Source organism: Tamandua tetradactyla, chromosome 4 (assembly GCF_023851605.1).
Source record: "Tamandua tetradactyla isolate mTamTet1 chromosome 4, mTamTet1.pri, whole genome shotgun sequence".
In the NCBI taxonomy this organism is placed as follows: domain Eukaryota; kingdom Metazoa; phylum Chordata; class Mammalia; order Pilosa; family Myrmecophagidae; genus Tamandua; species Tamandua tetradactyla.
Window position 1 is genome coordinate 4,016,009 of NC_135330.1, and position 60,948 is coordinate 4,076,956.

The following is a 60,948-nucleotide window of genomic DNA, read 5'->3' on the forward strand; positions in this document are numbered from 1 at the left end:
ACCATACCCCTTATCCCTCCCTTTCATTGATCACTAGCATTTCAAACTAAATTTATTTTAACATTTGTTCCCCCTATTATTTATTTTTATTCCATATGTTCTACTCGTCTGTTGACAAGGTAGATAAAAGGAGCATCAGACACAAGGTTTTCACAATCACACAGTCACATTGTGAAAGCTATATCATTATTCAGTCATCTTCAAGAAACATGGCTACTGGAGTACAGCTCCACATTTTCAGGTAGTTCCCTCCAGCCTCTCCACTACGTCTTAACTAACAAGATGATATCTACTTAATGCATAAGAATAACCTCCAGGATAACCTCTTGACTCTGTTTGGAATCTCTCAGCCATTGACACTTTATTTTGTCTCATTTCTCTCTTCCCCCTTTCCGTCGAGAAGGTTTTCTCAATCCCATGATGCTGAGTCTCAGCTCATTCTAGCGTTTTTCTCAATCCCTTGATGCTGAGTCTCAGCTCATTCTAGGATTTCTGTCCCACGTTGCCAGGAAGGTCCACAACCCTGGGAGTCATGTCCCACGCAGAGAGGGGGAGGGTGGTGAGTTTGCTTGTTGTGTTGGCTGGAGAGAGAGGCCACATCTGCAACTTGGGGTTTTAAAGGAAAAACACACCAAGAGGGGTGGGGGTGGCGTGCAGTGCAGGCATGACTGGGAGGTTTTGGGCTGGTGCAGATCAAGGTTTCAGGCCTGTGGGCGCCTGGCCTGGCCTCTGGCAGGTGGGGTGTCAGCAGGTTCCTGGTCATCTATCTCGCCAGCACATCAGGTCCTGTCACAAGAGCTGCTGAGGGAGAGAAACCGAAAGGGGCCCCCAGGCCACAGAATCCATTCTGTACGTCAAGTTTTCTTTTCTGAGACCTGGTATTCCTGTCTTTTTATTCTAATAAACTCGACCAGAGCTGGGGTTAGGTTTGGGGGTATGCCTTACTCAGCTCAAAGCAATTTTTGGAGAGAGCAGGGATGTCATGTTTTCTTTTTGGCTAGTTCCTACTGTGTTCGGGTGAAGTTGGGGGAAGAAATTGCTTTGAGCTGAGCCAGGGAATTATTGGGTTTGGAGGGTTCTTCTGCTGGAACTGGCTGATACCAGGTTTTTATTGCCGCAGGAGTAGATTTTCACATTTTTTTTGTAGCAGGAGTCTGTTTTCAGAATTTTGCTGGTTGGTCACAGCTGCATTTGACTGGTGAACAGGTTTAGATAGACACTGTGAGAGAAGGGGGTTTAGGAGGATAATTAAAGAGGATAATTAAGGAGGAGTGGGTTGTTAATAAGAATCAAGGGGCAAAGGGATGAGCTGATGAAAGAAGTTGTTCTTTTTGGACAGTTCAGCATGTTCAGGTTTCAGAGCTTCTTTGGCATTAGAAGAATTTGGAGGTTTTAAGTTTTCATAAAAGTGAAATCAAATAGTATCTATCCTTTTTTGTCTGTCTGATTTCACTCAGCTGAGAGAGAAGCTCTGACTGTGTTTACCATGTGCCCTTCCACTTGAGAGAGAAATCTTGAACTTTATTGGCCTTCTTGAACCAAAGTGTCTTTCTCTGGATGCCTTTGATTGGACATTTCCATAGACTTGTTTTAATTGGGACATGTTCTCGGCCTTAGAACTGGAAACTAACAACTTATTAAAGCCCTTTTTTGAAAAGCGATTCCGTTTCTGGTATATTGCATTCCGGCAGCTAGCAAACTAGTACAGGTGGTTTCGTGGAGGGCCAGGAGCAATCAATCGGGCCCGAGCAGGGAAAGTCCCCACGGCATTGGGGCGGAATGTCCCCAAGAGTTAAACAATAACCAATGTTAGGGTGCTGAGGGAACGGGATGCGTTTTGGCAACAGCTAACAGCATTTTTCTGTTTCGATGATACACTTGCTTGCTAGCAACTACAAAACCACAACATGATTTTAGCCTTTATAAGCTCACCTTGAAAACCTCTGGGGGCTGCTCTCTGAATCTTCCTTCTTGGAGGTTTTTGAGGCAGTCGCCAGCCGGCTAATAAAGACTCCAAATTGGCTTGCAGTTTTGAATTGTGTGGTCTCTCTTTCGGTGCGCCCCACAACACTGTCTAATTGATTTATGAAGTTGTTTAACTTTTCTATTTCCTTTCTGCTCTTCTGTCAGGTTGTTCTGTCTCTAGAGGAGAGTGCTGGATTGCCGTCTCCTGTTGTTATTGTTGAAATGTCCGTTGCTCCCTTCCGTTTTGCCAATGTCTGTCTCATGTCCTTTGGAGCCCCTTGATTGGGAGCATAAACATTTATGATTGTTATTTCTTCTTTGTGGAGTGTCCCTTTAATGAATATATAGTGTCCTTCTTTGTCTTTTATGTCTTTACATTGAAAGTCTATTTTGTCTGATATTAGTATAGCTTCTGCTTTCTTTGGTTACAACTTGTATGGAAAATATTTTTCTATCCTTTCACTTTCAATCTATTTGTATCCTTGTGTCTAATGAGTCTCTTGTAAATGCATGTAGCAGGATTATGTTTCTTAATCCATTCTGCCAATCTGCATCTTTTTTCTTTTTATTTCAGCAACAGAATACCAATTTGTATTTATTCCTAAAAGTATTTCAAGCCCTGATAGCAGCTTTCACATTAAGCCACTCAAATCTTTACATCTATGGGAGGCATATATCAGCCATATGATATTTTAGGGAAAGTCCGTTAGTGCTGGCTATTGAAAAAAACTTTTCCATTAAAATTCTGAAAGCACTTCAAGAATAGTCACCTGAAGATGTCTTCATTGGGTTTCTATGAAGATCTTCTCTGTAACTCTGCCATTTTCCTCTAAACCCCTGTGTGTAAATGCGTCCCTAATGATGAAATTGCTATTTATATAACATTCAAAATCACTCCCATTAAGACCAAATTAACATCACTTAAAATATTGCCAAAAATGGTTTTTCTTTGAATAATTACTCTCTATTAATTTTTGCCTCGGTGCTTTTTTCTTTCAGAAAGATAATTTATAAGGGATAGTCACACCATACAGGCTTTTCTACTCTCATTTTGCTGCATAAAGCAGGATCTTAAACAAAGTTTCAAAACCCAGGTGAGCTGGGGACCAAGATACTACCAGAAGTACTCAAGATCTTGAAAGATAATTAAACCCCTGAACACCCACAGTCACATATAAATCATTAAAAGTCTTTTTTGTTGATAACCAGCACTACAGAAATTATGTGGAAAGATTTATCATGCACACGTGTCTATACATGAATTAAATCCATGAATAGTTAAAAAAACACTAATTTCAGAAAAAGGTTTACTAATGATTTGTGTGTGTGGCTTACTAAAACCCTTAAGAGAAGATGTGCCTACATAAAATAGTCAGGCTGATTTTTTTTTTAACATCTTTTATTGCGTGGTATAACATATATACAAAGCAGAGAAATAAAAAAGCAATAGTTTTCAAAGCGCTCTTCAACAACTGGTTACAAGACAGATCCCAGAGTTTGTCGTAGGCTACCATAAGATCCTCTCATATTTTTCCTTCTAGCTGCTCCAGAATATAGGAGGCAAGAGAACTTAAATACTTTTTTATCATCACAATCGACTTTCTTCCTTCTTTTTTTGTGAACAATAAGATATATACAAAAAAGCTATAAATTTCCAAGCACTGCACCACAATTAGTTGTAGAACACATTTCAGAGTTTGACATGGTTTACAGTTCCACAATTTTAGGTTTTTACTTCTAGCTGCTCTAAAATACTGGAGACTAAAAGAGATGTCAGTTTAATGATTCAGCATTCATATTCATTTGTTAAATCCTATCTTCTCTGTGTAACTCCACTGTCACCTTTGATGTTTCCATCCCTCTCTTTAGGGGTGTTTGGGCTATTGCAATTCTAAATTTTTCATATTGGAAGGGTCTGTATTTATATGCCAATCGGTAACTTTAATTGGTACATTTAGTCCATTAACATTCAAGGTTTTTACCAAAAAGGCATTTCTTGAATCTACCACCTTATCTTTTTTATGTTATTTGTGGAATATATTTATTCTTTACCCTTTTTCTCTTTTTATCCTTTAAGTTACCCTTACTGGCACTTTTCAGTTCTGTGCCCTCCTCCCGACCTTCCTCTCCTGTCTTTTTTTACAACTGGCACAAGTCCTTTTAGTATTTCTTGTAGGGCTGGTCTCTTTTTTGACAGATTCTTTCAGGATTTGTTTGTCTGTAAAAATTTTAATCTTTCCCTCCGTTTTGAAGGCTGGGTACAGAATTCTTGGCTGGAAGTCTTTCTCTTTCGGCATCTTAAATATTTCATACCACTGTTTTCTTGCCTCCGTGGTGCCAGTTGAATAGTCCAAATTCAGTCTTATGTGGTTTCCCTTGTATGAGGTAGATTGTTTTTCTCTTGCTGCTTTCAGAATTTTCTGCTTCTCTTCAATATTTAACAGACTCATTAGTATTAGTTTCTTGGGGAAGGCCTGTTTGGACTTATTCTGTTGGAAGTTTTTAACTTGTATATTTATGTCCTTTATGAGGGTTGGGAAGTTTTCCCCCATTATATCCTCAACTACTCTTCCTAGCCCTTGACTCCTTCCTCCCTTCTCCTTCCGGGAAACCATTGATACTTTTATTTGTACACTTTGTTTTGTCCATCATTTTCCTGAGATCCAATTAAAATTTATCTATCTTTTTTGCTATTTGCTGTTGTGAGTGTTTGAAATCGGTTGTCCTGTCCTCTAGTTCGCTTATTCTTCAGCCTCTTCAAATCTGCTGTTTTTGTCTCTAGTATGGGTTTTGGGGGGGATGGGGTGGGGTGCATGGTCAAGGAATTGAACCCGGGTCTCCGCATGGAAGGCGAGCTGAGCTATTCTACCACTGAACCTCTAGTATCTTTTTATTTGGTCAACAGAATTTTTAATCTCTGTGATATCTGATATTTTTCTATTTATTCTTTCAAACTCCTCTTTATGCTCTTCTACTGTCTTCTTGATTCCCTTTATGTCATTAGCTATCCCACTTAGTTCATTTAGTAGAGTTATATGAATTTTGATTAGTTTTTCCAATGTCTTTGTCTCTTCTGGTGTTTTAATTTGGTCATTAGGGTGGGCTATGTCTGTCGGCATTGTGATACGCTTCGTGATCTCCTGTTGTATTTATTGCATGTAGTATCTTTTTAAAAATTTTTTTTATTGATAAGTCTTCACACACATACAGTCCATACATGGTGTACAATCAGTGGCTCACAGTATCATCACATAGTTCTTTATTCATCACCATGATCATTTTTAGAACATTTGCATCACTCCAGAAAAAGAAATAAAAAGAAAAAACTCATGCATCCTATACTCCATGTCTTTGACACCAATATTTCAATCTACCCAATTCATTTTACCCCTTTCCCCCTATTATTTATTTATTTATTTTATCCATAATTTTTTACTTGTCTGTCCATACCCTGGATAAAAGGAGCATCACGCACAAGGTTTTCACAATTACATGGTCACAGTGTAAAAGCTATATCATAATGCATTCATCTTAAAAAATCAAGGCTACTGGTACAGCTCAACAATTTCACGTACCTCCTTCCAGCTACTCTAATATACCATAAACTAAAAAGGATATCTATATAATGCATAAGAATAACCTCCAGGATAATCTCTCGGCTCTGTTTGAAACCTGTCAGCCATTGACACTTTATTTTGTCTCATTTCTGACTTTCCCCTTTTGGTCAATAAGGCTTTCTCAACCCCATGATGCTGGGCCCTGGCACATCCCAGGACTCCTGTCCCACGTTGCCAGGGAGATTTAAACCCCTGGGAATCATGTCCCCATGGGGTGGGGAGGGCAGTGAGCTCATCTGCCATGTGCTTTGTGTGTCTGGGTGATTGTGCCCTTGCAGTGCCCGCCCCTCGCCCCCTTGGTGGTGGGCCTGCATCTGCAGCAGCACATCCTCGCTGAGAGGCGGTGTGGAGAGGGAGTGGGGCATGTTCACACACACCACCGCACAGCATTGGGATGAGTCAGCTCCAAACCTGTGAGGGGCCAGCTCTGGCTGGAAACCCTGCACTGAGTGGGAAGAGGGGCACCTGAGAGGAGGCTCAAAGCAAGGGTCTAGGAGTATCCCACAGTATCCTGCGGGATAAAGCCATGGGAGAGACGGATTCATGCAGGTAAGCCCCTGAGAAGTGTGGGCAGATTCTTCCTGAAGGATCAGGGCAGTCTCTCTGTGTCTTGTGCGTGGGAAGGAAAGAAAAGCGTAGGGTTGAGGGCCTGCGAGAATATAAGGGAATGTATTTTCTCTTCGTTTAAGCATTTTGAAATATAATAGGTCCTTTGGTGATAGAAAGGATCTTGGGAACCATAACAAAGAATTCCAGACTTTGGAGGGATTTGGAGTCGTCTAATCTCTTTCTGTGTTGAACAGATGGAGAATTCCAGGCCCAGGAAGGGCAGTGGTTAAATGGATTCTGTTTAGTGCATTTTAGGCCCCTTACATATGTTAACACATTTAATTGTTAAACCCCGTAAGAATTAAATATCCCTATTTTACAGACAAGAAGACTAAGGTCTAGAAAGAAGTTGCAGCCAGTAAGTTCCAGAATGAGAATTTGAAGCTAGACAGTCCAGTGTATTTGGAACCATGCCAGCACTAAACTGCAGCACCAGGGCTGGAAACCAGGTTTCTTGGCCTCCTGAGCTCTGTTGCCCTGCCTTCTGGCCCATCTCATCTGGTCCTTTACCTCAAGGCCCTGGGATGCCTGGACCCACTTCCAGTAGTGTAGGCTGACTTCACAGCCAAATCGCCCCCAAACTCAAACCAATATCAACCCCATAGCTCAGGAAAGGTGAACCCCTCTGCTGTTCTAGGGAGGGCAGGGGTGAGACTATGCCAAGTGATGAGGTCGGGGCAGAAGCTCCTCATAGTCAGAAACACCTCTGTCTTATTCCTGTCAAATATCGGGGTTCAGGTTTCCCTCAAAGATCCCACTTGCTGCCCTCCCCCAAGACATTTTTTTTAAGCGCATAAAGTGGTGATTCAAGTTATATGGGAAGCTTACAACCCTCTGGGATTGGTGAGATCTATCTAGTTCTGGAAGCACTTTTTTGTGATTGTCTTGCTGGGTTTGAAGTGGAGGAATTTCCCTTATTCTACTTTTCTTTGAAAGCTGACCGCATTTACCATGTAGCTTTCTTTAAAATTCATTTATTAATTAAAAAAATTAAGAACAAACAAAAACATTATCATATAATTCTGTCCTACATATATATTCGGTAATTCTCAATATCATCACATAGTTGCATATTCATCATTTCTTACATTTGCATCAATTCAGAAAAAAATAAGACAACAGAAAAAGAAATAAAACAATAAAAGAAAAAAAAAGACTATACATACCATATCCTTTATCAGTAGCATTTCAAACTAAATTATTTCAACATTTGTTCCCCCGATTATTTATTTTTATTCCATATGTTCTACGTGTTTCTTGGCAAGGTAGATAAAAGGAGCATCAGAGAGAAGGTTTTCACAATCACACAGTCACATTGTGAAAGCTGTATCATTATTCAATCATCCTCGAGAAACATGGCTACTGGAACACAGCTCTACATTTTCAGGCAGTTCCCTCCAGCCTCTCCATTACATCTTGAATAACAAGATGATATCTATTTAATGCATAAGAATAACCTCCAGGACAACCTCTGGACTCTGGAATCTCTCAGCCATTGACACTTTGTCTCATTTCACTCTTTCAAGACCCTTTTGGTTGAGAAGGTTTTCTCAATTCCTTGATGCTAAAGTCTCAGCTCATTCTAGGGTTTTTCTCAATCCCTTGATGCTGAGTCTCAGCTCCTTCTAGGATTTCTGTCCCATGTTGCCAGGAAGGTCCACACCCCTGGGAGTCATGTCCCACATAGACAGGGGGAGGGTGGTGAGTTTGTTTGTTGTGTGGCTGGAGAAAGAGGCCTCATCTGAGCAACAAAAGAGGCTCTCTTGGGGGTGACTCTTAGGCCTAAATTTTAAGTAGACTTGACCTATCCTTTGTGGGGTTAAGTTTCATGTAAACAAACCCTAAGACTGAGGGCTCAGCTATAAATTTGGTTGTCTACACTGCTTGTGAGAATATCAAGCATTCAACTTGGGGAAGTTGAATTTCTCCCTGCTCTCACCATTCCCCAAAGGGGACTTTGCAAATACTTTTCCACTCACTGATCGAATCACTCTGGGATTCATTGTGGCAGCAGTCTGGACAAACCAACAAAATCTCAATTCCTACCTGAGATTCTAAGTACTTATGGTGTTCAATCAAACTATCTACATAAGTTATATAAGGAAATTCACTAGTCAAAATATGAATTTTGTAACTGTTCTAGTTTGCTAGCTGCCAGAATGCAACACACCAGAGATGGATTGGCTTTTAATAAAAGGGGATTTATTTTGTTGGTTCTTCAGAGGAAAGGCAGCTAACTTTCCACTGAGGTTCTTACTTACGTGGAAGGCACAGGATGGTCTCTGCTGGTCTTCTCTCCAGACCCCTGGGTTCCAACAACTTTCCCCGGGGTGACTTCTTTCTGCATCTCCAAAGGCCTGGGCTGAGCTGCAAGTGCTGAGATGAGGAATGCCGAGCTGCTTAGCTGTGCTACATTGCTATCTCTCATTTAAGCACCAGCCAATTAGTCAAACGTCACTCATTACAGCAGACATGCCTCCTAGCTGACTGCAGATGTAATTGGCAACAGATGAGGTTCACGTACCATTGGTTTATGTCCGCAGCAACAAGACTAGGTATGCTCACCTGGCCAAGTTGACAACTGAATCTAACTAACACAGTAACAAACATTATTTGGTTTAATCTCACACACATGGTGACATTTTCAAGTATTACCATCTATTTTCAGCACCCTGCAATAACAACATTTCTTTGTTGCTCCTCATGCAAAAACATTTTTAAAATTGTGCGTGTGACCTTTTTTGCTGGCTAGATGGATTATGTGGCTCCATCATTAGATGGAGATGTGACTCCCCATTCTGGGATGGTCTTGATTAGTTTACTGGAGGCCTTTAAAAGAGGAAACATTTGGGGACAGTTAGAAATGACAGAAGCCTCAGAGCCAGCAGAGAGAGAGCCTACAGGAACTTCAGAGCAGAGCTGACACAGATGCTACCTCCTAGAGAACAGATGTTTGGAGATACATGGGGCTCAGCAGATGAAACCATGAAATGTTAAGCCAGAGTGTGAAGAGAGCCAAGTGAAGCCATGAGATGAAGGCAAGCCTCAGAGAAGCAAAGTGAGGAACCGCCTCAGGAACTGGCTGAAAGCAGTGGAGCCCAGGAGGAAGGGACCAGCGGATGCCAGCCACGTGAGTACTCAGCTGACAGAGGTGTTCCTGACACATCAGCCTTCCTTGAATTAAGGTATCGCTCCCTGGATGCCTTATAGAAACTTAAACATGTAACTTATTAAATTCCCCCTTTTAAAAAGCTGTTCCAGTTCTGGTACACTGCATTCCGGCAGCTTGCAAACTCCACGCACCACTTTTTCAAACTAGGCAAAAACGAGGGAATGCTAAGCACGAAATTATGGACAGTAGTTCTAAGAAGGAAAACTGGGAGATGGGGTTGAGGAGGTGTATACACAAGGACTTCAAGAGTTTGAAAATGTTCTATTTCTTAAGCAAACTGAACGACCTAAATTATTGGGGGTTTTTTTCATATTTTAACATCTCTGAAATTGTCCTTTTATTTCCCATATGTCCTTTGGCTATGTTTTCAGTTTTCTCTAAGGCACAAGTGTGATGTATGACCAAAATCAAAGCTATGAAAACTTGTAATTTTAGATAAATTGTCACAAGAACCTTTGGTTATATGACATCCCCACTTCATGAACACTGAAGCTCAGAGAACATAACTTGGTTGAGTCACACAGTGCAACTCGGCAGAAGAGTGAGCCACCGCGCCAGCCCAGCTCTTGGTAAAGCCCTGCCTGAGGATGGAGGTGGGCAAAGCGAACAAAGGAGACAGGGACACCACAGGGACCCAGGGCACCTGCCTGCACCACCAGGTGTGTAGCTGCCTTTCCCAGTGTATCAGTTCTGTTGGAGATTTGGGCTCTTCCCCGCTTTTCTCTTACACCTTCTCACAGTTGTCTCCTAGGACACGGGTTACAGTCTCTGTGTGATACAGACCTAGGGATGAGATTACTTGTCTTGCCTGTTCTAATTGTACCAAATGCTCCTGCACCCCTCTTTCCCCGACCATCCAGGGAGTATGAGTCCTGCCGTTGCTTTGTTATGGAGGAACAAAACTTTGTAACAGGGAGGGGGTGCATAATGGAGCATCCCAGCCTGCTCTCCCAACTTTCAGCTCTGCCGAGCATGCGTGAGAGGGGGCTCCCTTTCCCTGGGCGTGGCTGCAGCACATGACATCACAAAACACCGAGGTGGCTGCCAGTCTGCAGGACGTGGCTAAAGCAGAACACAGCACAACACAGCATGACAAAACACCGAGGTGGCTGCCAGTCTGCAGGACATGGCTAAAGCAGAGCACAGCACAACACAGCATGACAAAACACCGAGGTGGCTGCCAGTCTGCAGGACATGGCTAAAGCAGAGCACAGCACAACACAGCATGACAAAACACCGAGGTGGCTGCCAGTCTGCAGGACATGGCTAAAGCAGAACACAGCACAGCACAGCATGACATGTTGATATTTATTGAATATCAAGTGGAATCGTCTCTCCCTGGGGATACTCCCCGGAGGTCACTGAAGTCAGGGCACTGATGTGCGCACCCTGGTGAGGCTCAGCTGACCCCACGACGAGGCTCGCATCTGTTCTGTGGGCTGACGATGATATAGTTAACCTGGCTCTCAGGCGCCTCAGGAATGACGTGAGCCTGCTCGGACCCTTTTCTGTGGAGCCCGAACTGGCAGTGGATCCACCCGTCCTGGACTTCCCAGAAGACCTGGAGTCCTTTGCAGGGGGCGTGCGGCTCATGCCCTGGTTAAGGGACGGGCGCTCGCTGCCCTGATGTCCTTCTTGCTTATGATCTTTCCTGGTGGATCTGTGGCTAGAGAAGGACCAGCCTGGTGACTGTCGGTCAACTTGGTGTCTGGTCTGTTCCCTCTCCCTTTTCTCCCGGGCCGCGGCGTTGGCCTGGGAGACGCGTCGGCCTGCCTCCTGTGCAGTGTTCTGGCCTTGGCTCACTGAGCTGGAGATGGGCGATTCTGCTGCTGTTGGGACTGCAGCTGTTTCTCTGATGCTCTTGATGGTGGATGTCCTGGCAATCGCCATGCTCGTGCTGCCCTCAGGAAAGAGACTGGCCAATGCTGCTAAGCTGGAGGTCCAGTCGGATGTTTTGCTTGCCGCCCCAGCACCGGCCACCTTGATGTTCTTCACAGGCACGCTGATGACACCCGCCTTGGCCACATGGCTGTTGCCTCCTCTCGGGCCCCTGGAAGCGGCTCCTGGTCCTGTCACGGTATTTTGCGCAGAACCTGCAGATGTAGATGTCATCACGCTCACCACGGCGCCTGCTGCGCTGCCCTTCGTTGCCGCCCCTGCTGTTGCCCAGGATGCTGCAGGCTGTGCTGGTTTGAGGGTGGTCATGGCAGGCCTGCTGGGCTCTCTATAGTTCCTTCCTTCACCCCCAGCAAAACCTGCAGAGGAGGCCCAAGACACGTCAGAGATGACGTGGGGGCTCCTGATGTCATCCTCTTCTCCATGGGACTCAGCTGATGTGCTGGTCTGGTCCTCTTCCTCCAGCTCCGGCACGCATATCATGTCCCAGGCGGGAACGGCATGAGTACCACTGTTACTCTCCACAGGTGGGCGCAGGAGGTAAATGATTTTTTCCCACTGCAGGAATAGGTCTTCCTGAGCATCCAGAGGGGGACACAGCTGCAGGTAAGAGGAGCGGCCGGTGGCGAACTTCAGGCGCAGCTGCTGTTTCTGCCGGTCATGAACTGACAGCCTGATTAGCTTCAAGAGCAGCAGCCTGGTGAGCTCCATGGTCTTTTCAGCTTGGCGGCCTCTCCCCTGGGTGGTCTGGCCCCTGCGGGTGACGGGTCGGGCCAGCAGCATGACATCGGGGATGGGCAGGAGGGGGCTGGTGCACACGATGCCCACGGTCACAATTTGGATTCGGTTGTGCACGTCAATCACCTTTCCCCTCCGGGTGACCTGAATGAAGTCGCTCTCGAACACGGGGGCGTACTTAAACATATTGTACTCCCCCTCGGACAGGTGGCGCTGCAGCTTGCCCATGGGCATGTTGAACAGGCCCGCTGCAGGCCCGCCCCGCACCGTGTAGTAGGGGAGCTCACCGCGACCGCTCATGATGACACTTGAGTGGCAGCGGCAGCACCGGCACGGCGGGGCGCTGGGTCTCCCTTGGCCTCGTGGGCGATGAGTCAGCAGCACACCGGGGTGCGGTGGCGGCTCTCCAGATGTTCTTTCCACTGGCTCTACCCCACAGGACCCCAGAGCCTCCCAGAGGGCAGGGTGGGGAGTGGGGGGCTCAGCGGATTGCTGGCACAGGGGATGTCGCAGGTGCTCTGAATCTCACCCGAATCTGCTCTAAGTCACAAGGACTGAGAGTGGGCTCCTGACAGGTTCACTGACGCGCTCCTGGCAAGAGAATTTCCCACTCAGCCTTCACCCCCGGCCCAGCCCTATTTATACTCTGCGGCCCTTTGTGAGCTGTCCCTGTCATGCAGCCCCCTTTGTCCTTGTCACCCCAGCTGTCACCTCAAGGCAGGACCACTGTCCTCCCCCAAAACACCCCATCTCTCCACAGAGGCCGGGCTCACCTGCTAGGGATACATGCATCTCAGGGCAAAAATAAAGTGGAAAATTAAAGCACTTCTTGGCTCTTTTGCTAGGTTATAAGTATACTAGAGACTTCCAAGAATTTGTTAATATAACAGTTTCATGGATTTCATATGACATATAAAATATAATGTATTTTAACACAGGCCACTGATTAAAATGCAATGAAACCTATGGTTTCATGACAAAGGCCTAAATCTTTTCAGTTAATTCCATTTCTTTTATGTTGGATTTAAGCCACTCTCCTACACCAAGAACCGTGATAGCTGTCCTCACCATTTTAAATTTTCATTTTATAGTCTCCGTCTGCTTACAATTATTCATGCGGCATGAGACATAGAGCACTGAATCTGAATATCTTCCATCAGTTTCCTGCATAAATAAAATTTTCTAACTGCTAATAGTAAACATGAAACCTAAATTCAAGGTTTAGGTTTACAAGATTGTAAAGTGTGTGGTATGTTCGGGAAAATAACATGAGAAGTGAGCTGTAAAGACAAAAAGAAAAATGTGTTTCCCTTCTGTGTTGGGGGTGGGGTGAGAAGGGATGGCCAACAAATGAGAATGGGGATCAGCATTTGCCAGAGTAAAAAGAGAACTTTAATGAAAGTCAATTTCTTTCTTGATTTCCCAAGATATTCACTTGTACTGATATAATTCAGGGGAAAAGAGAGAATTCCAAGACAAAAAAATACCAGTGTGAGGTGAGTGGAACGCATTGTTGTTTCTCATGGGCTGGAATAATTGTGGACATCATCTCAATGATTTCCAAGATTAGTTCATGTAGTTGTAACAAGAGAGCAGCTGTTTTACTAGTGGCAGAGATGATTTAATCTTTCAGACCATCAGATATGATATGGCAAAGCAATTGAAAACCGAAAATAAATCTGCCATGATCAACTAATGTCTTAAAAGCTAAAGACATTTTTCTCTTTTCTTTGTAACACAGGTAAACTAACAGTTGGAAAATGCAACCTTATGAGGTTTGTGTTATTTTAAACTTCTGTGGATGTCAGTCATATATTGTGATGTTTTGTAGTTACTGATGTTTTGAATTTACATACAAATATACACACATGCCATATAACTGGAAACTAAATACAATGTCTAAAAGAAATTAACAATAAGTGTTTTTTCATGAGCTTAGCAGTTCATCATAGAATCTGTCTACTATGGGGATCGTAACTCACTTGAATGGATAAGCAATACTAATTTTGATTTTTTAATTTTTATATACCATTAGCTCTTGCAGAAAACAACAGCACACATATACTTTAGTGGCCCAATTCAATTACCATAGGCATTTGGTGTAACCAGAGTAGCAGATGATTCTGCTTACCATAATGAGATTGACTTACTAGCTTTGCATTTAAAGAAGATTTCAAAGCCCAAAATTTCTAATGTTAGTGGCCAAAATTGCCAAAGTTGAATACCATTTAAATACATAAAAAACACACACAGAGCACTATTCTTTTAGTGCAATCTGAAAAACTCTTTAGATAAAAGCGTACATTTAGAATAGCATCGTACTGTCTAGTATAAATAAATGAGAAGTGTAATGCTTTTTAAAGAGCAATTACTTGTCTCATGATGAGTTAGCTCTTCCTGAATTAGGGAACCATGTTCTAGACCAAAGTTCCTACACTCAGTCCTCTGCTAACACTCTGTCTAAATACCTGCAGCGCATCACCATGCTTGTGCCTGACTTGGAAATATTAGCTCAAATGCTACTTCCTGACAATTCTTAAATTCTTCAGCTAGAATCCCCGTTTGTACCCGTTCCTCGATTATAAATGCAGTGAGAGAAGGACCATGTTTCACGCTTTGGTCTCTAGGACTTTCAGGTTATGGGAGGTCCACCAATATTTATAGTATTTTCCGTATTCTGTAGTATTATGGAATCCGCAATTATGACTTATTAGTATTGTGTAAGGATTCTTTAAATGTGAACAATCAACTAATTGTTTCCCAAGTTGGAAATTTTAAGAAAAGAATTCTTATAAATAGTCCCTTTATTATTAACAAATAATGAAATCTATTAGATATTTTGCTAATCGGTTTTTGTAAAAATGTATAGGAATTCATCTTAAAGTTAGTGTGCTGGTTTTTAACTGTTCCGTACTCCAGAAAACTGTGTTCTTTTAATACGGTCTTGTTTGGACAGACCTATTGCTGGGCGGACATTTTCAACAGGCTGTTTCCAGGGAGGTGTGACCACGCCCATTTAGGTGGGTCTCAGTCAGATTCCTGGAGGCAAACTTATTGTTGGTGGGGATGTAAAATGGCACAGTGCTCTAGAAGCAGTTTGGTGCTTCCTGAGGAAGATAAGTACAGAAGTGTCATATGATCCAGGAATCCCATTACTAGGTGTCTTTTCAGAGGACATGAGGGCAAAGAAAGAGACTGGCATTTGCACACCAATGTTTATAGCAGCATTATTTATAATTGCCAAGCAAGGGAAACAGTCCAAGTGTCCATCAACAGAGGATTAGCTAAACAAGCTGTGATATATACATAGGATGGAATGTTACACAGCTATAACACAGGGCAAAGTCATGAAGCATGTAACAATGTGGATGGACATTGACGAGATTATGCTGTGAAATCAGCCAGAAACAAGAGGACAAATACTGTATGGGCTCACTACTATGAACTAACGTTAATGAGTGAACTTGAAGAAGTTAAAAACACAGGTTATAAGGAGATAGACATAGAATAGACATTGGGCAACAGGACTGATTGTAAAACTTCAGAAATGGATAGCACAATACTACCTGATTGTAGCACAGTAATATACACTTAGGCTGGATTGTATGATATGTGAATAAAACCGCTTAAAAATGAACAAAGAGAAGCAAGTGCTAGAAAAAATGTGGGTAAAGAGATGTACCTATTCACTGTGGGTAGGGAAATGAGAGGTGCAGTGTGGTAGTTCCACAGGAGGCTACTTGTAAGGTTGCCATATGATCCTGAAACCCTGTTGCTCAACAGATCCTGGAGGAACTGAGTGTGGGGACATGAGTGGACATTTGCTCACTGGTGTTTCGGGAGGCAGTGAATGCAGGTGGCCTAAGGGTACAAGGACTGAGGAATGGAAGGGGAAAGTATGGCGTATACATGCAAAGGAATACTGAGTGGCTACAAACAGGAGAGAAGTTGTGAATCATGCAACTAGAACCTTAAGAGCTATATGTTAAATGAAATGTTAGGAGTATAAAGACAAATATTAACATGCCTCAATCATTTGGACTAAGTATGTTAGAAATTCAGTGAACTGAAGTCGAGAGCATGGGTTATCAGGTCGGGGCTTATTGCAGAAGGCCCTAGAGTGTAAGCTCTTACAGCAGTCACTTATTCAGGAGGTGTGACTATTAATTCTAAATTTGGAGATGCTGAGCTGTTTATATATAACATGGTCCACCCCAAAGTCTTTGGGTACTCATGTGACACCTGAGACTCACAGCTCTGTAGCTATGAAAGTCAGCAGTACCCCAGCAAACTAAATATTGAGGTGCCCTCTGACCCAGCAATAGCACTACTTGGTATATACCAAGAAGAGCTGAAAGCAGTGACACAGACAGACATTTGCACACCGATGTTCATAGCAGCATTATTCACAGTCACCGGAAGATGGAAACAATCCAAATGTCCATCAACAGTCGAGTGGATTAACAAAACAGAATATTACGCAACAATAAGACAAAACAAGATGGATGCACCTTGAGGAAATGATGCTGAGTGAAATAGGTCAGACACAAAAAGATAGAAGCTGCAGGACTCCATTTTTACAGCAATGGTAAAGGTAAAATCTGAGGTTTATAATACAGAATATCGGGGACTTAGACATACATAGAAGCTACAGATAGGTGAGTGGTTACCGAATGAGTTTGAACTCCAGAGTAAGAGAATAGATAGAAGTGAAGGCAATTCTCTAGTGGGTCTAATAGGTGATATTATCATATTGCAAGTGAAGATGATTGAAAGGGGTTGTAAAGGCCTATGTGTCCCACTGATGAACACTAGAAATTTAAATTAGTTCTTGTAAGAACTATTTCAAAGGTTTGTTTCTTGTACAAGGAGTGTTTTGAGTTCAGGGTACAGGAGGAAAACTGCTTTCGCATACTATGGGCTATGTTTAACAGGAAAACATCAGCAGTACCATAGCAACAGCAGGGGTGAATAATGGGGGGAGGGACAAGAGTTAAGGAGAGGTTTAGATGTCCTATTTGGTGAGGGTATGTATTGGTTATCTTTCTCTAGGAAACAATGAAATTATCTAAAATGGAGAATGTTGATGGACTGTGGACTTTGGGCATTATACATGATGCTTAATGAATGCAGGTGGCTGAAGGATGCATTGACCTCAAAGTAGATTAGTGAATGATGGTGAATACATTTGATCGAATATTGTACTGCTACAAAAAGGAACAAAGCCGTGAGGCATGCAGGTATGTGAATGAACCTATGGGACATTTGGTGAGGCAAAATAAGCCAGAAACAAAGAACAATTATTGTGTGGTCTCCTTTAGAAAATGCTTATAAGAAAATGGGGGCCTAGATTTTAAGCTCTTCTACCAGACTTAAACTCCAGTCTGGAGTGGTAATATTCCTTCTGGATTTTGAGAGGCTGTTTTATATATGTATAACCTGGTATTTAGAGATAAAGACAAAGGCGATCGGGTTGGGATTAAGGTAATTCAGAACACAGGGGTAAGGAAGACATCGTCTATATTTTAGAACCACATCTACTCTTTGAGACCAAAGGAAGAAAGTTTATTTTGTCTGCAACCTAAATTTTAGGTAGCACACAATCTAACTCAACCTGTCTGGACAGCTCTTTTGAACAATTGAAACACTGGGAGTCCAGTATAAGAAAGAGGTCCTTTAGTCCTGTATAGTGTAATGTAAGCCTGGATACATCCTAGAATATATTAAGCAGATAATCAAAAAGTATCGGCAAAGTCCCTTGCGGGATGGGAGAAAAATTATGGAGCTATTGAACTTTACCACAGGGAATCCAGTGATACTGTGTCAAACGTTAGGGGCACCCAAATCAATAAGCGAAGCCCTTGATCTTGAGGCTTAACTCTTGCGAAGCTTATGAAGGTGGCGGAGAAGCTTAGCCTACCTATAGGTATGCCTAGGGGTTTCTTCTGAAGGATCTCTTTCATTGCTCAGATGTGACCTCACTCTCTCTAAGCCCAGCTCTGTAAGTGAAACCATTGCCCTCCCCACTATGTGGGATGACATCCCTGGGGTGAAGGACTCCTTGGCGGCATGAGAGGTGACTTCCAAGGATAAGTCTGGCTGCACTGTGGGATCAACAAGTCCATCCTGACTGAAAGTGGGAAAAGAAGTGTATCTAATAAAGTATCATGGCTGAGATCATTCAAATGGAGTTGAGAGGCTACCATGAAGGTCACTCTTATACATGCTTCAGTTAGACTCTGCTACTCATCAAAACTTACCAAACCCCAACCAAAACCATTCCATTAAATCCTAAAGAACACCTAGGACAGTATATAAGATTCTACAGAGGTTCCATGCACTAGGGTAACTTCCCAGAAACTTAGAACCTCCAGATGGGTCCCAGGACCAGATAAGTCATGAAACCTAGGGGGCCCAGCTTCTCCAGAACATCAGCTAGTTCCATCTCCCTACCCCATATTTCTCACAAACCCTTCCAGCATGAAAGAGTTAGAATGGCCATAGCCAAAATACCCCTAAAGAGAGGTATAGAAAGATCAAAGGTGATGGTAAAGTTATACAGAGAGGTAGGGTTTAACAAACGTATATGATTGCTGCATCATTAAATTGATACTTCTTTTAGTCTCTAGTATCTTAGAGGAGCTAGTTGTAAAAACCTAAAATTGGGGAATTGTAACCCCTACCAAACTCTGAAATCTGTTCACAACTAATTGTAGTGCTGTGCATTGAAATTATTACTTTTTTGTATATATGTTACTTTTCACCAAAAAGGAAAGAATTCTATTGTGATGATAAAAAAATATTTATTCCTATGTTCTGGAGCAGCTGGAAGGAAATACCTGAGATGATGGTATGGTGGCCTATGTATGACAAGTCTGGGGTCTGTCCTGTAACTACTTTTATGAGAGTGATTTGAAAACTATTGCTTTTTTCTTCCTTTGTTTTGTATATATGTTATATTATACGATAAAAAGGGGGAGGAGGAAAGAAACGAAAAAATTATTTCTAAGCGTCACCCCCAGAGATCCTGTTTTGTTGCTCAGATGTGGCCTTTCTCTCTAACTGACATCACAAGTGAACACACTGTTTTCCCCCCCTCTACGTGAGACACATCTCCAGGGGGTGTAAATCTCCCTGGCAATGTGGGACAGAAATCCAGGGATGTCCTTCTTGACCAAAAGGGGGAAGAGAGAAATGAGGAAAAATAAAGCATCAGTGGCTGAGAGATTTCAAACAGAGTTGAGAGGTTATCCTGGAGGTTATTCTTACGCATCATTTAGATATCCCCTTTTCAGATTATGATGTATTACAGTGGCTAGAGGCAAGTACCTGAAGCTGTAGAGCTGTGTTCCAGTAGCCTTGTTTCTTAAAGATGATACTTAAAGACGATTGTATGATGATACAGCTTTTACAGTGTGACTGTGTGATTGTGAAAAACTTGTGTCTGATGCAGATACCTTTATCTAGGGCATGGACAAATGAGTAAAACATATAGGTGAAAAATAAACAATAATAGGGGAAACAAATCTTAAAATAAATTGTATGGATGGAAATACTAGTGGTCAGTGAGAGGGACGGGTAAGGGGCATGGTATATCTGAGTTTTTTCTTTTTCTGGAGTGATGCAAATGCTAAAAAAAAATGATCATGGTGATGAATACACAATTATGTGACGATATTGTGCGCCACTGATTGTGCACCATGTATGGAATGTTTGTATGTTAAATCTTATCAATAAAATATTTTTAAAAAAGATTCCTCCCAGCAGTACAGAATGAGGATTAAAAAACATGGCTTTTTTGGGGTACATAATAGCTTCAAACCAGCACAGGGGGAAAGGGGAAGTATCTGTTAACATGAATACGGTGTACTTTGGGGGTGATAAAAAATTCTGGAATAAGATAGTGGTGATCAATGCACAACATGTACTAAGAAATACTGAAATATACACTTTAAAATTATGTATTGTATGGTATGTTAATTATATAGCAATAAAAATGGAAAAAAAAGATTTAAAAGAAAAGTCATGTACACCCTTGGTCTTTCTCCCACTCTTTAGGTTATGCCCAAATGAAAGGTGATGGTGGAGTTATACAGAGAACGGAGGGTCTAACAAGTGAGTACGATTGCTGACTCATTATATTGATATATCTTTTAGTCTCCATTATCTTAGAGTGGCTGGAAGTGAAAACCTAAAATTGTGAAATTGTAACCCATACCAAACTCTGAAATGTTTTACAACTAATTATTGGTACAGCTTGCAAACTTAAAACACTCTCCATTGCATGTATATTGCAATTCCCTTGGTTACAGGCTACTTTGAATAGCTGATGCACAAAAGGAGATGGGCAGCAGGCTGTCCTGGGACATATCACTGAATCCCATGCCTATGGGAGACCAGTAAGGGTAGGTTTCCATGATGAGGCTGTATCATAATGGCCTCTGGATCTCATGGGACTCTTAAGTCTCAGTGACTGGGAGAGAATTGGATTTGCCTGCTTGACTAGGGTAGGGTCAGATCCTGTTAACCTGAACACCCCACCCCCAATCCCAGGAAGGAGTGGTTGTCAGGCAGCTGCCCAAGAAGCCCACTGCTCATGCGTTTCCTGCCCCCAGTGCCCCAGATCAGCTGTTGGGGGTTGAATCATCTGCCCCGTTAAAGGCATAGTCATGTCCCAACCCTTGTGCTGCAGGTATGAACCCATTTGTGAATAAACCCTTGAAGAAGTTATTTGTGCCCAGATATGGCTGAAGTCCTTATGAGCAAAGGAAACTGGAATTAGCAAGTGGAGCCACAGGTTGCAGCAAGAAACTGAAAGTCAACAGAACATGGAGAAAAAGGAAAAGGTGCTGCCATGTGATGGAAAAGCCAAGTAACCTCAACCCTGGAAGGAAGCAAGCCTTCTACCCTCTGTGACCACACGCCAATACATTACTGTTGTTAAGGCAACCCATTGTGTATTTGTTTCAGCAGCCAGGAAATGAAAACTCCCAGTGATCAGGACTTCCTACCCTCAGTGTCCAAGCACCACTAGTTAGTGTGACATCCCTTCCTCTCTGCAGTGAACAAAACCAAATTCCTTCCCTCCTGGGACACAGGCTCTTGTGGGTGACACACAGCAAAACCAAGTAAGACATACACTGTGTCAAATGGTAACAAGCAGTCAAGAGCTGGGATTCAGCTCAGTAAAATGACACATTTTAAAGCACTTACTCCCTCTTCCTTGTCTCCCGGGCTCATCAGTCTGAAACTTGTCTTCTAAACCTACACCGCCTGAGTCTGGCCCTCACCTCATAGAATCTTCAGTCACCTCGGGTCTGGGAGGAGAGTCTCATCCCATGGAGAAGAAATCGTACATCTTCTTCACACAGACGTAACAGGAGAGCACTAAGCTATAAATATTGTAAGTGCCCAGGTCACAGGGAGAAAGTGGTAGTTTCCACTTGTATGTATCCCAGAGAAGGCCATGTCATTTTAATCCATTCCTGTGGGTGCGTGGGACCTTTGATTAGGTTATTTCAATTGAGGAGTTTGCCCAAGGTGAGTCTTAAGCCTTTTACTGGAGTTCTTTAAAAGAGATGAAGTTGAGAGAAGCTCAACACACAGAAAAAGCCCCGGAGAAGCTGAGGGACAAGGACACACCTAGAGAAGCTTGGAGAGATAGAAGCTAAAAGAGAGAAACACATAGCCAGAAGCTGGAAGCAACAGAACCCCAGAAAGAAGGACTAGCAGATGCTGGCCCTGTGCCTTCCCATGTGACAGAGGTGTCCTGGATGCCAGCAGCCCATCTTCCCAGTCCAGGTATCCTCCTATTGATGCCTTGAACTGACATTCTTTGCGGCTTTAGAACTGTAAATTTGCTAGCCAGTGAATCACCATTGCAAATGCCAACCCATTTTCTGATATATTGCATTCCAACAGATTTAGCAAACCGAAACACAGTTATTTTAAAAATAACTGCCCCCCGCCCATCCCGGCTCTGAGCTGGAATGCTGTGGGGGTGAAGGTTTGATGTGTCCCCTAGTGTGAGGCTGTCCCCTCCACCTGGGCAGGGCAATTGGAAACTGGGGACAAGATCCTTCAGGGGTCTTAGATCAGGGGTCACATAAAGTCATATGCAGAATGCGACCCTTTCTGCCAGCTTAAGATGTGCTGTGACAGCATTTCAAGGCTGTTTCCCTTCTTAGGGTTAGGCCCCACCTACCTGGCTTGGCTGGGGTGGGCGTTGGCCGTTCCCCTCCAGGGCAGAGTCCTACTTGGGCTCTGTCTTTCAAAGGCTTTAGGGAGGATGGAGGAGTGGCCCAGCTCTCACAGGGGAGACACTGGCCCTTCTTGGTCAGCAGGGGCCTCAGTGCAGGGAGGAGGGGAACTTCACAGGCCTTTCTTGGGCTCTCCCCCAAAAAGTAACAGACTGCCAAGTGAAGCTCAGGGTCAATGAAACATTACAGAAGCAACCACTTAACTGGAAAAGTGGCATAGTAAAAATTAGCAAAGTTTTTGAAAGTCTTTATTCATATATATTTTATTTTCCTACCATTCACAAAGCAAACATAAGTTATAAATAAGCAGGTTCGTTAACTGCTAAATAAAATCAGCAATATTTGGGACAACTTTCCTATGCTACAAGGGTGTCTGCAAGCCTTTGATAAGTGCATTTTTTTTTATTCTCCTTATTCTTTTTTTTTTTAAATGGGCAGGCACTGGGAATCAAACCTGGGTCCTCTGGCATGGCAGGCAAGCATTCTTGCCTGCTGAGCCACCGTGGCCAGCCCAGTCTCCTTATTCTTGATCTAGCTGTGCTTTCAGCTCCATGGAAATGGGCATGGAAAAGGCAAGTGTGTGTCCAGTTGGTTTTTGTTCACCAGTTGGCTCAGCTCTGAGTGTAATTTCCTGGTGTCAATACTACCATGGAGAGGTTCTGCCTCAGGAAGGCTCCAGGCTTTTATCCCTGATGTCTGCTGAGGCCGGGGCAGCCCCCCTGTGGGCCAAGTCCCAGTGCAGAGCAGGTGGGCCTGGAGGGTGAAGCAGGGCCCCCCTCCAGCCGCTGGTCAGGGGCAGAGCTGCCCCTGCTCCCTTGGTCCTCTCCCTGGGAAGATCCCGGGGCCCCTTCGGGTGCGTGGGGTGTCTCCAGACCCAGAGCAGGAGTTGAGGATCTGTCCCCACAGCATGTCTGGTGGAGCTGGGGCTGGTTCCTGTGGACAGAGCAGAATGGGAGGCAGCATCAAAGGAACCTGCCGGAGAACATATCCTCACTCACTGTCTATCCGGTTGCCCACTCCTGCCTGCCTGGTCCATGGGGAAGACCCCATGAGCAGAGAACCCAGGGTGGGGAGGGTCACTGCCAGCTCATGAGGGTGAGACTTCATTTACAGGGCAGTGTGGGTGTGTATACTTTACCCATGGACTTGAGTGCAGCTCATTCCATCTCCGCACCTCAAGCCCACCTGTATCTGATACAGAAACCTGCCCTCCCTGGATGGATCCTTCCAATCCAGGAGGTGCTGGGGGCAGTGGACACGGTTGCCTGGTGTGAGCTCCACGCCACCTGCCGGACTTCAGTTCCATCGATGAAACAGGATGCTAGCCTCACAGATTGTCATCAGGAGGAGATGCGGGGAGGCTCTGCTGCCTCAGTTGTGGACACAGTTGGATTGTGGCTCGAGTACTTACATGAGTAAAGAGCCACCAAGAAGGGAGCCTGGGAGCAGAGCCCTCCTTCCAAGGATGCCAGCAGGGAGTGGCCCTGCATTTCTTTTTTCTTTTTCTTAGTTTCAGCAGGACATGAGTGACTCCCTGGGGACCCTCTCCTAACCTGGAGCATCCACTGATGGTACCGAGCCTTCCATGCCTCTGACCAAATGACTGGAATGCACTGTCTTCAGTGGGCCATGGGGCCACCAAGGTGTGCAGCACCCTGTGAAATTGCAGCCCAGGAGGGCAGTGCCACCAATTGGACCCAGACTGGGTGGCACCTGAGGACAGTACAAGCCCCCTCAGCAGGGAGCTGGGAGCTTTCCACCAGCAGGGAAGCTGACTGTCCATGGAAACTGTCCCTAGCACTGGGCTTCCTGCATGTTACCTCAGAAGGGCAGAGCAGAAAGGTGATTTCATCCCTTCATCCCCCACCTATCCCTTGGGGGCAAAAACCTGTGGAAATTCCACGTGAGTTCTAAAAATGGTAAGAAAAGGATGACACTTCCATGACTGCTAGAGGAAACCAGAAATGGCAAGGAGAGTTCTGGCCTGTGGGTGAGGAGCTATAGGCAGAGGCAGTGCGGGTGGGGTGGAGAAGAAGCAGAGGTTCCTCCGAGGTAGCTCTGTAAACTCACAAATCTACTGGATCCCCAAGGGAACTGGCACTGGGACCCCATCAGGGCTTGGGGCCAGCCTTGAGGCCCCTCATCTTTGCCTCTTTGAGCAGCTCTGCTGGTCTCTGTGCTTACTCCTGGTTGCTGCTTTCCTTCTGGACCACTCAGAGAAGCTTCCACAGCCTCCTGGACCCATGTCTCATTTTCGTGATTCCACATTCCAAAGATTGTAATCTGCTTGTCCCCAGCTCTTCGGCCGGGCCATGTACATCAAGGCATTGGCCAGTGTGCCCGTATGAAAATATTATGTAGCCCAGAAAAGGCATGTTTTAATCCTGATTCAATCTTGTGGAGGGGCTTTTTCAGTTAATCCTGATTCAATGATGTATGTTGTGAATTTTTATTTGATTATCTCCATGAGGACATGGCACTCCCAATTGTGGGTGTGACCTTTTGTTTAAATGGTGATGTGATTCCACCCTCTCCGGGTGGGTCTTGATTAGTTTAGTGGGATCAAGAGAGGAAACAATTTTGGAGAGAGAAAGGACAGAAGCCTCAGTGCCAACAGAGCAGATGTATACAGTTGGAGGTTATTGCTTCAGAGAACAGAGACATGGATGTTTGGAGATGATTGGAGCCCAGCAGACATCACTGTGAGATGTTAAGCAAGCCAGAACTTGAAGAGAGCCAAAGGAAGCCAAGAGATTAAAGCCAGCCCTGGAGAAGCAAAGTGAGGAACCCCCACAGGAACAGAGGCTGAAAGCAATGAAGCCCAGGAGGAGAGGACCAACATGCCAGCCATGGGACTGCCAAGTTGACGGCAATGTTCCTGACCCATCAACCTTCCTTGAATTAAGGTATCTTTTCCTGGATGCCTTAGTTTGGGCATTTTTATAGGCTTAGAACTATAAACTTATAACATATTAAATTCCCCTTTTAAAAGCTGTTCCAGATTCAGTGTATCGTGTAGTGGCAGCTTGCAAACTAATACAGCTAGCCTCTGGAAGGGCCCTTTTTTGATCAAGTAACCTCTCCTGTCCCATCAGCTAATGGCGGGGCAAAAGGGGTGATGGGCTCTCTGTAAGAATGGGCATTAGGGTGGCAGTGGCTGGAGGGAGAATGGATGTTGCAGGCCAATTGAGAATTAGCACAGGAGAATTAACACATATTGAGCTAAGGCTGCACTGACACTTGGATCTCATAATTTCTACCCCCAGTATAGCTGCTAAGGTACACAACAGGCACTCAATAAGAGGTAACAGCTCCAGATGTCTTAGGTGAAGGCCTCATTTTCCTGGTAAGATTGTTGGCAAGATTTAACTGGTGCATGAGGTAATTTTTGGCTTCCTTTTTTTTTCTTTTTCTTTTTTTATTAATTAAAGAAAAAAGAAATTAACACAACATTTAGAAATCATTCCATTCTACATACACAATCAGTAATTCTTAACATCATCACATAGATGCATGATCATCATTTCTTAGTACATGTGCATTGATTTAGGAAAAGAACTAGCAAAACAACAGAAAAAGATATAGAATGTTAATATAGAGAAAAAAATAAAAATAATAATAATAGTAAAAAAAAAGAAAAAAAAGACAAACAAACAAACAGACAGACAAAAAAAAACCTATAGCTCAGATGCAGCTTCATTCAGTGTTTTAACATGATTACTTTACAATTAGGTATTATTGTGCTGTCCATTTTTGAGTTTTTGTATCTAGTCCTGTTGCACAGTCTGTATCCCTTCAGCTCCAATTACCCATTATCTTACCCTGTTTCTAACTCCTGCTGAACTCTGTTACCAATGACATATTCCAAGTTTATTCTCGAATGTCGGTTCACATGGGACCATACAGTATTTGTCCTTTAGTTTTTGGCTAGACTCACTCAGCATAAAGTTCTCTAGGTCCATCCATGTTATTACATGCTTCATAAGTTTATCCTGTCTTAAAGCTGCATAATATTCCATCGTATGTATATACCACAGTTTGTTTAGCCACTCGTCTTTTGATGGACATTTTGGCTGTTTCCATCTCTTAGCAATTGTAAATAATGCTGCTATAAACATTGGTGTGCAAATGTCCATTTGTGTCTTTGCCCTTAAGTCCTTTGAGTAGATACCCAGCAATGGTATTGCTGGGTCATATGGCAATTCTATATTCAGCTTTCTGAGGAACCGCCAAACTGCCTTCCACAGTGGTTGCACCATTTGACATTCCCACCAACAGTGGATAAGTGTGCCTCTTTCTCCGCATCCTCTCCAGCACTTGTCATTTTCTGTTTTGTTGATAATGGCCATTCTGGTGGGTGTGAGATGATATCTCATTGTGGTTTTGATTTGCATTTCTCTAATGGCCACAAAGTAGCCTCTGACTCTGTTTGAACTCTCTCAGCTAGTGATACCTTATTTGATACACTTCTTTCCCCCCTTTTGGTCAGGATGGCATTGTTGATCCCATCGTGCCAGGGCTAGACTCATCCCTGGAGGTCATCTCTCATGCCGCCAGGGAAACATTCATCCCCGGATGTCATGTCCCACATATGGGGGAGGGCAATGATTTCACTTGCAGAGTTGGGCCTAGAGAGAGAGAGGCCACATCTGAGCAACAAAGAGGTCCTCTGGAAGTGACTCTTAGGCATACCTATATGTAGGCTAAGCTTCTCTGCTACATACATAAGCATCACAAGAGCAAGACTTAAGATCAAGGGCTTGTTCTACTATTTCTAAAGCTCCATTTTTTAAATTCAGCACTTGCCCTGTTACAACCCAATAACTGTTGTCTGGAGTTTTGAGAAATATGGCTCTGCCAGTTTTTGCCAGACATCCAAAGATTCTGTAGGGAGTGGCACCCAGGAGTGTCCTATGCTGCCATCTTGGTTGATATGGGACCTATAGGTTTGTGTGTGTGTGCTTGTATGGGAGCTTATTATAACCCAAAATTTCCCTTTATATCTTTTTTCAAATGTGTAATTCAGTGGTGTTAATTACATTTCTAAAATTGTGCCTCCATCACCATCACTCATTGTTGAAACTTTTCTATCATACCAATCTGTAGCAATTATACATTCACTCCTCATTCCTCTCACCACACATCCTCTGACATCTTGTATTATATTTTCCTGACTTGATATATTTAGATATTCTGCTTATTTTGTATAAGTGAGATCATACAGTATTTGGCTTTTTGGTTCATGCTTTTTCACTCCACATTGTGTCTTTAAGGTTCTTTCATGTTATAGCTTGCCTTAGAATTTAATTCCTTTTTACAGCCATATAATATTCCATTGTATGTTTTTTGTTGTTGTTGTGTTTTGTTTTTGCATGGGCAGGCACCAGGAATTGAACCCAGGTTTCTGGCATGGCAGGCGAGAACTCTGCCTGCTGAGTCACTGTGGCCCACCCTATTCCACTGTATGTTTATACCACATTTTGTTTATACATTCGTCTGTTGATGGATACTTGAATTGCTTCTACCTTTTAGCAATTGTGAAAAGTGCCACTATGAACATCAGTGTGCAAGTATATGTTTGAATTCCAGCTTCAGTTCTTTCAGGTATGTACCTAGAAGTAAGATTCCTGGGACATAGCGTAGTTCTATGTTTAATTTTTTGATGAACTATAAAATTGTTTTCCACAATGGCATCACCATTTTGCAGTTCCACCAGCAATGCACAACGGTTCCTGTTTCTACCATCCTCGCTAGCCCTTGCTAGCCCTAGCAAGGGGCTCAAGACCCCTCTTGAATGGGCTGGGTCATATCTCCATGGAAACAACTTAATCAAAAGACCCTACCCAACAATAGGTCTTTCTCCATAGGGATGGATTAAGAGAACACGGCCTTTTATGGGGTACATAACAGCTTCAGATCAGCACAATAGGTATCCAGTTTTCCCAGCACCGTTTGTCGAAGAGAATAATTTTTTCCCCATTGAGTGTAATTGACACCCTTGTCAAAAATCAATTGGCGCTCTGCGGCCGATTCTGCCGCGCTCCAGGTTTCTTCCAGATTGAAGGTTCTCTCATCGTATGTTAAAGTGTGGCTCTTTCTTTCATCGTAAAATGGGGTGGACAGGAATACTCAGTGACTGCGCTTTCAGAAGACAATACTGTGCCAGGTCTTAAACAGTTTCTCAAGACCCTGACGGGAGTGCTGCCAGACCGCCAAAAGTTACTTGGACTCAAGGTTAAAGGCAAACCTCAGAAAATAATGTTAAGCTTGGAGCTCTCAAACCAAAACCAAATACAGAAATCATGATGAAGGGAACTCGTGAGGAGAGCTTGGAAAATGTCTTAGGTCCACCACCTGACAGTGATGATATTGAAAACGACTTTGATATTGAAGATGAGGTTGAAAATAGGGAAGAAAACCTTCTGAAAATTTCTCAGAGTTAAGGAGTACAAAGTAGAAATTTTGCATTGTCCCAGGCAAGGGAAAAATCTTTTGGTATTAGATGTTGATTGTACATTCTTTGACCATAGGTCTTGTGCAGAGACTGGGGTAGACTTAATGCAACTGTATCTTCGTGAATTCCTAACATCTGCGTATGAGGGTTATGGCATTGTTATTTGGTCTGCAACAAATATGAAGTGGATTGAAGCCAAAATGCACGAACTGGGAGTAAGCACAAATGCAAGCTGTAAGATACCTTCCTGGTGGACAGTGCTGCTGTGGTAGCAGTGCATACTCCAAGGAGAGGATTAACAGACATAAAACATCTTGGTGTAATATGGGGAAAGTTTTACAGCAAAAAAAAAAAAAACACACACTATTATGTTTGACGACATAGAAAGAAATTTTCTAATGAGCCCACAGAATGGGCTAAAGATAGGCCTTTTATGAAAGCTCACCAAAATTGAGATAAAGACAAAGAACTTTTGAAATTAACTCAGTACCTCCAGGAAATAGCAAGATTAGATGATTTCTTGGAGCTAAATCACAAATATTGGGAAGCGTATCTCTCAAAGAAACAAGGACAGTAGTTGTAAATGATGCCGGTAGTTACTGAAGATATTAAGGTCCGTGAACTTCTTGCTTTTATGTTAGAAATCATGATGACAGTGCCAGACACGGAAACAAATGCCATGCTGCTTATACTTGGTCTTCAGTTTTTTGTAAATTTAATTTTGTATTTCTTGAAGATCATAACAGTATGCTAAAAAAAAATACATTTTTCCCTCTGTGCGTATACTGTGAATCTTGAAAAATATTTTCTCCAGTATTGATTACTGAGTTTTTTCCCCATGAAAAAAATAAAAAGGAGAAAAATGCATATTCCCTGACATTTTGTGACTTAGGAAACAAGTTATATCTTGTATTTTGTCTCGTGTTTTTGTCTCACTAAGTCTAAGTCCAAACCCATCTTGAAAACTAGTGTTTTTAAACCAAAAGAAAAAAAGAAGTTTTGAGTAGGGAAACTTGTATGCTTGAAATTACCATGAATTTTTTTATTCTCTGTCATATGCACAATTTCTCTTCTGTACTCTGCTGTTTAGATCTCTGAATTCTGAGCTGTCTCAGTTTGGTCTGTATGTATGTCAGTGTCCTTTGAGTAAAACTGGAAAATGTCAACTGTGATACAGGTATAGTATGGGAAATAGAAACCATAAGCCTGAAAGGATAAAACTAAAGAAGAGTGTGTCTCTTTTTGGTGGCTAAATAGAAGCACTTCTGCCTAAAACCATTGTCATAAAGGCAGATAAAGCCACTAAGTATTTCAATGGATCACGTTACTGATTCATTCCTAAAAAGCCTGAACAGAAGTTCTTCTGTTCCAGCTATACCTTGTCTACGTGCAAACACTGTTTAAGTAAAAATATCTAGCCATAAGATTAAAAATATATATATTTGCAGTTCTTAAGCCTGCACTATAGATATGTGATGCAACCACTGTTATGTTTACAGTGTTGCTTTTTACAGTTCTTGTATTTGAAAGGAAGCTGATCTTTTCAGATAAACAATATAGAACATACAGTATTCTTATGGGACTATTTCGGTGGTATAAATAATAAATACCTTTTCTTAAAAAAAAAATCAATTGGCCATAGATGTGAGGGTTTATTTCTCAGCTCTCAGTTTGATTCCATTGGTCTGTATGTCTGTCCTTGTGTCAACACCACACTGTTTTTTTCTAGAAGCTTTATGGTACTTGTTCTTGTACTTAGGTGTTTGATCCACTTTGTGTTAATTTTTTTTATAGGGTATAAGGTAAGGATGCTCTTTCATCCTTTTGGCTATTGATATCCAGTTCTCCCGTGCCCATTTATCAGAAAGACCATTTTGTCCCAATTCAGTGGATTTGGGGACCTTGTCAAAAATCAGTTGACCATAGATTTGGCGGCCTATTTCTGCACTCTCGATTCAATTCCATTGGTCAGTCGGCTATCTTTGTGGCCCTGCCATGCTGTTTTGATTACTATGGCTTTATAATAAGTTTTAAAGTCAGGATAAAATCCTCCCACTTTGTTCTTTTTTAGCATGTTTTTAACTATTCGGGGTCTCTTTCCCTTCCAGATGAATTTGGTAACTAGCTTTTTAAAGTCTTCAAAGTAGGTTGTTGGAATTTCTATTGGTACTGTGTTGAATCTGTAGATTTATTTGGGTAGAATCGACATCTTAGCTATGTTTAACGTTCCTATCCATGAGCAGGGAATGTCTTTCCACCTATTTAGATCTTCTTCAATTTCTTTTAGCAATGTTATGTAGTTTTCTGTGTGCAAGTCCTTTACATCCCTAGTTTAGTTCATTCCTTGGTACTTGATTCTTTTAGTTGCTATTTTGAATGGGATTTTTCCATAACTGACTCCTCAATTAGGTCATTGCTTGTGTATAGAAACGTTACTGATTTTTGCACGTTAATTTTATATCCTGCCACCTTGTTGAATTCATTAGCTTACGTAACTTTGTTGTAGATTTCTCAGGATTTTCCAAATACCATATCATGCCTTCTGCAAATAATGAGTTTTACTTCTTCCTTTCCAATTTGGATGCCTTTTATTTCTTTGTTCTGCCTGATTGCTCCAGCTAGAATTTCTAGTACAATGTTGAATAACAGTGGTGACAGTAGGCATTCTTGTCTCATTCCCAATCTTAGGGGGTCTCTCTCTATTGAATACAATGCTGGCTATCAGTTTTTCATATATGCCCTTTATCATATTGAGGAAATCAACTTTGATTCCTATCTTTTGAAGTGTTTTTATCAGAAGAGGATGTTGAATTTTCTTGAATGCTTTTTCAACATCAATTGAGATGATCATGTGATTTTTCCTTTTTGATTTGTTAATGTGCTATATTATATTAATTGATTTTCTTGTCTTCAACCATCCTTGCATTCCTGGTATAAACCACACTTGGTCATGGTGTATAATTCTTTTAATGTGTTGTTGGATTTGATTTGCTAGTATTTTATTGAGAAATTTTGCATCTATGTTCATTAAGGAGATTGGCCTGTAGTTTTCCTTTCTTATAGCATCTTTACTCGATTTAAAATGATATTAGCTTCATAAAATGAGTTAGGTAGTATTCCTTTTTCCTCAAAATTTTTTGAGAAGTTTGAGCAGGATTGGTGTTAGTTCTCTTTGGAATGTCTGCTAAAATTCCCCTGTAAAGCCATCTGGCCCTTGGTTTTTCTTTGTGGGAAGATTTTTGATGACTGGTTGAATCTCTTTACTTGTGATTGGTTTGTTGAAATCTTCCATTTCTTCCTTCTGTTTCTTTCAGGAATTTTTCCGTTTCATCTAAGCTGTTTAGTTTGTTGGCATATAGCTGTTCTTAGTATCATCTTATGATTTCTTTTATTTCTTCAGGGTCTATGGTAACACATCCCTTCTCATTTCTGATTTTATTTATTTGCATCTTCTCTCTTTTTTCTTTGTCAGTTGTGCTGGTTTGAAAGATGTATATTCCCTAGAAAAGTCATGTTTTAATCAAAATCCCATTTCATAAAGGTAGAATAATCCCTATTCAATACTGTATGTTTGAAACTGTAATCAGATCATCTCCCTGGAAATGTGATTTAATCAAGAGTGGCTTTTAAGCTGGATTAGGTGATGACATGTCTCCACCCATTTGGGTGGGTCTTGATAAGTTTCTGGAATCCTATAAAAGAGGAAACGTTTTGGAGAATGAAAAAGATTTGGAGAGAGCAGAGAATGCTGCAGCACCACAAAGCAGAGAGTCCACGAACCAGCAACCTTTGGAGATGAAGAAGGAAAATGCCTCCTGGGGAGCTTCAGGAAACCAGAAACCAGGAGAGAAAGCTAGCAGATAGCACCGTATTCACCACGTGCCCTTTCAGCTGAGAGAGAAACCCTGTCTATGTTTGCCATGTGCCTTCTCACTTCAGAAAGAAATCTTGAACTTCATTGGCCTTCTTGAACCAAGGTATCTTTCTCTGGATGCCTTTGATTGGACAGTTCTATAGACTTGTTTTAATTGGGATATTTTCTTGGCCTTGGAACTGTAAACTAGCAACTTATTAAATTCCCCCTTTAAAAAGCCATTCAGTTCCTGGTGTATTTTATTCCAACAGCTAGCAAACTAGAACATCAGTCTTGCTAGTGACTCATCAATTTTATTGATTTTCTCAAAGAACCAACTTTTGGTTTTATTGATTTTTTTCTATTGTTCTTTTGTTCTCCCATTAATTTAACTCTGCTTTAATCTTTGTTTTTTCTCTTCTTTTATTGCTTTGGGGTTAGTTTGTTGTTCTTTCTCAACTTCATCCAGGTGAGCAGTTAAGTCCTCAATTTTTGCTCTTTCTTGTTTTTTTTTTTTTTTTTTTTTTTTTTTTTTTTTTTTTTTTTTTTAAAGGAAAGACAGAGAGAAGGAAGGAAGGATAGAAGGAAGGAAGGAAGGAAGAAAGGGAAACATTTTCTTGTTTTATTGTATTCTGTTTCTCCGTATTTGTTACATGGGCTGGGGCCGGGAATCGAACCGAGGTCCTCCGGCATAGCAGGCAAGCACTTTGCCCGCTGAGCCACCGCGGCCCGCCCTCTTGTTTTTTAATATAGGCATTTGGGACAATAAATTCCCCTCTCAGCACACCCTTTGCCACATCCCATAAGTTCTGATATGTTGTATTCTCATTTTCATTAGTCTCTAGATAGCTACTGATTTCTCTAGCAATTTCCTCATTGACCCACTGGTTGTTTAAGAGTGTGTTACTTAATCTCCATATATTTGTGAATGTTCTCGTTCTTTGGTGGTTATTGACATCCAACTTCATTCCACTGTGATCAGAGAAGGAGCTTTGAATAATTTCAATGTTTTTTAAATTTATGAAGACCATTTTGTGTCCTAGCATGTGATCTATTCTGGAGAATGTTCCATGAGCACTAGAGAGAAACGTATATCCTAGTGTTTTGGGGTGTAATTACCTATATATGTCTGTTAGGTCTAATTCATTTATCAAGTTGTTTAACTTCTCTATTTCCATGTTGATCTTCTATCTGTAGAGAAGAGTGGTGTATTGCTGAAACATCTGTTGCTCCCTTTAGTTTTGCCAGTGTCTGTCTCATGTACTTTGGAGCTCCTTGATTGGGAGCATTTATGATTGTTATTTCTTCTTGGTGAATTGTCCCTTTTATTAACATATAGTGTCATTCTTTGTCTCTTATGATGTCTTTACATTCAAAATCTATTTGTCCAATGTTAGTATAGCTACTCCTGCTTTCTTTTGGTTACAATTTATGCGGAATATCTTTTTCCATCCTTTCACTTTCAGTCTATTTGTGTCCTTGTGTGTAAGATGAGTCTCTTGTAAGCAGCATATAGCTGGATTATATTTCTTAATCCATTCTGCCAATCTTTTATCTTTTAATTGGTAAGTTTAGTCCATTAAGATTCAGAGTCATTACTGAAAAAGCTTTTCTTGAATCTACCATCTTATCTTTTTTATTTTATCTGTCAGAGATATATATATTCTTTTCCCTATTTGTCTTTTTATCCATTAAGTTACCCTTACTGGTACTCTTTAGTTCTGTGCCCTCCTCCAGACCTCCCTCTCTTGTCTTTTTTTTCAAGTGGGAGAATTCCCTTTACTATTTCTTATAGGGCTGGTCTCTTGTTGAGAAATTCTTTCAGGATTTGTTTGTCTGTGAAAATTTTAATCGCTCCCTCAGCTTTGAAGGACAGTTTAGCTGGGTACAGAATTCTTGGCTGGAAGTCTTTCTCTTTTAGGATCTTAAATATATCATACCACTGCCTTCTTGCTTCCGTGATGCCAGTTGAGTAGTCTGAACTCAGTCTTATGTAATTACCCTTGTATGTAATAGATTGTTTTTTTCTTGCTCCTTTCAGGATTTTCTGCTTCTCTTGAACATTTGACAGATTGATTAGTATGTGTCTTGGAGAAGGTCTATTTGGATTTATTCTATTTGCAGTTTATTGAGCTTCTTTGACTTGCATATTTATGTCCTTTATAAAAGTTGGGAAGTTTTCCCCCATTATATCCTCAACTACTCTTCCTAACCCTTTTCTTTTCTCCTGGGACACCAATGATTCTTATATTTGTACACTTTGTTTTGTCCATCATTTCCCTGAGATCCAATTTGAATTTTCCATCTTTTTTGCCATTTGCTGTTTTGAGTGTTCTCTAGTTTATCCTGTTCTCTAGTTTGCTTATTCTTTCTTCTGCCTCTTCAAATCTGTTGTGTCTCTAGTGTGCTTTTCATTTGGTCAGCAGAGTCTTTGATCTCTGTGCTATCTGCTATCTTCCTATTTATTCTTTCAGATTCCCCTTTATGCTCTTCTTGTGTCTTCTTGATGTCTTTTATGTCATTAGCCATCCCATTTGTTTTATACTAGAGTTATATGAACATCTTCGATTAATTCCAATACCTCTGTCTCCTCAGGTGTTTTAATTTGGTCATTAGGCTAGGCTATATATGTCTGCATCATGATATGCTTAGTGATCTTCTGTTGTCTTTGTGGCATGTAAATATCTTGATTGGTTTACTTTGGGAGTTGATTTCCTTCTTGTATTTGGAGGATGGATGTGGAGCAGGATGCAGGGCGCAGAGTGGGGCACAACTGTGCAGTCATGCATTGCAGCACGGGTATAGGTGCAGGTTGGGGATGCTAAGCTGGTACCTGTGAGCATAGGTACCCGGCGGTGGGGGAGGATAGATATGGCTGTGCGGGTGCACCAGTCGGGGGAGGAGGGAGGACGGGGCCCTGGTGTGCATTCGCGGAGCTGAGGACATCGGGTTGTTGTTGTGCCTATGTGGGCCTGGGGTGGATATGACCCAGCTGCGCAGGTCAGCGCTTTTCCAGAGCTGGGAGCCGTGACTGGACACATTGAGTGTGTGCAGATCTGGAAAGGCTGTAAATTGATGTCCATGTGCACAAAGCTGGGAGGCAGAAGGGGGTTTGCATGACTGTATGGGCTGCGGGCAGGTATAGCTGGGTATGGAGGTAAGCACCCCCAGCCTTTCTCCGCTGGCCACTGCCTGCACGGGGTAGGGAGGTGGAGGTAGTGCTCAGGAGGGCAGGGCGGGACTGCACTCCTGCAGAAGGTGGTTTGAGCTGGGGCAGGTGCTTGGGTGGGGTGTGGGCCAGGTGTGTGCATGGTGGGGGTGGGCTTGGCAGGACAGGGGTGCTTGGAGCATAGGGAGGGGGTGGGTGAAGGGGTTCAGGTGTGTGGGGTGTGGGGTGTGTGGTGGGTTGTGGGTCACAGGACTGTGCTGGTTAGGGTAGCACGTTCAAGGAACACGGTTGGCTTCCTTCCTGGTCCCCAACCACCCCACGCCCTGTCCGTGCACTCCTGGGGGAGGACTCTGGGCTTCTGTGTTAGGCTTTTTGCACCAGCCGGGCAGTCCAGGTTCTCTGCTTCTCAGTTCCTCAGCTTTTGCAGCCAGGGCTGCCCTCTCTGATGCCCAAGGTTATCCCAGGTCACTTCACCCTGGGAGTCACACCACCCCGAACCCCCGTCCCTTCTCTAGCTGTTCCTTGGGGCAGGGGTGAACTCGACCTGTCTTATCTCTGCCATCTCCACAGAACTCCCACACTTTTTTTAATGCTATTTTATTGAGACATATATTCATATACCATAAAATCATCCAAATTGTAGTCAGTGGTTCATGGTATCATCAAACATCTATACATTCATCATCACAATCAGTTTTGAACATTTTTATTACTCAAAAAAAATAAGAATAAAAGTACAAATAGAAATAAAAAAGAACACCCAAAACATCCTGTATCCCCCTTCCTGCTATTATTTTTTGCTTTCTTTTTTTTTCTTACTTATTTCTATATACTAGATAAAGGAAGTGCAGCCATAAGGCTTTCACAATCACATGGTCACACCTTAACATGACATAGTTACTCAGTCATCAGCAGTTCCTGGTATTTCCCTGTAGCTACTCCAGTACACCAAATACTGAAAATATATATCTATATATTGCATAAAAATAACCTCCAAAATGACCTCTCTACTCTATTTGAAATCTCTCGGTCACTGAAACTTTATTTTGTTTCATTTCTCTTCCCTCTTTTGGTCAAGAAGTCTTTCTCAACCCTATAATGACAGGGCCAGGCTCATGTCAAGGGTCGTGTGCCATGTTGCCAGGGAGATTTACACCCCTGGGTGTCATGTTCCATGTAGGGGAGAGGGCAGTGAGCTGGTACCACGCTGTATTGATTACTGTAGCTTCATAATAAGTTTGAAATTGAGAAATGTTGCGATACTCCAACTTTGTTATTCTTGTTCTAGATTGTTTTGACTATTTAAGGCCCCTTGCTCTTCCATATGGATTTGTAGATTGACTTTTCCATTTCTGCAAAGAGGGCTGTTGGAATTTTCATTGGGATTCATTGAATTTTTAAATAAATTGTGTAGTATTAGCATCTTAACAATTCTAAGTCTTCCAACCCATGAACATGGTATATCTTTCCATTTTTTTTTAGGTCATTTTAAATTTATTTCAACAATGATTTGTGATTTGTCATGTACAAGTCCTTTACCTCCTTGGTTAAATTTATTCCTACATATTTCATTCATTTAATTGCTATGGTAAATGGAATTGTTTTCTTGACCCTTTTTTGCTTTGCTCATTGTTGGTATATAGAAATACCACTAATTTTTGTGTGTTAATATTGTACCTTGGAACTTGTTGAATTAATTTATTAGCATTTTTTTCCTTGTAGAATCTTTGGATTTTTCTATATGTAAGATCATATCACCTGCATATAGAGAAAGTTTTACTTCCTCCTTTACATTTGGGTGCCTTTTATTTCTTTTTCTTGTTTAATTGCTCTGTTTAGAACTTCCAGAACAATACTGAAAAGCAATTTTGAAAGCAGGCTTCCTTATCTTTTTTACGGACCTCAGGGGCAAAGCTTCCATTCTTCACTACTGAGTATGATGTTAGCTGCGGGATTTTCATAAATGGTCTTTATTGTGTTGAGGATGTTTCCTTTATTTTTTATCAAAAAGTGGTGCTGCTAGGATAACTTTCCAGCAACCTACAACCTCCAGATTGGTCCCTGAACCAGATAAGTCCTGAAATGCAGAGGGGCCATCCCTTCCAGAACATCAACTAGTTCCATCCCCCTATCCCATATTATCAACAGCCTCTTCCAACATGAAAAAGTTAGAATGGGCATAGCCCAAATACCCCTAAAGAATGGGAGAAAGATCAAAAGTGATGATGGAGTTATACAGAGAAGGTAGGGTTTAACAAGGAGTATAAGTGCTGAATCAGTATATTGATATTTCTTTTAGTCTCCAGAATTCTTCAAAAAAGTTTCCAATTCTTAAAAATAAAAAAAAAATGAAGAGTTTTTTGCTCTACTTAGAGTGGCTAGAAGTAAAAACCTAAAATTGTGGAATTATAGCCTATACCAAACTTTTAAATCCATTCTACAACAAATTGTTGTGATGTACTTTGAAATTCATTGTTTGTTTGTATATATGTTATTTTTCACAAGAAAGAAAAAAAAGAAAAAGAGGAGTATAACAGAGATGATAGGATTTAACAAACAAGTATGACTGCTTAATCATTGTATTGATGTTTTGTTTGGTCTCCAGTGTCCTGTAGCAGCCAGAAGAAAAACAAAAAATTGTGAAATGTAACCCACACCAGACTTTAAAATCTGTCCTACAACTCCTTGTCAAAATGCAGTTGGAAATTTTTTGCTTTATTGCATTAAATTTCACGATAAAAAAAAGTTAAATAAGAACAAAAAAAAGTGGTGCTGGATTTTGTCAAATGCCTTTTCTGTATCAACTGAGATGATCAGGAGGCTTTTCCTTTGGTCTATGGATGTATATATAATATATATTTATATTGCATGAATGGATTTTCTTATGAGAACCATCCTTACTTTACTGGGATATGTCCCATTTGATCATGGTATATAATTCTTTTGATGTGCTGTTGGATTCAGTTTGCTAGTATTTTGTTTGAGAATTTTTGCATCTATATTCTGTAATTTTCTTTTCTTGCCTTATCTTTATCTGTCTTTTATGAGGGTGGTGCTAGCCTCATAGATGAGTTAGGGAGTGTTCCTTCTCTTCAGTGTTGTCTTTTTTTTTAAGAATTGGGAAGGATTGGAATTAATTGTTCATTGAATGTTTGATACAATTCATAAATGAGGCCTCTTATCCTGTGCTTTTCTTTGTTGGGAGATTTTGGTTACTGAGTCAATCTCTTTACTGCTATTGTCTATTTTGATCTATTTTTTCTTGAGTCAGATTAGGTCATTTGTTTCTAGGAATTTGTCCATCTCCTCTAGGTTATATAACTTGCTGGCATATAATTGTTGATAGTATCCTCTGATAATCCTTTGTATTTCTGTGGGGTCAGTAATAATGCCCCCCTTTTCATTTCTGATTGTTGTAATTTTTATCCTTTCTCCTTTTATCTTTATCAGTCTAGCTAAAGATTTGTAATTTTATTGATATTTTCAAAGAACCAACTTCTGAATTTGTTGACTCTATTGATTTTCTGTTGTCTATTTCCTTTATCTGTGCTCTAACTTTTATTTCCTTTCTACTGCTCAGTTTTAGTTTGCTCTTCTCAGTCTATTTCCTCCAGGTGTAAGGTTTGTTTACCGAAATGAGGGTTTTTTTCTTTTTTAAGTATGAGAGTTTTAAGTTATGTTTACCGAAATGAGGGTTTTTTTCTTTTTTAAGTTCTAAGTAAGCACTTAGAACTATACATTTCCCTCTCAGCACTGCCTTTGTTGCATCCCACAAATTTGCTATGTAGAGTTTTCATCTCAAGATATTTCTTAATTTCCCTGTGATTTCTTCTTTGACCCATTTGTTGTTTAAAATTGTATTTTTAATTTCCACGTATCTGTGAACTTTCCAGTTCTCCATCTGTTACTGATTTATGGTTTTATTCCATCGTGGTCATCAATCTTTTAAAGTTTATTGATACTTGTTTTGTGATCTACTACGTGGTCTATGTTAGAGAATGGTCTATTTGCACTTGAGGAGCGTTTGTATCTGCCACTGTTGTATGAAATGTTCTACACATGTCTGTTAGGTCTAGTTGGTTTATAGTATTGTTCAAGTCCTCTACTTTGTGATCTGTTGTCTAGATGTTCTATCCATTGTTGAACGTTGTGTATTGAGGTCTCCTTAATGTAGAACTGTTTACTTCTCCCTTCAAATCTGCAGTGTTTGCTCCATATATTTTAGAGTTCTGTGGTCAGGTGCATATATGTTTATAATTGTTATATCTTTATGATGAATTAATCCTTTCATCAATATACAATGCCCTTCTTTTCCCCTTTTGACTATTTTAAATTAAAGTCTGTTTTATCTCACGTTAGAATAGCAACCAGTCTCTTTTGGCTACCATTTGCATGGATATTTCTCCCTATCCTTTCATTTTCAGTGTACTCGTGTGTTTGAATTTAGATGAATCTCTTGTAAATAGAATATATTGGACAGGCTTTTTTAGGCATTCTTCTGAAATCTGCCTTTTGATTAAAGAGTTTAACCCATTAACTTTTTTTGTAATTCAAGAATTTATTGTCATACATGTAAAACATACTGCTAATTGCATTAGCAGAAGACCAATATAAAAGCACTTCACAATTCTGCAGCTATCAATTTTAACAGTTTTGTTCTAGTGGTTCAAAGGACCGACACTGTGTTCTTGCCAATGTGTACAGGCATTAGCGCTAAGTTGACCTAACCTCACAAGCCCCAAAAAACATTCTTAGGAGCAGAAACAGAAGAAGCCTGTGTCCATGAGGGCGAGGTAAGGGAAGGCGAGGTAAAGATTAGTCAAATTACAGTGTTGGTCCGCTGGCAAGACAGTGGTGTTAAGAAGGGTCAGAGTTTAAGAATATCTAAAATAGAGGGAGGTGGGCAGAGCACTGCACTGTTGGCTTCATCCAGCGCCGTCCCGAGGACCGACCTCCTTCCCGCGACTAAACCCTGGGACAGGTGATGGGCGTTGGCTTCTTCTCCTTCAGTCTCTCACTTGTCTTTCTCATCCCTGAGATCAAGATTAGCTCCCACTAGGATGATGGGAGTGTTGGGACAGTGGTGGCGCACCTCAGAATACCACTTTCCACGAACATGTTCAAATAATGCAGGACTCAGGAGGGAAACACATACATCTGTTAGCGGACAGGAGAGAGGTATAATCCCTCATAATCTTCTTGTCCAGCTGTGTCCCGCAAACCCGGATTCACGGGTTTTCCATCCGCTGTAACATTAGCAGAATAGTTGTCAGCACAGGACGATACCCTCTCCAGGAACTGCGTTGGTGGGTAACTGATCAGGAGGCAAGTTTATGTAGCGCCGTCTCCCCCACCCACCATTGGCGGCATCTGGGCGCGGGGCTTGGGGCCGCTGTCCACTCCCCGGGCCCTCAGCGCCCTGGCAGCCGAAGTCCAGCAGCGGCCACCACCCAAAGCTGGTGGAAAAGGGCAGAGAAATGGGAAATGCCCCCTTGACACTTCAGGTCACAAGGGATCATTCAGGACTCACTTCTGCCAGTTTGCTGGCTGGGTTTTGAAAGTCCTGTGTGTTTTGTCCCTCACAGCTTCCATTACCTTCCTCTTGTATCATTTAGAATCCCTTCTCATTTCTTTCTGTATCTATTTTTCAGATATTTTATTTGTGGTTACTATTGGGATTTAAATTTCACAGCAGTGAAATTATATTAAATTATAGAGCAGTCTTGTTTGATTTAATGCTGAGTGATTTTGATAATATACACAAACTATGTCCCTGTACCTCCCCACTCCTCCGCCTTTTGTTGTTTTTGTCACAGTTACATCTTTATACACTGAGTGTCCAAAACCATAGAATTATCATTACTTGTTATTCTTTTGCATTTTAGGTCCTGTAAGAAAACCTAAAATACATTAAATATATATTGGTATATATTAACTAACATTTATATTTACCCTATGATTATTTTTACTGGAGATATTCATTCATATGCTATTGATCTACTGTCCAGTGAATGAAGAACACCCTTTAGCATTTCTTGTCAAGCCAATCTAGTGCTGATGAATTCCCTCTGCCTTTGTTTATCTGGGAATGTCTTCATTTCACCCTCATTTTTAAAAGCAGTTTTGCCAGTAATTCTTGGTTGTGATTTTTTTTTCTCTCAGCACTTTAAGTGTCTTCTTTCCTTCATGGTTTCTAATGAAACACTGGCGCTTAATCTCATTGAGGCTCCCTTTTACATGATACTTTTCTTTTCTCCTGTGGCATTCAACAGTGTGATTATAATGTGTCTTGGTGTGGGTATCTTTGAGATTTTTTTGTTTTAAGTTCTTTGAGCTACTTGGTTTTGTATATTACTGTCTTTCATTACATTTGGGAAGTTATTTCTTCAAATATTCTTTTTTCCCCTTTCTCTCCTTCTTTTCCTGTGGGACTCCCATAAAGTTGCTTGGTGGTGTCCCATAGGTCTGTTAGACTGTTCAATTTTATTCATTCCTTTTTCCTTTCTGCTTCTCAGACTGAATAATTTCAACCATTTTATTTTCTAGTTCACTGATGCTTTCTTCAGCCAGCTCCAATCTGCTGTTGCGCCCCTCGGGGGAATTTTTTATTTACTTACTGGGGTCTTTCGCTCCAGTATTTCTGTTTGGTTTCTCTTTATGATTTTTATCTCTTTATTGAAATTCTCTTTTCATTCATCTATTGTTTTCCTGATTTCCTTTTATTCTTTGTGTTCTCCTTCAGCTCTTTGAGCATATCTAAGACAATTTTTTTAAGTATTTGACTGGCATGTCCAAAGTCTGGACTTTTTCACTGATGGTTTTTATGCTTTATCATGCTCCTTTGCATGGGCTATTGTTTCTTTCTTTTCATACTTTGTAAATTTTTGTTTCACATGGGATATTTTGCTATATTATCTCTAGAATTTAGTCCCTAATTTGTCTGTACCTTAAGCTTATTTCCAGCTTATGATGGCTGAGATTTCCTTCAATGCCAAGAAGTATCAAAAGAAAATAAAAGAACTTTCCCTGTTTTGTAGATTGGCCTGTGAAAATGCTCACCTTCAGAGCTTAGCCAATCTAATATTGGTTCTAAAGCACAGGTGAAAGGATCCTCCTGGAATTTCTGAGCGTGGGCCCTGTCTTGAGCATGCATGCATGCATAGCCTTTGGAATTCTCCCATTTACGTGGATCCAAATTTTCCCCTTTTACCTAGGAAATAGCCTTTCCTCCCAATTTCAGTTACATATTGTATGTATTAAAGCCAGCAATCTTTTTTCCCGAAACAATTGCAATTTGATTGCCTTCTTACAATGTATAGTTGCTCTGCAGGCCACTTTTAGATAATATGTAAATTCCGGGATGACAAGCCTGTAATTAGTGTCCTGTTTCAGTTCTTCAGGCTGCCACAAAACTGGCACAAATATGCATGCACTCTAGTATGTGCATGTGTTAGTCAGGGTTCTCTGGAGGAACAGGACCAATGGGAGAGATCTGTAAATATGAGATTTTATAACAGGGTCTCACACAACTGTGGAGGAGCACAAGTCCAAGTTCCCTATGCTAGGCTGCAAGCTGGTGACATTGAAGAAGGTTTTGGATGAATTCCCCATGAGAGGTTGGAGGGCTGAAGTAGAGATGATGATTCTCTCTTCTGACTGCTGAAGTCATCACTTCTTTTAAAGCCTTCAACTGATTAAATTAAAAATTTCTTGTTGCTGAAGACACGCTCCTTAGTTGATTGTAGTTGTAATGGTCATAGATGCAATCGACTTACTGATGATTTAAGTCTGCAAAATGTCCTCATAGTAATGGTTAGGCCAGTACCTGCTTGACCAGACACTGGGCACCATTGTTGACACATAAACCTAACGATCACAATGCATAAGGGTTATTCTGCACTTGTTAGAACCAGGAAGTTGGGACAGCTCTGTGTCAAGTTGGGAAGGGAGTAAAGGAGGGGCCAGCAAAGGCACCATAAGGTTCCAAGTTTTCCCTACTGTTTTTAACTTGCCTTTTTCTTGGTTTAACACTCTCACTTGGTTTATAGTTCTCCAGTAATTGCTGCCTTTTAATTCTTTTCTGGACTCTGAAAAAGATAACTCTGCCCATTTTGCTTGGTGTTTAAAATTTCTGTGGAGGCACAGAATCCTGGAATGTCTCACTCTGCCATCTTGGTGACATCCCCAATCAATTCCCCTGTGTGTAACTGATCTCCTATCACTGCCACCACCATCACCCCTGCACCAATGCCCTCATCATCTTGCCCAGGCTTCAGTATCCGAACTGTGCCAGTGCTGTGCTGCCCCACCCATGAGCAAACCCCTGAGCCCACTTTGTCTTCAGCACCGTGCGGTAGGCCATTTCTCTGGGTGCACACCCTCTGATCCTCCTCTGGCTCCAGCACCCCGTCCCAGACCACCACCTCTACAGCCTCCCTGCTTACATGTCCTCATATCCCATTGTTCTAGTTTGCTAGCTGCTAGAATGCAGTATACCCGAAATGGAATGGCTTTTAAAAGGGGGGATTTAATGAGTTGCTAGTGTATAGTTCTAAGGCCAAGAAAATGTCCAATCAAAACAAGTCTATAGAAATGTCCAATCAAAGGTATCCAGGGAAAGACACCTTAGTTCAAGAGGGCTGATGAGGCGGGCCGCGGTGGCTCAGCGGGCAAAGTGCTTGCCTGCTATGCCGGAGGACCTCGGTTCGATTCCCGGCCCCAGCCCATGTAACAAACAAACAAAATACAATAAAACAAGAAAATGTTTAAAGATGTTTCCCTTTCTTCCTCCCTTCCTTCCTTCTATCCTTCCTTCCTTCTCTCTGTCTTTCCTTCCCTTCCTCCCTCTTTAAAAAAAAAAAAAAAAAAAAAAAAAAAAGAGGGCTGATGAAGTTCAGGGTCTCTCTCATCTGGAAGGGCACGTGGCAAACAGTCAGTTTCCCTCTCATCTGGAAGGGCACGTGGCGAGCACAGTAGTCATCTGCTACTTTCTCTCCTGGCTTCCTGTTTCATGAAGCTCCCTGGGAGGTGTTTCCCTTCTTCATCTCCAAAGGTCACTGGCTTGTGGGCTTTCTGTGTCTCGAGGCTATGTCGTTCTGCTCTGCTCTCTCTGAATCTTCATTCTCCAAAATGTTTCCTCTTTTATAGACTCCAATAAACCAATCAAGACCCACCCAAATGGGTGGAGACATGTCATCACCTAATCCAATTTAACAACCACTCTTGACTAAATCACATCATCCAGGGAGATGATCTGATTGTAGTTTCAAATATACAGTATTGAATAAGGATTATTCTACCTTTATGAAATGGGATTTTGATTAAAACATGGCTTTTCTAGGGGGCATACATCCTTTCAAACCAGCACACCCATGCTGGGCCATGCCCCATCTTTGCTTTGAACTGATGCCTGCCTGGCTTGGCTCCACCTAATGGCTTTTACGATATGATATGAGATGTCATGATCATAATGAGATATGATAATAATGTCAGTATAAAATGCTTCATGAATTCACACTACTTCCACTGCAGATAAAGCACAAGGCTTTTACTTAACCTTGTATATATTATATTCTCTTTTCTACCACAATAAGTAGAGAATTTGGTTTTTCAAAGGCTTAGGGATTACTGGATTAAAATATCCCATAATTCTTCATTTACTTTATCCCAAATTGTACACAGAGTGATCTCAGAATAACAATATTAATACTACCACTAATATCACTTCTGCTCGGGACCAGACCAAGTTTGTGCAGAGTGCAGGCTGGTGCTGCCACAAGACCAAAAACATGCCAGGCACAGAAGTAGACGTGTATTTATTGGGACGTAACGAACAGAAGGGGTTCTCTGGTGGCAGCCAGTCCCGAGAGATAGTTCTCCCTAAGGAATAGGAATACAGGGGTAATATGCATATGATTTTAGAACAGAGACATTCCATGCAATATCAGGACATCCAGTTCCAATTATAATCATTAAAGGGGCTTAAAACCTGATGTTTTACATCTCCCCTGTCCTCCCTCAGACGCTGCCACCAGGCAGGACTTTGAGCTGTGGGTGGTTTGTCCCCAGCTGCTTTACTTTGAGTGTCTTAAGGATTCCTTGTCACCTGGTTTTATGGTTGCTGGAACTGCTGTTCATACGACTTTGTTTTTTGGTCTTGTGGCAGCACCAGCCTGCACTCTGCACAAACTTTTTTTTTTTTTCCTGAGAAGATTTGGGAAGATTCTAAAACATGCTGCCACCACCATCCTAGAATCCTGTGGCTCGTTTTCCTACTGTACAAATACAAAACTATACACAGGAGGAAAACTTGTCCATTAGCACATTTCACTGTGTAAAATTATACCTCAATAAAGTTTATCTTAAATGTTAAAGGTAAAGCCAGTCTCAGCCCCACTATAAAGAGATGACTGTTCTTAGCAGTTAGATGTAGTTTATCCCACGGTGCCCTCAGTGACTGTGATTTTTTTCCTTCTGAATACTGTTTATTTCTTCATTTCAGAGAAATATTTTACTGCAGGATAAAACACAAGTCCAACAACCCAAATGTGTTTTTCAAGAAGTTAGTTAGTCCCTTTTGCAATCCCACTGGACTCAGGTAAACAGTTAGTGGTTTAGGTGTATCCTTCCATCCCTTTCTCTATATTTATACAAACATAGAAATTTCCTTTTTATGAAAGTAGCATTGTATTATACGCATTTCTCAGGAGTGGCCTTTTTTTGATATAACAGCATCCCTGCAGATCAATTATTTTTTTTAATAATTTCCTTTTGAAAGTTTTTTTTTTAACACGCAAATTGCTGCAACAAATTCTTAAACTTTTATGGTTATCTTGTGGTGTTTTTGTTCCTATAGAATTGATTTCCAAAAACAGAATTTCTGATTCTAAAGATGTGTACTTTTTAAATACTTCTTTATAGCTGAATCACACATACATAAAAGTACACAAATCTTAGATGCACAACTTAAGTATTTCTATTATTTTACAAAAATTTCTATCAGTCAGTAACAAGAAGATTGGCAATGTATAGCCTCTGAGATTACTGTTCTTTTCCCAGTTCTTAACAAGAAGTGTAGGGTCAAATTCTCATATAAAAATAAAGCAACAACAACAAAAAGATATTCTGGAATCAGTGGTGATAGTTACAAAACTCCAGGTTTATACTAGAAACCACTGAATTGCACACCTAGCAGAAGAAATGACTCGGTCTTCTGTTATTGTAGATCTTTTTTTTTTTCTTTTTTTGAACTTCAAATAAACAGAATCATGACGTATATACTCTATTGTGTCTGGCTTCTTTTGCTCAACATTAGCTCTTTGAGAATGATTCATGTTGCATGTAATGGAAGGCATTTTGTTACTTTAGTAGATGCTGACATGATTTTTCGAAAAGATTATATCTAATTTATACTTTCATAAATGGTGTATGACTGTCTATGAGAGCGTCCAATTTCCCCACACCCTCAAACCTTTGGATGTTATCAGCTTTCACTTTTTGCCAATCTGATAGTGAAAAATACCTCTTTATTATTTTAATTTTTATATTGCGGACAAAGAGTGACATATTTAAATCGCCACTTCATAATCTATGCACATTTTTTGGTTTTACTTTTAAAAATTTAATTCTTTATTTGCTGTGTTTCATCTTTGAATATATATATATGAGTAGTGGATCTAACTTAATTTTCTTCCAATACCTCATATTAACTAAACCATCCTTTTCATTCATCCATTCTACAAAGTTTCCATACACTAGGATAACTTTCCAAAACCTACAAACTCCATATGAGTCCCTGGGCCAGATAAGTCCTGAAATGCAAAGAGGCAGTCCCTCCAGAATATCAGCTAGTTCCATCCCACATCCCATACCACCGACAGCCCCTTCCAACATGAAAAGTTAGAATAGGCATAGCCCAAATATCCCTAAAGAGTGAGAGAAAGATCGAAGGTGATGGTGAAGTTATACAGAGAAAGTCAGATTTAACAAATGAGTATGATTGCTGAATCATGATATTTCTATTTCTTTTAGCCTCCAGTACCTTAGAGCAGTTAGAAATAAAAAGCTAAAATTGTGGACTTGTAACCCATGCCAAACTCTGAAATCTGTTCTAAACTAATTGTTCCAATGTACTGTGAAATTTATTGCTTTTATATATATATGTATATATAAATAAGAGAAGGAGCAGTTTAACAGAGAAGAAAAAAATAACAAATGAGTATGACTGCTGAATCATTATGTTGATATTTCTGTTGGTCTCCAATGTCTTAGAGCAGCTACGAGAAAAAATGAAAAATCGTGGAACTGTAACACATATCAAACTTTAAAATCTATTCTGTAACTACTTTTTAAAGTGTAATTGGAAATTTATTGCTTTTTTGTGTATATGGTCTATTTCACAATAAAAGAATTTAAAAAGTAATAATAATAGAAGATCAATAAGGAAATAAAAGAGTTGAAGAATACTCTAAACCAACTAGACCTAACAGACAAATATAGAACACTTCACCCAACACCAACAGAACATACATTCTTTTCTAGTGCACATGGATCACTCTCCAAGATGGACAACATCTTAGTTCAAAACAAGTCTCAATAAATTTAAAAAGATTAAAATCAAACAATATGTCTTCTCTATCTACAATAGAATGAAGCTAGAAATCAATAACAGAGGGAGAAATTGAAAATTCACAGGTATCTTCAAATTAAATAATATACTCTTTTTTTACTTACCTTTTTTATTTTGGGGGTGGGGTGCATGGGTCAGGAATTGAACCCAGGTCTCCTATATGGCAGGCAAGTGTTCTACCACCGAACCACCCATGCACCCTCCAAAAAATATACTCTTGAATAACTGGTGGGTTAAAGAAGAAATCACAAGGGAAATTAGGAAATATCTTGCAGTGAATGAAAATGAAAATACAACATAACAAAATTTGTAGGATACAGCAGGTCTGTACTGAAAGTGAAATTTATAGTTCTTAATGCTTACCTTAAGAAAGAAAGATATTGGGCCATGCAATGGTGGCTCATTGGCAGAATTTTCATCTGCCACGCTGGAGACCCGGGTTCGATTCCCAGAGCCTGCCCATGCCAAAAAAAAAAAAAAGATCTCAAATTAGAGACCTTACCTCACAATTGGATGATCTAGGAAAAGAAGAACAAACTAAGCCCAAAGCAAAAGAAGGAAGGAAATAACAAAAATTAGAGCAGAGATAAATGAAACAGAGAATTAAAAAAACAATTGAGAAAATAAACAAAACCAGAAGTTGGTTCTTTGACAAGATCAGTAGAATTGACAAACCTTGGTTAGACTGAGGAGGAAAAAAGAGAAAGGATAAATAAAACTAAAATCAGAAATGAAAAGGGAAGCGTTATTACCGACCCCACAGAAATGAAAAGGACTATAGCAGTATATTATGAACAACTGTACACCAACAAATTAGATAACCTCAGTGAAATGGGCAAATTCCTAGAAACACACAAACTACCAACACTGACTCAAGAAGAAATGGAAGATCTCAACAAACCAATAACTAAAAAAGAGATTGAATTAGTAACCAAAATCCTCCCAGCAAGGAAAAGCCCAGGATCAGATGACTTACAGGAGAATTTTAACAAACATTCCAAGAAATCACACCAATCCTATTCAAATTCTCCCAGAAAACTGAAGATAATGGAACACTTCCTAACTCATTGTATGAGGCCACAATGACTGTCTTACCAAAGCCAGATAAAAATACTACAAGAAAAGAAAATTACAGACCAATATCTCTTAAGAACATAGATGCAAAAATCTTCAACAAAATATTAGCAAACCAAATCCAACAGCACAACAAATGAATTATGCACCACGGTCAAATGGGATTTATCCCAGATATACAGGGTGGTTCAACATGAGAAAATCAATTAATGTAATAAACCACATTAACAGAATGAAGAAAAAAAATGCATGGTCATATCAATCGATACAGAAAAGGCATTTGACAAAATCCAGCATCTCTTCTTGAAAAAAACACTTAGAAACCTAGGAATATTAGGAAACTTTCTCAACATATAAAAGGACATATGAGAAAAACCCGCAGCTAACATCATACTTAATGGTGAAAGACTGAAAGCTTTCCCTCTAAGATCAGAAACAAGATAAAGATGCCCACTGTCACCAGTAAAACATTGTACTGGATGTTCTATTTAGAGTAATTAGGCAAGATAAAAGATAAAAAGCATACAGATTGGAAAGGAAGAAGTAAAAACTTTCCCTATTTGCAGATGATATAGTCCAATATACAGAAAATCTTGAAAAAAATCCACAATAAACCTGTTGGGCTAACAAATAACTTCAGCAAAGTGCTGGGATACAAGACCATCACCCAAAAAATCAGTCATATTTCTATACACAATGAGTCAGTGGAAGAAGAAATCAAGAAAGAAAATCCATTTACAATAGCAACATAAAGAATCAAATATCTAGGAATAAATCTAACCAAGGATGTAAAGGACTTGTACACAGAAAATTATAAAACATTACTAAAAGAAATCAGAGAAAACTTAAATAAATGGAAGGACATTTCGTGTTCATGGAGTAGAAGACTAAATATTGTTGATATCAGTTCTCCCCAAAGCAATTTACAGATTCAATGCAATCCTAATGAAAATTTCAACAGCTTTCTTTGCAGAAATGAAAAAACCAATTATCAAATTTATATGGAAGAGTAAGGAGCCCTGAATAGCCAAAGCCATCTTGAAAAAGAATGACATTGAAGGATTCACACTTCCCAATCTTACTATTTATTACAAATAAGTATCAAAACAGCATAGTAATGGCACAAAAACAGACATATAGACAAATGGAACCAAATTGAGAGTTGGGAAATGAGTCCTCAACATTTATGGCCGCATAATTTTTGACAAGGAGGCAAAGACCACTTAATGGGGAAAGAATAGTAAAAAGAATTGTCTAGTCAACAAATGATGCTGGGAAAACTCGATGTCTATATGCAAAAGAAGGAAGGTGGACTCTCCCTCCGCCTATATACAAAAATCCAGTCAAAATGGGTCAAAGACCTAAATATAAGAACTAGAACTATAAGACTCCTAAAATGAAACATGGAGAAACATCTTCAGGACCTTGTGTGAGGCAATGGTTTCTTAGACTTTACACCAAAGTAAAAGCATCAGAAGAAAAAATAAATAGATGGGGCCTCATCAACATTAAAAACTTTTGTGCCTCAAAGGACTTTCTCATGAAAGTAAAATGACAACCTACCCAATGGAAGAAAATATTTGGAAACCACATATCCGAAAATGTTTGATATCCAAAATATACAAAGAAATCCTACAGCTCAACAACAAAAGACAAACACCTAATTTTTAAAACTAGCAAAAGACTTGAATAGACATCTCTCCAAAGGAAAAACACTAATGGTCAAAAAGCATATGAAAAGATGCTCAACATCATTATCCATTAGGGAAATGCAAATCAAAACCACAATGAGATATCATTTTACACCCTGCCCCCAGGATGGCTATTATTTTAAAAACAGAAGTGAAAAAAAATGACAAATATTGGAGAGGATGTGGAGAAATAGAAACATTCATTCATTGTTGATCAGGATGTAAAATGGTGTGGCTGCTGTATAAGACAGTTTGGTGGTTCCTCAGAAAGTTAAATATAATCACCTCACTTCTCCGTATATTCCCAAAAGAGCCGAAACCAGGGACTTGAGCAGAGATTTTCATACTGATGTTCATAGCAGCACTATCACAATCACCAAGAGATGGAAGCAACCCAAGTGTATCCATCAACAAATGAATAGATAAACAAATGTGTAGTATATACACACAATGGGATATAATATATTTGGCCATAAAAAGGAGTGGCGCTCTGATACGTGTGACAACACGAATGAACCTTGAATACATTGAGTGAAATAAGCCAAACACAAGAGAACAAATGTTATATGATCTCACTGATAAGAAATAGCTATCAGCGAACTCAAAGAGTCAGAAACTACAATATCGATTCCAGGGGATAGGGTGTGAGTTGAGAATAGGGAGTTAGTGCTTAAATTGTACAGTTTCTATTTGGGATGATGGAAAAGTTTTAGTAATGGATGGTGGTGATGGTAGCACAACCTTGTGAATGTAATTAATAGTACTGAATTATAGATTTGGACGAGGTTAAAGGGGGAATTTTTAGGTTGTGTATATATATTACTGGAATAAAAACTGAAAAAAATTCATGGGACTGTACAACCCAAACAGTGAACCCTAAGGTAAACCACAAGCTATGCTTAATAGTACCATTGTAAAAGAATGTCCTTTCATCAATAATAACAAAGGTACAGCACTAATGCAAGGTCTTAATAACAGGGTGGTATATGGGAACCCTATATTTTATGCATGATTTTTCTGTAAATGCACAACTTCTCTAATTAAAAAAAAGTGACCTCAGAGGAAGCTGATATATTGAAGGGAACAGGGGAAAGTGCAACCCTCCTCCTTTCATGTTTAGAACGAGCCCTTTAAAAATGCAAGTTCAGAGAACTTGTCTCTGCAGCCACATTAATTTCTTCTGATGTCTTCATGTCTTCATTCTCACTGAAATAATTTATAGTCTAACTGTCAGAATTTTTTTCGGTGTCTATTCTTCCCTCCTAATTTGCCCTCTTTCGTAGGGTCCCTACAGTGGGGACTTTACTCTCTATCATCTAAACTTTATGAAGTGTTCCCTGTTCTGGCCTTCCTGGGCTCCACAATTGGTTTTGGAAAACATATCGCAGTTTAATTGTAGAACTAAAAAACTGGACCAATGAATTAACAAATAAACAAAGTAGAAATTATCAAATCAACTCTTTTCTCAAGAAGAAACCTCCACTTGCATTCCCACAGATGTGGACCCATCTGTAAATAGGGCCTCTGAAGCTGTTATTAGTTAGGGTGCAGACCCATATGTGAATAGGAACTCCAAAGAGCCTATTTAGATGAAGCCAAATTGAATCGGGGGGTCCTTAATCCGTATGACGGGGATCTTCTAAAGAGAGGAAATTCAGATGCCATCAGTCAGAAGAAGCCAGAAGGCAACAGAAACCAGAAGAGCAGACACCAGGAGAGAGGGTCTCCGTGAGGATGGAGGGTTGCGAGGGCACTGAAGACGGGAGAGAGCAAGCCCTGCCACTACCTTGATGTTGGACTTTTAGCCTCCAAAACCATGAGACAAAAAATTCCTGTTGTTAAGCCCACCAGTGTGTGGTATTTGTCATAGCAGCCCTGACAAACGGAGACAGGGTCTTTCCAGGCTGTTTTCATCCACTTGCAATCAAAGGGTTTTCTTTTAATGGAATCACATTACCCAAACAATTTGGCAGCCTGTTTTCTCATCTCAGATTTTGGCTCTCCTGTGCCAGCATGTACAGGTCTTCTGTATTTGTTTGAAGTGCCTTATAATATTCCACAGCTCAGATATATCATAACTTACTTAACCATTCTCTTGTTAATGAAGTCTACCCTTTTTAACTATTTCAAATAGTGGTGCAATGAACAGCTATTTTTTTATCTTTATGCACTTGTCCAAATATTTCTATAAAATAGAATCCTTCAAATTTGAATTTGGGGTTAAAAGTGTAACATCTAAAGTTTTAAAGATATCAACCTCCCAAAAAGCATTTCCATGTATACTCCCATTGATAATGTATGAGTACTCTTCTCTCACACCTCTACAACACAGGATATCATCAACCTCTCTGACTTTTGCCAAACTAATACAGCTAACATGTATATACTAGCTTGTGAAAGTTGACTGTGCCAAATTCTGTGTTTAGTAAAATCATGTTGGTAGCTTGAAATCAGCTATGGTGGGAGAATTTACACCACAGAAATTGGCAAGTGCTACAAATTAAACACACATAGAGATATACACAAAACACAGTAAGGAAAGAAATACAGTTAGAAATTATTGTTCTAATTTTTAAAAAAAACTTTTATTTTTAGATAATATAGATTCACAGGCAATTGTAAGAAACAATACGGAGATATCTCAAGTGCCTATTCCCCAATTTTCCCCAATGGTAATACCTTGCAAAACTATAGCACAATATCACAACCAGGATGTTTGATAGTCAAGATAAAGAACATTACCACTGCCGCAATGATCCCTTATGTTGCCGTTTTATAGCCAGACCCATTTCCGTTCGGCCCCCACCCCTCTCTTTAACTCCTGGCAACCACTAATCTATTTTCCCCTCCTATACTTTGGTCATTTAAGAATGTCATATAAATGGAATCATAGAGTATGTAACTTATGGGGATTGGCTTTCTTTCTTCTCTTAGTGTAATTCTCTGGAGATTCATCCCGTTTGTTGCACTTATCAGTAGCTCGTTCCTTTTTTTTATTTTTAAAAAATATTACTGAGTAATGCACCACAGTAGTCATACATTGAAAAACATCTGGGTTGTTTCTTTCCAGTTTTGGGCTATTTATGAAGCCGTTATAAACATTTATATCCAAGCCTTTGTGTGGACTGTTCCCATTTTTGCAACTGATCCTGGGGCCGTAGCTGGGATTTATGACTTTCTTCTTTTATTCCTCTTTCCCTTGCCTTAATAACAGCTCACATTTATATAGTGCATGCCAAAACCTGTTCTAAGACCTTACAAGTACTCACTTAACCATCACAATAGTCATTTGAGATATGAGCTATTATTATGTCCATTTTACAGATGCAGAAACTGAAACACAGTCAGCATATAGAGTTCAGGTGTGTGCCCAGGTAGTCTGACACCAGAGCTCAGTCTCTAAGCCATTCTGTTATACTGCCAGGGCTTAGGATAGTCAGGGTTCTTTTCTTTGTAGAGTGACCCAAGCCTTCATTCCTGGAGGATCTCATCTCTTAGCTCTCTTGCTTCTGCTGTTTTGGTCTTCTGTTAACGGTAACTACTGGACAAGGCATCCCTGGGTATCCCCCTGAATTCCACCATCCTCCTTTCTGTCCCTGTCATGTAACAGCAACCTGATTTCCTCCATATGGTCAGAATTAGTCACTTCAGCTCACATTTTATCCCCTGTTTTTGCCTGTTCATCCAATGGCATAAAGAGCCCAACATAGCTGGGAAGCTGTCTTGGGTTCCTGTTCAATGTTTCTCTTTGTAGAAGCCAATCTCCTTTGGGTATCAAGTCTCCGAACCAGCAGAGCCCAGAGGCATGGACTACAAGCAGGATGTTTGTGAATGGGTTATCAGGTGTGGTAGTAACAGGCACCGTTCCCACTTCTGCCCCATTCATTGTTCCTGGGCCTATCTTGTATTCTGGCTGAGAGAGAAATGGCACCATAGAATGGTTTCTGCAGAAACAGCATTAAACTGCCATCTGCTTGGAACTTCTCTGGTCAGCACACAAACCTTGCAGTTATTGCTGTAACTGAGTCTTCTATACAGCCAGCTGCTTTTGAGAAATAGAAGGCATGATAAGATTCACAGCTCCCATGGGCCTTTATGGAATGGTTAAAAGCCAAATTGTCTGGGTTTGAATACAGGCCTCACCACTCACTTACCTACTGTTGACTTTGGGCGATTTTTATCACTTCTATAGAACTAGGTTTCCTTATTAAAATGGAAATGACAACAGTGTCTACCTCAGTGTGGTTGCCATGGTTCCCGTGGAGATTAAGTCACATGTTAGACATCATCACCAGTCCTTCACTCACCCAGTGAGACCCTTCATCAGAAACCGTGCTGTACGGGACACAGTGGCAGTGAACAGGTTTCCAAGATGTCTACAAAGGATGGTCGCAGGAGATGTATGGGGAGCAGGGAAAGCAAATCCAGATCTAAAAATATGTAATTGTCTTCCAGACAGACAAATTTCTATCCCTCTTCATGTTGGAAGAGATCTCACATGGCCAGGTGGTGGATTGGGCTGGTAGCTTCTGGGGGTTAAGTGGACCTTCAGCCGTGGCCCCAGTGGGGTCTGACCAGATAAGGGAAGGTCCACCCTGTGAAGGCCTGCGCAGCCTCTGCTCTTGCCACCATGGCCACTTTGTGGAGTGGTAGAATGACATCCACAGAGCGGGTTCACCTTGCCTGCCAGGTCGTCGGGAATGGTCTCCGAGGAGAAGGCCTTTTGGTAAGTGACTATACTAAACACAAACCTTCTTATGTTCTGGTCCTTCCAGTGTGGCCTATCTATGAACCTTCCTCCAAGCCAGTCCACCTAGCCAAAGCTCTGGCCCTACAAGGATCACTGTAGACCTCTCTCTCCACAAGGCCACGTGAACAATGACATATGCCACTTGAAATTTTGCCTGGTGGAAGATTTTTCTTCCTCATTAACTTCCAGAGCCACCTCTCTGCAATAAAACAATAATGATAGGGAGCATTTAGCATATGCTGGGTTCTAAGCATGAAGAAATTTTCAAACATTAAAGCCACTTGATATTTAAAGCAACCTACAAAAGTAGGTATTTTTATTATCCCTCTCCTAAAGATGAGAAAACTGAGGTACAGAGAGGTTAAATAACTTGTCCAAGTTTGTACGGCCAGTAACTGGTGGAACCGGAATTTAGACACAGGCGGTCTGGCTCTAGAATTCTTGCTCTTAATCTCTTAATAATAGGCCACTCCTGGCTGGTGATGGTGTATCAATATGTTCTAAAGAGTGGGCAAAGAGCTTAGAGAGGCACCTGGTACAGGAAAAACATTTATAAGTGGTTCATTTTCCTTTCCTTGTCTTTTAGTGCTTAGAACAGTACCAAGAAAATACTAAGCATTTGATAAATAGCAACTGTTGTTATTATTACTTATGTCTTGCCTACTTGCCCAGGTATTTCTATGGGATTGCATCCAGGAATTAGAATTTCTAGGTAAAATAGTATGCACAGTTTAGCTTTTTGTTAAAAAAAAAAAAAAAAAAAGCTCAGTGTTGTCTCTAGAGAAATGGAACCAACAGGAGAGATCTGTAAATACAAGATTTATAAAGATGTCTCACGCAACCAGGGGAATGGAAGAATCCAAAATCTGCAGGGCAGGCTGTGGAGCTGGCAGCTCCAATGAAGGGTCTGAACGAACTCGCCAGGAGAGGCTCGCTGGCAGAAATATAAGTCTCTGTTCTTCCTTCAGTCTCGACTGATTGGATTATCTCGTTGGGGGCACATCTTAAATTGATAGCAGATGTAATCAGCACAGATGCAATCAACTGACCTATGATTTAATACACCAGCCTTCTGGTTTATCACCAGCCACAAAATATCCTCCCAACGATGGTCAGGCCAGTGCTTACCTGACCAGACAGCTGGGTATCGAGTGTGCCCTTTTCTTCATATTCTTACTAACGCTGGATTTTATCTTTTCCATGTTTGTCCCTCCATTGAGCACCAATGTCATTGTGTTCCTTTACTATTTCAATTTTTAAACTGTGTATGTATTTCAAGCTGTAGCGCAGGCTAGAGTGTTTTCCTTTTCAATAACTTTCTTGGATAACTTCTCCTCTGGCCATTGGGGTGGTTGGAGGAAGGAGAGGTGTTCAGCAGGGCAGGGTAGGGGCACATAAGGGGGTTTGGGAGGGTCTTTCTGTCTTCAGGGTGTTCTCAGACCCGGGGCTGATCTACAGAGAGGGGAGCCCTCGGCTGGCGAGACCCTGGCCTGGTAGGTAGGTCAAATCAGGAGGAGGCTTGAGTCACACGGTTGCCTGGTGTCGCGTGGCCCCATGTTTGGTTTCTGTCGGAGCCCAGGGGCTCACAAGAGGCTACTTCTCAAGTGAAGAGCTGCTACTGGCTGAAGTGGGCTGGGGGCCAGCACACCGTTGGGACACGATGGGGACTGTCCTCCCAGGTCGTGCCTGGCTCGGCCTCCCGAAACCGGCCTGTTCTGCCAGGCACCACCGAGTCCCGTGGGCGATGAGGCCCCGGTGGCAGATGTGTTCCAGCTGCTGCAGCAGCCACAGAGAGCCTTTCCGTGTCTCAGCCCTGCTCAGAAGACAGCCCCTTCACGCCCTCGAGTCTCAGCCTCAGCCCTGGCACCACCGACAGCCAGGGTGCCTAAGAGCGCCTGCAACCTTCCCAGCCTCGGCCTCTGCCTCCCCCAGGCCCACTCCCCGCCGAGCCTGCTTCTTCCTGTGGGTCCCCAGTGCACGCCTAGGAGCGCGCTGCATGCCCCGCCACCACAGGGGCGTTGGGGGAAGCCTCCCATGTGGGTGGTGGGCTCTGATCCCCCCAAACATACAGGGGGGTGTTTGTGCTGGCCGGCCTCAAGTACTAAAACACAGTTACAGCTGTCCAATGGGCTGTTGTAAAGGTTACGTGACTCAACACAGCGTGGCCACGGGGTCACGGGGTCACGGTCCAGACTCGGGGCCAGATGCCTGAGTCATGCCTCGGGCCCCGCTACGCGGTAACCCTGTGACATTGCCCAAGGCACGTCCCCATTCTAGGTTGTAACTTCCTCACCTGTAACATGGGCATCATCAGAGAACATACTTCATACGGTTATTGCCAGGATCCGGTAAGGCAGGACGTGGAAAGGGCATAGAGAAAAACCTGTACGTGGTCAATTTTTATGTGGTTCATTTTTCTTTCGTCGTCTGTAGGCGCTTACAACAGTCCCAGAAACACACCCAGCGTTCAGCAAATGACACCCGTTGTTCCTGGTGTGACGGTTATCGGTGTGTTGCCTGCTTGTCTAAGTAGGTCTGTGAGATTACAACCTGGAACTGGAATATCTGCGTAAACTAGCATGCACACTTCAGTGTTGACAGGTATTCACATTTAGCCTTTGTTAATAAGGCGCCAGTTTACACACTCACCAGTTCTGAATGAGTGTGCCTTTCTCTTCATATTCTCACCAACACTGGATTTTAATCTTTTCCGTTTTTGCCCGACCAATAGGCAGCAATGATAATGTGTTCTTTCAATATTTCAACCTTTAAATGTTGCATGTATTTCAAGCTTAATATAAAACTTCAAAACCATGTCATTAATATTTAATATGAATAACAAGAAGTTGATCCCTATAATCCATATTATAGGTGTTCCATGATCTATTTAGCCATTCCCCTATGGATCCTTTCTACCTTTTCAGTATCACAAACAGTGTCCCAATGAATATTCATATGCTTGTGCATTTGTCTATTTCCATAGAGCAAATCAAGAGAAGTGATTTACTCCATGGAGGTAAATGTTCTAAAAATCTTGTTAGGTGTGGCTAAGTTTCCCTCTAACAATACTTCACCATTTATACCCCAGTCAATAGAATATGATGGTGTCCTTTCCCCACACCCCACAACCTTGCATATTATCATTCTTTATATTTTTAAAAATTCCCTTCTCATTGCTGCTGTAACAAGATTTTGTTACATTTGCTTGCATTTATTAGCCATTTATATTCATTTTCATATCCTTGGAATATTTTTCTGGTGTGCTGTTTGTCTTTTCCAGCTGATCTGTTGGAGATCTTTACATATTAGGTGCAGTCATTATTTTTCAGTTTATCCTTTTTTAAGCTTTGACTTCTGAGCAGCCTTTTCATGAACTGGGACCTTTTCATGAACATGAAATCTAGGGCTCCTGTATCCCACAATGTTCACTTCCCATACAGCAGGTTTAGCATCTTTACGGCTGGATGTGATTGTGGGGATGTCAGGGTAGACGGGGTGGAGGGAAGAGTGGGGGGTTCTCTATGGCCAGGGGGGTCTTTCCTCAGGCTTCCATCTGCTTCCATGTATGACTGAGGACGCCTCCCAGGTGCTCTGGACACCTGTCTTTCTGGGACACCGCGGGAAGAGCCTCTTAGTCTCCTACCCAATCTGCACCAGAATTCGAAGGGGAGAAAGAAGGTGCCCTGGGGTCCCTAAGAAAGGAAGGGGTTTCTTCTGCTCTTGCCCAGCCTCAGCAGAGAGCCTGTGACTCAGGGAGAGGACTCTAGGGACTAAAGGTCCTTTCCAGCCCCAAATAGACAGCCTTTTATTTTCCTCTGGATACTTCATTTACAGTTTTGTAACACATCCAAAATAGAAGCTTTATGAGGGGGGTTGATGGTTTAATTTGGGCCATTAACCAAGAATGATGCAATTTTTTTCTTCCCAGGCCCCTTCGCTGAGCGGGTGGAGCCCAGTTAAGGTGGAGACTATCATATAAAAGCCATTTTATGGTCCTCGCTCAGCTCTTTCGGAGCCAGGCCTGGCACAGGACGAGGTGGCGGGCGGGGAGTGTCCCCTTTGCCTGTGTTCCTGTAACTAATGTTGCTGTGACCTGATGCCTAGTTGGACTTAAAACCCACTTCACCTTCTCTTGTTCATTCAACGTGTAACAAGCTACAGAATTTCTGCCTTAGGTAAACCCTTCTTCATTTAAACAGAAACTCAGTCTTCAAGGACCTCCCTCTCTCATCCATAGCTTAAGAGACTCAGACTTATCAACCGATTGAAACATATGGACCCTCTTTAGAGCCTGATACCCATGAATGAAATGATAAAATCTGAGGAGACAAAACTTGGGAAATTTGAACGCTGATTGAACAGTAAAGAATTATTCATTAGTTTAGGTGCAATTATGGTGTTCCGGTTCTAGTTTTGTTTGTTTGTTTTTTCTTCCAGAAATACTTTAATAACAATTGGCCATTTCAAGAAACACCTACTGCATGCCCATCAAATGAAAGAGGAATGTAACCTATGCCAAAGAGTGGCTCCTGGAGGACTTCTCCTTTGTTGTTCAGATTGGCCCCCCTCCCTCCAGGCCCGGCTCTGCAGGCGAGGCCACTCCGCCCCACGGGGGGGACGCCCAGCCCAGCCCCGAGGGACCAGCAGTTCAGCCCTGAGTGATGTCCAGCCTCCGTGAGTCCAGTGCTAGGATGGACTCATATAGGAAGTAGGTCTCCTCTCCAGCTCAGAGGGATAGCCTCATCCATCCAGATAAAGGAAAACGTACTCATCAAGTGTAATTTGGTGGGACACTGGAGGAAGGATAGTTGATAGCCTCCAAAAATTCATCGGGCGCAGGCCGTGGCGGGGAGGGGACCCCACTGCCTCTCCCGCGGCCCCCTGGGGCGGGGGCTTTTGGGGGGGTTTCCCTGGGGGACGGGGACAGGGAGGGGAAAGGGACTTGGGGAGGAGGGGAGGGGGAGAGGGGAGCCAAACCCAGAGAGGGAAAAAAAAGGGGGGGGGATGGGGAAAATCAGAAGGGGAAGAAATAATATAGCGTCTGGGGTGGCTTCAGAAAACCCGGGGTCCAGG

The 60,948-nt window shown here is 41.4% G+C and overlaps 1 protein-coding gene, 1 long non-coding RNA gene and 1 pseudogene across 3 annotated transcripts; 2 read left to right on the forward strand and 1 right to left on the reverse strand.

The window, feature by feature from the left end:
- Window positions 1-10,663: 10,663 nt before the first annotated feature.
- On the reverse strand, window positions 10,664-12,756 carry LOC143678717 (Golgi-associated RAB2 interactor protein 4-like). Its single transcript, XM_077155675.1, has one exon. It carries the CDS (start codon window positions 12,295-12,297, stop codon window positions 10,672-10,674), a length of 1,626 nt encoding a protein of 541 aa, XP_077011790.1. The 5' UTR covers window positions 12,298-12,756; the 3' UTR covers window positions 10,664-10,671.
- Window positions 12,757-16,988: 4,232 nt separating this feature from the next.
- On the forward strand, window positions 16,989-60,725 carry LOC143678718 (uncharacterized). 2 transcript variants are annotated; one of them, XR_013173420.1, is made up of 5 exons: window positions 16,989-17,237; window positions 20,056-20,112; window positions 58,309-58,476; window positions 59,804-60,050; window positions 60,313-60,725. It is a non-coding gene; the product is annotated as an uncharacterized LOC143678718 (long non-coding RNA). The 2 variants fall into 2 exon arrangements; XR_013173421.1 differs by lacking the exons at window positions 58,309-58,476; window positions 59,804-60,050; window positions 60,313-60,725 and adding an exon at window positions 20,690-22,391.
- Window positions 23,886-29,562, forward strand: LOC143678821 (ubiquitin-like domain-containing CTD phosphatase 1 pseudogene; annotated as a pseudogene).
- Window positions 60,726-60,948: the final 223 nt, after the last annotated feature.

What these genes read in the sequence shown, in the direction of transcription:
- LOC143678717 (XM_077155675.1), bottom strand. Translation starts at nt 12,297, where the DNA reads ATGAGCGGTCGCGGTGAGCTCCCCTACTACACGGTGCGGGGCGGGCCT.